Source organism: Sinocyclocheilus grahami, unplaced genomic scaffold (assembly GCF_001515645.1).
Source record: "Sinocyclocheilus grahami isolate Dianchi unplaced genomic scaffold, SAMN03320097.WGS_v1.1 scaffold341.1, whole genome shotgun sequence".
Lineage (NCBI taxonomy): Eukaryota > Metazoa > Chordata > Actinopteri > Cypriniformes > Cyprinidae > Sinocyclocheilus > Sinocyclocheilus grahami.
The window spans coordinates 266,281-338,084 of NW_015505520.1; the positions used below are offsets into that span (position 1 = coordinate 266,281).

At 37.5% G+C, this 71,804-nt stretch overlaps 3 protein-coding genes, 2 long non-coding RNA genes and 1 pseudogene across 9 annotated transcripts; 1 reads left to right on the forward strand and 5 right to left on the reverse strand.

Annotated features, from left to right (window-relative positions):
- Positions 1–28,080: 28,080 nt before the first annotated feature.
- Positions 28,081–40,984, forward strand: LOC107603149 (syntaphilin-like). Of its 5 annotated transcripts, XM_016295861.1 has the most exons (7): positions 28,081–28,266; positions 33,944–34,080; positions 35,333–35,407; positions 37,338–37,454; positions 38,090–38,197; positions 38,298–38,447; positions 39,292–40,984. In XM_016295861.1, exons 2-7 carry the CDS (start codon positions 34,037–34,039, stop codon positions 40,919–40,921), a joined length of 2,124 nt encoding a protein of 707 aa, XP_016151347.1. In that variant the 5' UTR covers positions 28,081–28,266; positions 33,944–34,036; the 3' UTR covers positions 40,922–40,984. The 5 variants fall into 5 exon arrangements, with proteins under 5 accessions (XP_016151347.1, XP_016151348.1, XP_016151351.1 ...); XM_016295862.1 differs by lacking the exon at positions 35,333–35,407; XM_016295865.1 differs by lacking the exons at positions 35,333–35,407; positions 37,338–37,454.
- A 4,534-nt stretch (positions 40,985–45,518) lies between these two features.
- sdcbp2 (syndecan binding protein (syntenin) 2) lies at positions 45,519–60,547 on the reverse strand. The gene is made up of 7 exons (XM_016295825.1): positions 60,333–60,547; positions 54,765–54,816; positions 53,224–53,320; positions 50,716–50,816; positions 45,998–46,156; positions 45,622–45,797; positions 45,519–45,552 (listed from the first exon to the last, which is right to left on the reverse strand). Exons 2-7 carry the CDS (start codon positions 54,813–54,815, stop codon positions 45,519–45,521), a joined length of 618 nt encoding a protein of 205 aa, XP_016151311.1. The 5' UTR covers position 54,816; positions 60,333–60,547.
- Positions 60,548–65,576: 5,029 nt separating this feature from the next.
- The window catches only part of LOC107603151 (sodium-dependent lysophosphatidylcholine symporter 1-like), a 13,662-nt pseudogene continuing 7,434 nt past the window's right edge, over positions 65,577–71,804 (reverse strand).
- LOC107603150 (sodium-dependent lysophosphatidylcholine symporter 1-like) lies at positions 66,466–68,233 on the reverse strand. The gene is made up of 4 exons (XM_016295866.1): positions 68,114–68,233; positions 67,876–67,959; positions 67,428–67,511; positions 66,466–67,231 (listed from the first exon to the last, which is right to left on the reverse strand). The coding sequence occupies exons 1-4, from the start codon at positions 68,186–68,188 to the stop codon at positions 67,115–67,117; spliced, it is 360 nt and encodes a 119-aa protein (XP_016151352.1). The 5' UTR covers positions 68,189–68,233; the 3' UTR covers positions 66,466–67,114.
- LOC107603153 (uncharacterized) lies at positions 69,825–70,498 on the reverse strand. Its single transcript, XR_001611105.1, has 3 exons — positions 70,438–70,498; positions 70,038–70,121; positions 69,825–69,841 (listed from the first exon to the last, which is right to left on the reverse strand). It is a non-coding gene; the product is annotated as an uncharacterized lncRNA (long non-coding RNA).
- LOC107603152 (uncharacterized) lies at positions 70,493–71,256 on the reverse strand. The gene is made up of 3 exons (XR_001611104.1): positions 71,137–71,256; positions 70,899–70,982; positions 70,493–70,534 (listed from the first exon to the last, which is right to left on the reverse strand). It is a non-coding gene; the product is annotated as an uncharacterized lncRNA (long non-coding RNA).

A 71,804-nucleotide genomic window follows, 5' to 3' on the forward strand; every position in this document is an offset into this window, starting at 1 on the left:
CTCTGTTCTATTATGTAAGGCCCACTTTTCACCATCCAGCCAATTCCCATTTGATAAAAACATGTCCCACCTTTGTTTCATTTTGTTTGAAAAAAATGCAAGTAAAGTGTGTTGCAAACATTAATTTTAAATGAGATATAGAAAGGGAACATGCACTTTGAGCTAAACAGAATTGTATATACATGCTTAACATAACCTGAAAAGTTAAACAATGTTTATTCAACTATAATTGTCTGGAATATAATATATCAGTAAGACGGTTCATATTGGTACCACACTGAGAGCTGCCAGAGCAGAGCAACTGAATACATGAATAACATGAATAAACCCTCACACATACTAACTTTGTAAATCCACGTGTGTGCATGTAACATTTTTAATTAATTCATATCATGGATTATTTTATAAACAAATTATATAATAAGTAATGGCACAATGAATTAATTCATATGGAAAAAGTAAAGCTTGTACAAAGAGACAGGCAAAAAAAGAACAACAATATTGATTTTTTTTTTTAGGTGTTGGAAGATTGAATCTGGAAACACAACTTGAAAAGCAGATCTTCTCAGAAGAGTTCTTTTGAGTCCATTCACTACCAAAACCACAAAACAACATGGCTTGAGCAAAATAGTTTCTTATTGGTAAAAAAGGAACTTACTTCTTAAAACTATAGCTTGTGAAAATCTTGTCTAAATATATAGTATTCACATGTACTTGTTATAGACATATAGGCTAAATGAAAAATGCTGACATGCCAGGAAAGAGTCAGATGAGCTGTAAGTCTAGGTCAAATTCTTAGGCAAATCTGACCTAAAAAAAGGTGCTTTACTTTGAATTTAGTTGAACTTCCAACAAAACCTGTGCCATATAAAGCATTTACAGTGTTTTAGGATTACTTACACACTAAAATTAAAAATAGCACAGTTACTAAAACCTTACACTCGAGGAGCAAAACCTCATCCCAGATCTGCACAACTATAAGCACATTCTCAGCCTCACACTTTTTGCAAAACACGACACACATTGTTTTGCAAAACACTAAACACACTTCTCTACATTAGACACAGAAATCTAAGATAATGTCACTTCTTTGCCATTTCAAGACACTGGTTTCCAAAATACCACCCCTATAAACTAATTGATTAAACATGGCCGTCAGGTGTGCAGACACTTAAGTGCTTAACTGTAAACTCAACGATCAGCTGTAAGCACTATAAAAAGGCAACAGGTAAGTTTGCCTGTCTTCAACAAAAATGGAAGGCAATATCACAATAAGAGGAAGGGGAAGAGTTAGGATGAGAGGGGCAGCACATGGCGGAAGGGGGGTAGAAAAAGGAAGAGGGAGAGTAGGCAGAGTCCAGTCCCTCACTAAAGCTAAGCAGGCCAAAGCCTAGTCAGTGCACTGGTGGGAGACCGTTTGTGAAAATGTAGCTTGCTGCTGCAGCTACTTTTAGTCTGGCCAGCAGGGGGTGATCATTCACTGGCTTGAATGGGTGCAAAAGTCCTAGTATAGTGACACGGACTTTAGACTGTGAAAAGGAGCATACTTCAGATGAGGCATTAAACTGGCCTCCTGACATTGTCATCAATTCACCACCTCAAATTACGAATTCGGCTTTGTTTTCTTTTTTAAGTTAGTAGCACATTCTGATGGCTGGTTGGCCGCTGTGAAAATAGCTGTGAATAGCTTGCTGATGGAGCTAGTTTTGGTCCGGCCAGCAGGGGGTGCTCATTCCCTGACTTGTATGGGTGCAAAAATCTTAGCATAAGGAATCGGACTTCAGAGTGTAAAAAGAAGCAACCTTTTGATAAAGCGTTAGACTGGCACCTGTAAAAAGGAGCGTAGTTCAGGTGAGGCATTAAACTGGCCTCCTGACATTCTGTTGTCATTAATTCCCCACCTTAATCATGAATTTGATCTCATTGTTTATGTGGGTAGCGCATCCTGATGGCCGTATTGAGCGTGTCAGGATGCGCTACCCCTCTATTAGACCAGCTCTATTAAGGCACCGACTATGAATGCAGCTGCTGCATGCAGTAGGCAGATTCTGGTCCCTCTCTAAAGCTAAGCAGGCCAGAGCCTGGTCAGTGTACTGGTGGGAGACTGTTTGTGAAAATATAGCTTGCTGCTGCAGCTACTTTTAGTCCGGCCAGCAGGGGGTGATCATTCGCTGGCTTGAATGGGTGCAAAAGTCCTAGAATAATGACACGGATTTTAGACTGTGAAAAGGAGCATCCTTCAGATGAGGCATTAAACTGGCCTCCTGACATTCTGTCGTCATCAGTTCCCCACCTCAAATTACGAATTTGGCTTTGTTTTCTTTTTGAAGCTGGGATAGATTATTAGGGCCTTTCGCACCACGGGAACCTTTTCATAGTACCAGAACTAACTGTGGAACTACCCACTTTTTGGCATTTTCGCACCGCCAGAACTGGGTGCGCTTTTAGTACCGGACTGCCTTTTTCGAGAACCAAATTAGCTCCTACTCCGGAGCAGGGTCTAACCAGCACGACTGGTACTAATCGTGACGTAAGTAGACATTGACTGGCCAAATGCGTACGAAAACACCCGCACCCGCCATGATTTAAAACGCCATGTAAACATACTGTAAACATTGTGTCAACTTATTTCACAAGTATGGAGAACAGCGATAGATGGACGGATGCTGAAGTGCAGGCACTTGTAGCAAATGTAGCACTGCCAGTTGTCGTTGGAGATTCTTAGTCCTCCTTTCCGTTCTTTCAATCGCTTTCCGTATACGTCGACATTCCATGTCCATTATTGTGAACCCCGCGAGACACAACAAAAACATACAGTAGCTCCGATCACAACGTCCTCCATCCTCCAGTTGTTAACGTTGTTTTTCTTTGTTTCCGTTGTTGAACGCTGCGCACAAATGACGTCGCTGTCGACCGGTTCCTAGTACACACTGTCGGTGCGAATGCAACCCTTTAAATGGTACTGGGAAATAGTTTGCGCAAAATCGTCCCAGTACTTTAGTATTGTGCATTTAGTTCTCGAACTAAAGCGGTGCGAAAAGCCCTATTGTAATACTTTATTGGGTGGTTGCACTGCGCGCTTAATAAACAAACTCCAGTTGGTCCAAAATGCAGCAGCTAGAGTTCTTACTAGAACCAGGAAGTATGACCATATTAGCCCGGTTCTGTCAACTCTGCATTAATTTGGCCAACTGGAACTGGGAACACTTTCAATAGCACACACTTATTCCGCAGCCACCAGATCCAGTCCGTATCCAGCCCAGATGGTGGATCAGCACCTAGAGGTGACCTCTACAGCCCAACTAGACAGCGCAACTAGATGAGCCCCAGAGACAGATCCCCAGTGAAGACATTGTCTCCTAGACGGCCATCAGGAAATTTGGCCAACTGGAACTGGGAACACTTTCAATAGCACACACTTATTCCGCAGCCACCAGATCCAGTCCGTATCCAGCCCAGATGGTGGATCAGCACCTAGAGGTGACCTCTACAGCCCAACTAGACAGCGCAACTAGATGAGCCCCAGAGACAGATCCCCAGTGAAGACATTGTCTCCTAGACGGCCATCAGGATTTTTTCTCCATTCTGTCACCGATGGAGTTTTAGTTGCTTGCCGCTGTCGCCTCTGGCTTGCTTAGTTGGGGACACCTAATTTCCAGCATTATCATCAACTTAATTGCACAGATACTATTTAAACTGAACTGAGCTGGATGATGACATCACTCAATTCAGTGATGGACTGCCTTTAACTAAAAATTGAGTGTTTACTATTGTCCTTTCACATTTTCAACTGATCTTTTATATTACGCTTTGGACTCCATTGATACTGAAATGTATCTCACTTTCTAAAACCTTGCTCTAGGTGAGGCCCGAACTCCCAACCTCAGCATTGCTCTGCTGCGTACTGCCTCATAAGTACAGTATAGTGACCGATTGCACCACTGGAGCTGTTGACGCAACTGCATATTAGAATCAGAATCAGAATCAGAAAGAGCTTTATTGCCAAGTATGTTTGCACATACAAGGAATTTGTTATAGTGTCACAAACTTCCAGTACACTGAGACAGCAACAACAACACACAGATAATAAAAGTGAGATGTGAATAAAATACACATGCATAAATATAAACCACAAAAAAAAGAATAAATTGTATGTACAGGTGTGCTATAGATGGAATAGGAATAGAATAAAATAAAATAAGTTGTAGGGATGTACTAGGGTTTAGGGTGATAAATAAGTATAAGGTTATTGCACATACTGTACTTTAATTGCACAATGGGAGAACATTAACTGTTCATGAGGTAGATTGCCTGAGGGAAGAAACTGTTCTTGTGCCTGGCTGTCCTGGTATTCGGTGCTCTGTAATGCCGACCAGATGGCAAAAGTTCAAAAAGGAGATGGCTTGGATGTGATGGATCCAGAGTGATTTTCTGAGCCCTTTTCCTCACTCTGGATGTATACAGTTCTTGGAGGGTAGGCAGGGGGGCACCAATAATCCTTTCAGCAGTCCGAACCGTTCTCTGTAGTCTTCTGATGTCTGATTTTGTAGCTGAACCAAACCAGACAGTTATTGAAGTGCACAGAACAGACTCGATGACGGCTGAGTAGAACTGTTTCAGCAGCTCCTGTGGCAGGCTGAATTTCCTCAGCTGGCGAAGGAAGTACAACCTCTGCTGGGCCTTTTTAACAATGGAGTCAATGTGAGTGTCCCACTTCAGGTCCTGAGAGATGGTGGTGCCCAGGAACCTGAATGACTCCACTGTCGTTACAGTGCTATCCATGATGGTGAGTGGGGGGAGTGCAGGGGGGTTCCTCCTGAAGTCCACGATCATCTCCACTGTTTTGAGGGTGTTCAGCTCCAAGTTGTTAAGACTGCACCAGACAGCCAGCTCTTTAACCTCCTGTCTGTAAGCAGACTCGTCGCGCGCCGGCTCTCTTCCCCCATCTGCGCGTCCTGAAGCGCTTGATCAGCGCAGCAGCTCCGCCAAGTACAACGTTCAGCAAAACGTCCGAATAAACGAAATCTGGTAGAAGATTGTGTGGTGTGTTCTGCCGAATGTTCGGCAGCTCATCCCTGGTAAAACTGATCGTGTTTGAGAAACAAAAAACAGGAAAAACTAACAAAAACAGTACAAACACTGGAGAGCCAAACACTGCGGCTGCCGTCTGCGGCGCCATCATAATGTATAAAACATACATCGTAATGTATTACCAAACACTATGGTATTTAGTTAGACTGATTACTGAACTACACCATGACCTTTCTTCTAAGTGATAACAGGAATCTAATCTTCAACTGATCATTTATGTTAGGCTTCGAAACTCCATTGCTACTGTAATGTCTCTCACTTTTTAAAACCTTGCTCCAGGTGAGTCTCGAACTCACAACCTTGCCATTGCTCTGCGGCGTATTGTCTTATAAGTACTGCGCACTGACCAATTACACCACTGGAGCAGCTTATGCAAGTGCATATTACCAAACACCTTGGTCTTTAGTTAGACTGATTTTAAAAACTACAACATAACCTTTCTTCTAAGTCTCCAAACTCGGTCCTGGAGGGCCGGTGTCCTGCACAGTTTAGCTAGGGTGACCATACGTGCCATTTTCCCAGGACGCGTCCTGGCCAGGATTTGTTTTGGCTTTGTTTTCCTGTTTTCATGCTTGCTGAAGGTAATGATCGAAAAGTAGTTTGACCAATAACATGCAAGCATTGTACATAATGGACCAATCATGGCGTGTGAGAAGGTGTGCTCTATGGTCAAAGCAATGCAATTACGCGTACATATTAGGTGTGTTCGACTTAAAAGCAGTGCGGCTCAGACCGATCAGTGTTTGACATCAAAGTACCTCGAGAGCGTTTCGAAAGCATAACCGTCTGTATGGTACTTTGATGTCATACACCGATCGCTCTGCACACACAAACAAAGCCAAAACCTAGATATTTTAGGCAATACAGAAATCCTGGCCAGGATGCGTCCTGGGAAAATGGTACGTATGGTCACACTAGTTTAGCTCCAACCCTAATTAAACACACCTGAACCAACTAATCAAGGTCTTACTAGGCATGCTAGAAACTTCCAGTCAGGTGTGTTGAGGCAAACTGGAGCTTAACTCTGCAGGACACCGGCCCTCCAGGACCGAGTTTGGAGACCCCTGTTCTAAGTAATAACAGGAATCCAGTTTTCAACTGGTTGTTTATGTTATGCTTTGAACTCCATTGCTACTGAAATGTCTCTAGCTTTCGAAATTCTTGCACCAGATGAGGCTCAAACTCACAATCTCTGCATTGCTCTGCTGCATACTGCCTTATAAGTACCATGCACTGACCGATTGCACAACTGGAGCTGCTGACTGAAAGGCATATTACTAAACACCATGTGAGAAAGCCAAACTGGATTGGTCAATTTTAAGGCCAGACCACTAAGGTTCAATACACAAGCAAGTCCCACTTCATGGAATATTAGGACACACGCCACCTAATGTTAGCACCTCAAATGAAGATGGGCATTCAATAGTAGGCTGGTTTTCAATTAGACTGACCTTTCACAACACCCCATGAAATTTCTTCTAACTGATTACGGACTTCTGATTTTCAACCAATCTTTATTATGCCATGACCTTCTTTGCTACTGAAATGTCTATCAATTTCTAAAACCTTGAAATTTTACCAAACACCATGGTCTTTAAGTTACAGTGATCTTTCAAATGAATCCATGAACTTCCCTCTAAATGATTACAGCTATCTTATTTACAACTGATCCTTTATGTCAGGAGTTGAACTCCATTGCTACTGAAATGTCTCTCAGTTTCTTTAACCTTGCTCCAGGTGAGGCGCCAACTCACAACCTCAGCATTACTCTGCTGCGTATTGCCTTATAAGGACCCCGCACTTACCGTTTGCGCCACTGGAGCAGTTAATGCAAATGCATATTACCAAACACCTTGGTCTTTAGTTATACTGATTAAAAAAATTACCCAATGACTTTTCTTCTAAGTGTTAACAGGAATCAAATTTTCTACTGGGCTGTGCTCCAGTCCATTTTTTTATGCCCTTCAGTCGCAAACTTCCCTCCTTCTCATTTATTTGGGAGTACGTCATTGATTACGCTGCATGAATGGCCACTTCTGGCAGAACCCTTGCAATGGGCTGAATTGGAATGTCCTAAGCCCTTGATCACTTAGAATCAGCTATAGAGTTGGTTTATTGTTTACATTTTTCCCCTTACAAATTTGTTTGGTGCAGCATTCTATGTGTATATAGGTATGCTAGGGCTGTCATAAATGTTTAAAAAATATTTATATATTATAGAGTTGTTTAGGGTCGGGTTAAATTAAATGCAATTTGCGATGACGTCACAATTGTGTCGCATTGTGGACTATGGAGTGGCCTGAAGTGTGCATATGAAGCAGATTCGTTTCCTCGGTCCAGATCGATGGGTCGAGGGGTCGAGGGTCTATCCATATAAACTTCCCTCGTTCACTTCACGAGTGAGTGTCTAAAAGTGGAGCGGAAGGCAGCCCTGATCATTTACTTTAGGCTTTGAATTCTATTGCTACTGAAATGTCTCCCGTTTTCTAAAACCATGCTCCAGGTGAGGCTCGAACTCACAACCTCAGCATTGCCCTGCTGCGTACTGCCTTATAAGTACCGCGCGCTGACCGTTTTCACCACTGGAGCTGCTGACCAGTTGTATCACTGGAGCTGTCGACTCAAATGCATATTATCAATCACTACGGTCTTTAGTTAGACTGATTTTAAACACTACACCATGACATTTCTTCTAAGTGATAACAGGAATCCAATTTTCGACTGATCGTTTATGTTAGGCTTTGAGCTCGATTGCTACTGAAATGTTTCTAGCTTTCAAAAATCCTTGCACCAGGTGAGGCTTGAATTCACAACCTCTGCATTGCTCTGCTGCATACTGCCTTATAAGGACCACACACTGACCGATCGTGCCACTGGAGCTGTTGACACAAATACATATTACCAAATATTACGGTCTTTAGTTAGACTGATTTTAAAAACTACACCATGACCTTTCTTCTAAGAGATAACAGGAAGCCAATTTTCAACTGATCGTTTATGTTAGGCTTTGAACTCCATTGCTACTGAAATGTCTGTAGCTTTCAAAATCCTTGCACCAGGTGAGACTCAAACCCACAATCTCGGCATTGTCCTGCTACGTACTGCCTTATACAGCTGGCTGGCTGTATATGAGATTGAGAATATTATACAGCAACCAGAGTGATTCTGTAGCAGTTTAGTTTGTCATATTGAAATGTATGTGTGCAAGACTCACATGTCCTCCTCTCATACTTTTCTTATAAATGAAAAGACCTTAAATAAATAAAAAGAAACTGGTAGACTGACATTAGGAGGCTCGTATTCAGAGCCGATCCTCCCTATGTGCAAGCTGCGTAGGGCCCCCGAAACACCAGGCGGCCCCCTTGCCAGGGCCGATTTTTTGTCCCAGTCCAGCCCTGGGTGTTTGGCAGAATCTGCTACAATTTGCATTCTAGAACTAAGCATCTGCCGTAAGAAGCTGTCTTAAAACCAGTTGTTGAAGTTGGCTAGGATATTTGATTGCTTGCCAAGCTTTTTACGGAGAAAGAAGAGGCACTGCAATTCTTCTTTTTTAAACACAAAGCAGGGGTGACTTGTTTTCTAGTTAAAATATAAAAAAATCCTTGAATCCAGATAACTTTTACTATTTACTTGAGAAGCAAGTTTACTTTAGACATTTTAGAGAACGCAGCTTTAATGCCAGTATATTTTGTCTTACTTCAAGTAAAAAATATCTGACAGTGCAGTAAGACAGAATACAGCAATATTAAGGACTGAATAAGATGAAAACATAAAATCTTATGCAGTACTGCTTCTCGAGTTAATTTATCATGTTTATAGGTTTCAGATATTAATATTCATTATGTCAATGAAGACAACTGCAAGCTGTTTGGCACGTCTTTAGATGAATGCCCCACCTGAGTAAGTGTTCTCATCTGAATTGGAATGTCCTAAGCCCTTGATCACTTAGAATCAGCTATAGAGTTGGTTTATTGTTTACATTTTTCCCCTTACAAATTTGTTTGGTGCAGCATTCTATGTGTATATAGGTATGCTAGGGCTGTCATAAATGTTTAAAAAATATTTATATATTATAGAGTTGTTTAGGGTCGGGTTAAATTAAATGCAATTTGCGATGACGTCACAATTGTGTCGCATTGTGGACTATGGAGTGGCCTGAAGTGTGCATATGAAGCAGATTCGTTTCCTCGGTCCAGATCGATGGGTCGAGGGGTCGAGGGTCTATCCATATAAACTTCCCTCGTTCACTTCACGAGTGAGTGTCTAAAAGTGGAGCGGAAGGCAGCCCTGATCATTTACTTTAGGCTTTGAATTCTATTGCTACTGAAATGTCTCCCGTTTTCTAAAACCATGCTCCAGGTGAGGCTCGAACTCACAACCTCAGCATTGCCCTGCTGCGTACTGCCTTATAAGTACCGCGCGCTGACCGTTTTCACCACTGGAGCTGCTGACCAGTTGTATCACTGGAGCTGTCGACTCAAATGCATATTATCAATCACTACGGTCTTTAGTTAGACTGATTTTAAACACTACACCATGACATTTCTTCTAAGTGATAACAGGAATCCAATTTTCGACTGATCGTTTATGTTAGGCTTTGAGCTCGATTGCTACTGAAATGTTTCTAGCTTTCAAAAATCCTTGCACCAGGTGAGGCTTGAATTCACAACCTCTGCATTGCTCTGCTGCATACTGCCTTATAAGGACCACACACTGACCGATCGTGCCACTGGAGCTGTTGACACAAATACATATTACCAAATATTACGGTCTTTAGTTAGACTGATTTTAAAAACTACACCATGACCTTTCTTCTAAGAGATAACAGGAAGCCAATTTTCAACTGATCGTTTATGTTAGGCTTTGAACTCCATTGCTACTGAAATGTCTGTAGCTTTCAAAATCCTTGCACCAGGTGAGACTCAAACCCACAATCTCGGCATTGTCCTGCTACGTACTGCCTTATACAGCTGGCTGGCTGTATATGAGATTGAGAATATTATACAGCAACCAGAGTGATTCTGTAGCAGTTTAGTTTGTCATATTGAAATGTATGTGTGCAAGACTCACATGTCCTCCTCTCATACTTTTCTTATAAATGAAAAGACCTTAAATAAATAAAAAGAAACTGGTAGACTGACATTAGGAGGCTCGTATTCAGAGCCGATCCTCCCTATGCGCAAGCTGCGTAGGGCCCCCGAAACACCAGGCGGCCCCCTTGCCAGGGCCGATTTTTTGTCCCAGTCCAGCCCTGGGTGTTTGGCAGAATCTGCTACAATTTGCATTCTAGAACTAAGCATCTGCCGTAAGAAGCTGTCTTAAAACCAGTTGTTGAAGTTGGCTAGGATATTTGATTGCTTGCCAAGCTTTTTACGGAGAAAGAAGAGGCACTGCAATTCTTCTTTTTTAAACACAAAGCAGGGGTGACTTGTTTTCTAGTTAAAATATAAAAAAATCCTTGAATCCAGATAACTTTTACTATTTACTTGAGAAGCAAGTTTACTTTAGACATTTTAGAGAACGCAGCTTTAATGCCAGTATATTTTGTCTTACTTCAAGTAAAAAATATCTGACAGTGCAGTAAGACAGAATACAGCAATATTAAGGACTGAATAAGATGAAAACATAAAATCTTATGCAGTACTGCTTCTCGAGTTAATTTATCATGTTTATAGGTTTCAGATATTAATATTCATTATGTCAATGAAGACAACTGCAAGCTGTTTGGCACGTCTTTAGATGAATGCCCCACCTGAGTAAGTGTTCTCATGTTAGATATCCACATAATTCATTCAGTGCCTTTTAAAATGTTCTCCTGCTGCAGAATATACTGTACACCACTGTGTTCAGACTTTAAAGTGAAAGGAGTCACAGGATGTTGAAGCTCCACATGACCATTCTCTTCAACATCCTACAACTCCTTTCAGTTTAACATCTGGAAATAAAATGTCTGGGTCATGTGCATTTAGAATATGGTCAAGAAACAACCAAGCACCTTCAAAGTTTTTGCACATTCTGTTATTAATTTAGACCCAAACATTTTTATTTAGTGAGTAAAAAGTAAAAGAAAGAACAAAATATGTAGTGTATCTGTGCTGAATAATGAAATCTGATACAGACATAAGCAAATGTTTGGATTCAGATTAATTGAAACCCAAGTCTAGCTTCCAATGACATCTCTAACTGATACCAGAATGAAAAGTCTGCATATTTAACTGATAAAACTGAAGAAGGAAATTAAAATGAAGAATCTTACTAATACTGGGTGGAAATATATGAGCAGACACGAGTCTCAGTCAGCCTTGGCTTTGTTTCCACTGGTGTTTTGACATTTGTAAGTATTATTTTCTAACCCAGACTTCATTTGTTTTCCTGTTCACACTGCTGAATAGCAAATACTGTATATCCTTTTCATCTCCCTCCCCCCAGACAAGAACAACTATTTATTATAGCTGTAAGCAGTTGTCAACACTGCGCCAAATCCACATGACTTTAAAAAAAACAGTTGATATAATTTAAACTAAGAAACCATATATTTAATGGGAAAAGAAGATTTTGTTCAATGGAAATGTTCATTTACCCACATACACTGATGATGATGTAATGGTCAGATTTCCATCTCTTTATCTATCTCCAGAGATGAAATGTTATCAAATGACATTTCCATCAGTTATAAGTGCATGAAAACAGCAAATATGCAATACACCATCTTGCTGGGATCACACCAGGGCCAACAAAATAAAGAGTAGTGGAAAACTAGTTACTAGTCTAAACCATTCATTTAGAGCAACTACAAGTGATTCATTCTAATAAGGTAGTTAAGTAATTTAATTAATTTAGAGTTAATTCATGTTTAAAGTGAAGTTTTAGTGAAGTTTGAATAATGATAATAATAGTTTTATAATATTTTTAACATACTGTCAAGTTACCTGACTTAAAAAATTGTCCCTGCACTCTAAAAAATGCTGGGTTAAATATAACCCAGCGCTTGGTTAAAAAGGGATAAACCCAGCTATTCGGTTGTTTTGACCCAGCGGTTGGGTTGTTTTGAACCCAACTGCTGGGTCGAAACAACCCAATAGCTGGGTTTGTCCCTTTTTAACACAGCGATGGGTTATATTTAACCCAGCATTTTTTAGAGTGTGTGATAAGGGGAACCCAATAAATGCAACCAGCAGAAAAAATAAAATATCCTAGGTCCTGGACAACATTGAAAGACAACAGGGTGTTTTTACTGGCGCTACCAGCTTAGTTCACTTTCAAAACAGGTTTTATTGTCTATCTCTCCATCTCCTCTGACTTCTACCTCTGTGAAGCTTAGAGGATTGAAAGTAAAACAGTGAAATATGATCAGTGGGATACAGTGGTGGCAGATGGATGAGCTAGTGTCCAGTCAGGTGGACATATGAGATTGGAAGCGACAGGAGGAGTTGGGATCCATGATTTAAAGATGAGTGTTAAAGGAGGATTCTAAAAAGTCCATTTTATTCTCCTGAGATATCACTTATTATTGCGCTGTCGATAAGAACACCTGGGAACACACATACTTGTAAAGTTATCAAAAGGGACAGACAGAAAAGGTGAGAGAGGGGAAGGGGGAACCAGTCTGAATTAGTGTCACCAAACTAAGTTACCAAAATAATGACACAAAAGTGTTTCCAAAACACACAGCTAGCTTCCATTGTTCAACAAACAGCCAAAAACATAGCATGTTTTGGCAGTGATTAATTTTTTTAATTAAGTAAAGCAATCAGTGTTGTCAAGGTGTTATTCTCATATACAGTATAATAAAATAATGCAGATCAGACAAAAAAAAATATTAGCATAGTTAAATGATTTTAATTACAACTGTTGATGATAATATTGCACTAGCAATGTTGTTGTTTTTCACATGGTCACAATATTCCCATTGTTTTTGATAAAAGTTGATACATTTATAGATTAATATATCAAATGTTTGAATATTAATTTAATTTTGAACAATGTTATTTTTTGTCATCTGAAATTTAATATGAAACTACACTAAACTACACTAAAATCAAAAGCTGTAAAAATGACCACTAAATCTGTGATATGAAACCTTATTTTAATGTAGAAAGAAATACAATGCACAAGCTTGGACACAGATCTTAAAACACACGACTTGAATTCTAATAACAATCCATAAGCAATGGACATGTTGACCTAGTTCACTGCAGATTGCCACCTCATTACCGGCACACATGTACAGAATGCTCAAAAGCTCATCTAGCCTCTGGGTCATTTGAGGGCCACTTTCTCTGAAAACAGAGATGGCTGACCTCCTGCTGCTTCAAACACCTCTGAGAGAAATACCAATTACCAATAACCACATCAGCGTCCATATCACAATGCAGTCAAAACACCAAGCCTTATGACATCAGTATGTTAACTCCATCTCCATTTCTTTCTATGATACCGCCGGCTACACAAGCACACACATTAGCACACACTACCAAAGCCATGCCATGCTCATGCCATGCTCATGCCATTGTGGCTCCAGGGTCTCAAAGGACCCTTTAAAAGTGTGCACGCAAAAGGCTGGGGAGGGAGGGAATTACAGCATATAGCACAGAAGTACTTTATCCCCCGTGTGTCTAATCACACCACTGCGAAAGGAGCTGCAGAAAAAACATCAAGCTGCATTAATGCACACTGCAAATTACCCTGAGAAATTATAGATTTGAAAATAGGCACTTTCACTGCCACTAGAAACAAAGGGTAGAGAAATGAAAGAGGGCTATTTTCTCAGGATGAGGCTATTTTGGTTGCCAGCAATGGGCAGGAAGGGTCTGGGTTTGATTTATGATTGGCATGAAACAGTAGCATATTCACATGAAATACCTGAGATTTAATTACAGTGCTATAAGATTAACCCCTGTGGTGTTTAAAAATGAATGCTGCTGTTGACATTCTCAAAATGTATGTGAAAAAAAGAATTTAGGGAAAAAATTCAGGTGTTTTACACATATTATGAATGGTACATTGCATTGTGTTTTCTTTTTTGATTGAAGGAAATGTCCATAAACTTAATAGAAAACACACTGGTAATTTTCACAAAAAAAATACATTGTCCATATTTCTAAGGGTTTTTACAGTGTGTTTGCCTGCCACAACTGTTGTTCTGCTATTATTATTAAATCATACAAATCATTATTCATCAAATTTTGAAGAACAGCATTATAACTGGGAAAATATCCAGGGTATTCAAGTGCATTTGTGACATTAGGTCAAGACACCACATGCAACTGAATAAGGTTTAATATGTAACTAATAGATATCACCATACTTTCCCAGTTGATTGATTACATAAAAATATATATATATTTTGTTGACATATTGGAGTCAAAGTTTTTTACAAAGAGTATATTGCATACCTCTCTTCATTATTCCATAAACCAGAAAATACTGTCAATCGCCAGAAATAAAAAATAAATTGTCACTTTGTTTTTAAGAATAAAATGCTATATAAATCAGGCAAATGATCTATGAACTCACCTCTTTAAAAGGCCCTTCAGAATAATGATAGGAATAAAACTGGAAGTGGAGGTTGAAGTGGAGATTTCTGGCTCATTGCAGAAGAAAAAAACTAATTTTAAGAAAAGGGCATTTAAACATATGTTCTAAATGAAATGTGTCTGAAATCTGCCACTAGTCTAAAACAACACATTATGAAAGGCTAAATATCCTCAAAACTGACCACTGCATGAAAAAACAATATTTTTGCCTGTAGTGACTTGCCTTAAAAATCCAATTTTAGGTGTCTGGTTCATGGAACAAAACCACAAATACATTGCATGATTCAAATAATTGAGCAAATAGGGAATTGACCTTTAAAACAACACAGGCAGCACTTGAACCTAAATGGTGGAATCAGCAGGAACAATTCATTAATAATAAATTCCCCCTCAGTCTGCTTTACAATTCCCCTGTCAAAAGGTCAAACCTAAATGGCAACATTTTGTCATCTTTTTTGTCATCTAGTTATTATTACTACTGCCCAGACAGTGAGACAATTAGCTGTCACAATACTAGGAATTAACGTCAGCACACTTTCTCTACCTGAGCCTCCCCTTCTATTAAAACAGAAATTACGAAATGACTTCATATTGACTCATGAATATGAGTCATCATGGACATCTGCACTCCATCTCTCTCACACTGGCAGACATACTGCACCATCTTGCAGAAGCCTAATACTATAGTATAGTATGTGTATGCTATGCTCAAAAGAATACCGCTAATTATATCTGGAAAGATTGATGCAAAACAAAATGTAATTCATTTATACATTCATTTACAGACGTGTGGAATGGCAATACCAAAAATTTTGCACAAGGATAAAATGAAATTCACATTCAGTCCTTTCCAAGGACTATCAAGCTGTCAAGACCTGTTATTTTTCACTCCTTATCTCTCACAGAATTCATGTGTGAAGTTTTACACTGAAGAAGTCTTAGTTACAACAGCATAGAGCCATATTACAATCCCTCATACATTTTCTACTTTCAGTTCATTTCCTTTGATATTCTGTGACAAAGCTGTTATTGTAGTCTTTCATGTAAAAACCAACTAAAAATGATTTTCCTCTGTTACAGTAAAGCTAAAAACTACTGTTGATTTTTTTATCAGTGGTTTGGACACTCATTTCTGGGTGACCAATTCCTTTAAAAAACAAATGACTCCAAACGTTGAGATATATTAAATGCAAAGTTCAATACAATTGCACAAATAGCAGAAAGTTGCTGTCTGCTACATGACCAGAATAGACCTGTGGCTCATTTTTGGGACATGACGCACCAGTTGAGATCTACTGCAATTAATTTTTTCTTTATGGGTTTGTCATCAAAAGGCTTAATTGCTCAAGTAGGCTCTGCCCAGACCAACGTGATAAAAATATGTTTCAATTCTCTGTAATACAATGCTGCATCTTCCTTGACCTTGAATTATTAACCCCACAGACATTGATGGTGACCCTTCACAACTTCAGTATGTGTGGTTAGTTTATTAAACACTCAACTCATGTTCACAACCCACGGTTCACTTTCACTTGATTCAATCATAGGTTGTGTGAGTCACGGTGACCTTTCACTATAGGGCTATATGGCTCAAGAGCAGCGTGATTATAATTCTGATCAATCTGGATGAGGCGTCTGAGAGCCTGAGCTGCTCTCTTCCATTTACACTCTTAACAATTCAAGATTACACCTCACACTTTATCAGCCTACTTTGAAGAACCCACTGCAAAACAGTCAGTTACAATACAGCTGTACGTAACTTAAATGGGTTTGAAACTTCACCTGGCTGATTCAAGTAACATTATTACTTGTATTTCTAAAGCAGAATATCCATAATACTATTACCTTGTGTCCAAGAAACAGTTCAAAACAAGGAACAAACAGTTCTTCTAGACCAAGGGCCACAGGTGGAGACGTAGATGTGATATTGTGTTTGAAGTGCCCAACTGTCAAGTCAAAAGGAGAAGAAATTATCACTTCTGATGAAAGCAGAATGGATTCAGTGGTTAGCTGCCTTTTTATTAGAAAAGGATGAAAAAAAGAAAAGAAAATAAGTGTTTACGGATTTACACTCCCTACCCAGTAAAGCATGATGACATTTAGCCTTTATCAAAAAAGTACACCTCAGACAGCCAAGAAAGAAATTTGTGTAATCGAAAATAATATGCAATGTGATTCACAGTGAGACAATCATTGTGAATGGAAATCGATTTGGTTTTCATTTTCACATTAGGAATTGTTGCTGGGGATCTTATGGATAACTGAAAATTCTTGTAGGAACAGGTTATTTTAAACCTCAGGAAATACATACATACATAATCTTGATGATTGACTAAGAAGTGATTCAATTCTGCCACAGAATTTTCCTAAAAGTTGTTTTTTAAATAAAATTAAATTAGTAAATGTTAACTGCTGAGATGAATTACCATGCAAAAACAGGTTTAAAAGAACTGACACTCAGTGTTGCATATTATAATCATTATAAAAGTATTTTTGATAACACGGTGAGACACAAAGCGTAGCAAAGCATGGGATACCTAAAAAAAGAGAGAAATTGAGTTATTTAATTAAACACAGTGTGATAAGTGCCACATACAAAAATACTTCAATATTTTAATTATTCAGAATTATTCAGAAGGCCCATAGACACGTCCCTTCTTTCCTCTGAGCTGATAAGAGTACAAGCATTTTTAGATTTTGATTGCTTCAGTTTTGCTCAACAAAAGCATGGTCCATATAGACCTGACAGACAAGAGAAGTAGTGGAAGTAGAAATGAAAAAAAGAGCAAAAAAGATTGTACAAAAAACGGGGGGGAGACGAATGAATTTCAGGACTTGACATCAAAAGAACGATTCAAGGAGAAGAGAATGAGAGATTGAGAAGAGGGTGAGTGATTATTACACTCTGAGGCTTTTACTGACTTAATTTCAACATCATGTCTGTCATTGTGCATGCATTCCCACTCCTTCATTTCTTCCATGTCTTAATCTCATTTTAATTCCTGAAGCTTTCTGTTGGCAGACAATGACCGACAGCATTAGACAGCCACAATTAACCAGAGACACAGAGAGGATCAATGCAAGTGATCAAAGTATTCCTACAATCTCCTGTCAGCTCTTGAGCCTGATGAAAGAGTTCAGAACATTGTCACTCTCCGGCACTCCCCATTTGACCTAAAATGTTGATGTGAAGCACATAAATTCACCCAGTACTTTCAGAATGTCATTGATTGCCTAACTACGTTATAGCCCTGTTCTTTCCTAGCACCACTTTTCCAGCATTTCTGTCTGACTTTAATCTGTGGAGCAGATTAAATACAAAACAAATATGATTAATATTTTTGGAAATTCTGCTCAAACAAATGGCTGAGAATCCCCAAATTTGAGACAAAGACCATCTCCATTTACTTTCATTTTTGTCTCACTGTCGTCTAGAAGAAACCATTGCGTATATTAACGGTTAAAGGGCTCATATGATGTTGCTAAAAAGAACATTATTTGGTGTAATGAAATGTTTTTATGCAGTTTAAGGTTCAAAAAACACATTATTTTCCACATACTGTACATTATTGTTTCTCCTCTATGCCCCGCCTTTCTGAAACGCGTCGATTTTTACAAAGCTCATTGGTCTGAAAAGCGAGGTGTGCTCTGATTGGCCAGCTATCCAGTGCGTTGTGATTGGCCGAATACCTCAAGCGTGTGACGGAAATGTTACGCCCCTACCATACTGTGATGCTGTGTCCGGCTGGAGCAACGAGACAAAAACATTCAAACCCATTATAAATGAGGCATTTGTTGCATCCAGTGGGGACATAATTACTGATTATAATGACTTTTTAAAAATATATTTTTACGTGTTGCATCACGCTGCGTAAACATAAAACAATGTCTGCATTTGGGATCGGAGAAACGACAAACAACAAGCGCTACTTTACACTGCTCAAAACTCGCGTTTGAATCGTCAGTGGTAAATCCTTTAAATATGAAAACGTAATTACAGTCTGTGAGTCAGAACAGCCGACATTGTAGTCTACTCTCCCAGGATCAGGAAACAGTCCTCCAAAAAATGTGCTGCACACATCTGAATATTTGGGTTGAACTGTTCTGGAACAGTGTTGTAAATACAACTTAACCACTGATTTCTAGTCGTGTCATCTTTTGGAAGGCCAAACAAAGTAGTTTTGCTTTCACAACGAAACATACGGTGTCACACACAGCGGGCTTGAGTGAGCGGAGGCTGGCAGCCTAGAGTGAGTGGAGAACGGCGCGGCCGGCGGATCCGACGAAGGAGCGTCCGGCGGGCTTGTGGCAACCACATGTAACGACCCCGGGCTGGACTCCGCTTCGTCCACGGTGAAGCAAAGGCAAGTTTATTTATATAGCACATTTCATACACAATGGTAATTCAAAGTGCTTTACATAAAATAAAAGAAAATAATAATCACAACAATAAAACAAGGAATTTAAAAACTGTTTAGCACCCTTTTGAAAAAATATGTGGGAAGTGTGTCAAGATACCAGGTTGATGATTTAAGGTGCTGTACTATTTCGTCCAAAGTTTTGCTATCAATTTCTTCAAAAGCCGACATAGTATCTTCTTTTTGATATTGTGGTCGAATCTGTCTAACCTCTGCATAACTTGGGGATGTGCTAATCGCCTTCCTGATATTATTGATCTTTTCAGAAAAGAAGGAAGCAAACTCATTGCATTTGCGAGTGTTGTTTAAGTTACTGTTTATAAGGTTTGAGAAGAATGACTGTCTAGCTTTGCCTAGTTCCACATTGAAAGCATGAAGGCTGTCGTTATATATGCTATAGTGAATTTCAAGTTTTGTCTTGCGCCACATCCACTCAGCTTTTCTGCATTGTCTTTTCATACTCTGAACTGCTGTTGATTTTCTCCAAGCTGATTTCTGTCTGCCAGTCTTCTTGCTGACTTTCAAAGGAGCAATGTCATCAATAACATTCTTAACTTTTGAGTTAAAGGAATCAAGGAGAAGATCAACAGAGTCTGCAGAAATGCTTGGTGTTAAAGATATAGCCTCCATAAATAGCACACTAGTGTTTTCGTTAATGCATCTCTTTCTGACTGAGACCGATCTAGATTCAGTGGTAACAGAGATCAATATATCAAAGAAAATACAGAAGTGATCAGATAGTGCTACCGTCACAGTCTGTCTGTGATGAGCTCTGTGGGCAGGGCTCAGCCGTGATGGTGTCCATGTGCAGGGCTTGTTGTGGCTGCGTGGTGTTATCAGTGTCCTTGTGGGGTGTGTCAACCACATGATGACTCGGAAGCTGATATGAAGTCCTGTGGTCACTCATACTCTGTCCAGGTGTGTGTGTGCCATTGAGGTTGAGTAGTTTGGCACACACTACTGAAGGATGACGGATGGAGAAGTAGATGTTGTCCTTTAGCACTCTTGCACCAAGTTTGTTAAGGTGGAGGCCATCCAGTTTAAATAGTTGTCTATGGCCCCAGAAAAGATTGAAGTTATCGATGAAATTGACTCCTTTTAAGCTGCAGATTCTTTGTAGCCATGTGTTCAGCCCAAGCAACCGTGAAAACATATTAGTTCCTCTTGCTGGGAGTGGCCCACTGATGAACGACTGAACTTTAAGTCTTCGAAGTGTTTCAAAGAGTTCACTGAAGTCCTTCTTAAGGAGTTCTGACTGCTCTTTCCGAATGTCATTCTTCCCCACATGGATGATGATTCGATTCGTAGTCTTGTGCTTCATTAGAATTTTCCAAAGTTCCTTGTTTAAATCAGAAACGGTTGCTTGCGGAAGGCAATATGTCGTTGTAGTCCTGCTCCTGATGTTTCTGATAATAGAGTCACCCACTGTCAGAGTCCTGGGCTTGGCTGCGCTCTGAGCTGAGAGCCGCTGTCTGCTCGACCTTGAGCGTCTGTTAGTAGCGATGTTAGCTGCTGGCTGATCCGATCCATGTTTAATCACATTTGGGGATTCATCACCATTCATTAATGCTTCAAATCTGTTCTCAAGATGTATAGGGGGTGATACAAGCCTTGTCATAGCTGAATCTGGGGTAGAGGATGCTACGGCAGCAATACGAGAAACTCGTGACAATCTGATGTCTCTACTGCCTTTGGGTATCGCTCCCTGTTTGTGCCATCGATTTGTGTGACAATCAGTTTCGGCTTGTTTCTCTACACTTGGTATAAACTGTTGAGATTGACTAGTTTCATGGGACTCACCGGCTGTATGCTGAGGGGGTCCGTGACAATGGTCTGCTGAGTGTTCTGCCTGTTTTGGAAGTCCAGCAAGTAACTTTGTTTCAAGAACCGCAATCCTTTGTAGAAGTTTGCAGTAGTTCATGCAGCAAGTAGATTCAACAGGAGGCATTTTCTTTCTCTTCTGTTTGAATGTGGGCAGCTGTGTTTTCCCTTCTCCGAAATGTAAGCTGCTGGCAGTGGGAGGCAAAAGTCTTCTTTTTCGTGGCATTATTCCAGTCCCAGACAGTTTTTAGTTTTAGTGTTTGTGCCAAAAATATGTTGTTTGAGCACTGTGCTGATCTGCTGAAGTAAAAATCTTAGAAAAATCAAAGAAAAGTACAGAAATAGGGAGCAAAGCGCAGAGCAGTAAGCAAGAACGTCCGAATGGTAGCGAAGCCGGAAGCCGATCCGGCGATCCACAGCGCGAAGTTGATGTATTTCCTCAACGCCCAGAATGGATCAGCTCTAGGCATGACGAAGCAGATATCATCCTCTTTTGGAAGGCCAAACAAAGTAGTTTCACAACGAAACACACAGCGTCTTCACAACATGACGGCAGCAACAATACTACAGCGAGAATAAACGTTACGCCTTCTTTCTTTGCGTGAACATTTGGGTGACGTTATGCAAATCTTCCCTCATCATGACGTAGATATGTGGAGGCGTGTTAGAACAAGCCGTTTTAGGTAGGTGTGTTTGACTCTTAACTTTTATAAAGAATATCTCTTTGGATTTGAGACTTTAGTCTTTGCAACTTTACAGATCTTCTTTATGCACCAAGAGCTTGTAACACTCCAAAGAGAAAGGAAAAATTTTAATCGCATCGTATGACCCCTTTAAAATATTTTAAAGATAGATACATTATATAGTGAATATGATTCTAATACAGCAACACAGAAGTGCAGTTTTACTAAGTCATGGGTAAACAAGCATCTTGTTTAATTACAATTAAAAATAAATCTGAATACACTATACAAAATGAGACTCTGACCTCCCAGATCTCATGAAAGTGCCAGCAAAACCAAAATTGATACCACAGCTGCAGACTCTATTCATGAGTCTGCTCTTTCCATAGCTATCATTTCACAGTAAACATGAGTGACATTCACAAAAATGTGCAATAACTGATAAAATTAGATTACATAGACATAAAATCTACACACTTTACTTCAACGTCAATCTTCTAATCTAACTCTAATCTTGCCTTAAGTAATGTCTGTAACCATAGTTATAGATAACAACAATAATTCATTAAATAAATAATAATTTGGTTCAATTTTTGTCTATTTTGTCTCAATCTATTATGGAGAACTAAGTGTGATGCTATTAAATAAAACCTTCCATTAAACACATCAATACATATTTCAAAACATACATAAATAAATGCATAACATGTCATTTAAATTCTTTAGTTGTACATTGATGGATTTATTGACACATTCATTTGCTTATTGAAACTGTGAGTGATAGCATTGACATTTCATGATTTAATTATTAAGATTTACTAAGATTTTTGGCCATATACTGATTATAGTACACTAAGTCATCCAAGTAGACAGTCCTAAGATTAGTGACATACTTACAGTATGTCAAATACATATCAGTGACAAACTAGTTATTGACCGTTCCACTCAAACAGCTCTTCCTCTGAACAGAACCATATTTACACTCCAAACAGGACTGACAACTTATTTTGCTGTGAACACAGCCTTTTAGCACTGAGGGGTAATTTCATCATTAATGGAATCAGCAAGTCTAGAGCATCATCAGAAGGATGCATTGTGGGTCAGGCAAGAACCGTAATTCTCTCAGTATGAAACCCAGGACAGAAATGGGGTGGAAAATTCAAATAGCGCATAATACATCTAAACACACAACTTCCTCCAGGCATGAAATTGAATAAATCATTACATAGTACTGTATTAGCTCCACAAATCACAAAAATACAGAATGAAAATAGGGTAAATTGGAAAGAGCAAGAATCATTGTTCAATGTGCAAAAGAGTAACTGCATTAACAGAGTCACAATAGAGGCTGTCTACGTGAGAGAAAGATAATACTTTCTAGCTATATCTAGTCATATAATTATAAATCAAAAGTATTTTGACTCAAAGTTTTTAAAGCAACCCGAGAAAGCTAACACTGAAGAGTTGATTTAGTGACCTCTCTAGCTGTGATTGGCTTCGTACAAAAGTCAATTTTCTTTTTCTATTCTATTTGTTTTCCCACCCATTGCTCTGCTATCACAGATATGACAGAACTCACAAGAATTAAATCAATAGGAGACCTCAAACTTTGCAGAATAATTAAATTGTTTATTCTCCAGAGATGCTGCCAGTACATTGTATCTCATTTGGCAAGCCTTTCTTTGATCTAATGTTAATATCAGCAACCGCTTTTCAGCAGACCATGACCCTCTGACTTTGTTTATTCCCTTTTTTAATCCACTTCTGTGAAAATACAAAGGCAATATTCAAAATATTACCCCCCAAAAAAACACCACAAGGTTCTTGCCAATCAGTGCTTCTTAATTAAATTCCTCTAAATTATGCACAATTTAGAAAGGTAAAGTATGTAAAGCTCTATATATTATGCCTGGTTTCTGAAACTTTAAAAGCTTGATGCCCAGAATCCAGTGAAATAATTAAAGGAAGTGACTAATAATGAACAATATTTGGTAACAAAAAACAAAAAACATGGGAGATAAAAGCAAATAGGATGGAGGATTAAACCATATTTCATGTTTTTTAAGAAAATCACATCAATGTTTTTTTTATCTGACTTCAGTAATACATTCAGTTATATAGATCTTATTCACCAAATTATAAGAAACTATAGTCTGCCCCAACCCAGATTCCCCTCCACAATAGATGTTTGATCATGCTTATTTCCCAAAATGGCTTAATTATTATAGAGAAGAAGAAAGTTAACAGTTATGTTGATACTGCACCATTTTTGTAATAATCACATCCTGAGCAAATGGTGACCAATTGTAGAATGGGAATGGGTGGGTGACACCAAAAATGTATATACAGACCACAGTATATTAATTAATATACAGTCCACAGCTGTTACTACAGAAGCAACTTCATTTACAATAATGGAAGTATACTGTAACCATATAAAAGGTTTGAGCTTAGGATGTTCAGGGTTCATTCGACTCCATTGAACTCAAGGTACAACATGTACTTTGTCACTGCTATGCTGCAATAAACATCTTCATCAAGATCTTCAATGTCCTCATCACTTTTTCTTACAAAATAAAATGGTAGAAACACTGGTGAATTTCAATTAAACTCTTAGCTCCAATGAGCCACATTTTCACAACTAAGTGAGAAATGCTGTTTGTGTTTATCACTGATGTGCAAACACTGAACTAAATCCTTCATGAAAAATAAAACTAATGAGAGGCTGGTTTATGGTTAAAATACAGATTTGACACATATAAACTATTTGTTACAGCATATCAGACCATAAACACAACAGCTGAATTTTTGATTGCAGAATTTTGAATTTCAATTGACCGTTCGCAAAACCCCGCCCTCCTTAGTTACTGTTCCTATGTCCAACCAACAATGCCGTTCTCACACTACACATCATGTTCTCACGCAGTGAAAAATACATTGCGGAGTAAAGAGTCAACTGACAACACGCTGACAGACAAGACAGAGCAGGTTACTTTAGGAATGAAACATGGTCTCAGCTTTCAAATTTTGTAATTTTTTAAGAAATTCAAACAATAAATACCATTTTGTGGCTCTTCAATGTCGTGACAGACCACTGTAGCACCTCAGTTCAAGCGACACACGTGAACAGAACATATTTCCTTAAAGCACGAAATAAACATGAACAAACATCAGAACGTATCTTATTTCAACCACGGTAAGATGTCAATACACAACATTTTTCAAGTTTAAGTCCACCGAAGTTAATTTACCCTCCTGTCTGATTTGTTTGCCGGACAAGATGGTGGATTCGGAGTTATGATTGACTCCAATCGCTCAGATCGCCTGTCAATCAAACTCTTTGTGAACAGTCAATTGAGTGCAGAATTTTGTAAATTCAACCTGACTGGACACACAAAATAAACAATGTGTACAGAACAAATAATGAAAAATATACTTCAAAATTGATTGAAGATGACAAGCTTTAATTGAGTCAGCTGACTCAACATCGGCATCTATCTTGTCTGTGTCTTCAAAATTGAACCTCACTGGCCCCGGTGTCTTGTGGTGACCCTCACTGGCCCCGGTGTCTTGCGGTGACCCTCACTGGCCCCACTGTCTTGCGGTGACCCTCACTGGTCCCACTGTCTTGTGATGACCCTCACTGGCCCTGGTGTCTTTTGGTGACCCTCACCGGCCCCGGTGGCTTGTGGTGACCTCACTGGCTCCAGAGTCTGGTGGTGACCCTCACCGGCTCTGGTGTCTTGTGGTGACCCTCATTGGCCTTGGTGTCTTGTGGTTACCCTCACCGGCCTTATTGTCATCTGGTGACTCATTACCTTCTACTTTCCTACGTCTGGGTCTCTATTCCTGAAGAGGCCTCTCCACTCTCTATGTTATTGCTATGTGATAAAAATTAAAAATAATAAATCAAAAATCAGTGTTTTGTCACTCAACATTTAACTTATTAAGTCTCAACTCAGTCTGACCACACTCATCTGATCTTCATTTCTACTGTATATGTTATATGGGCACATGCACAGGACAACAAACCAGATCAGTCTTTTTCACCAACAGATCCTACTGTGTACCTGTAAGTGCATGAGCAAAGCTTTCTCCAAAAACCTCTTTTTCTTCTTTTTCTTTTTCTTAGTCTTAGTTTTCCAATTTTAGGCAGCTCTAATCTGGAAAAAACACACAGAACAAACATGAAAACAAACTGACAAACACTACAATAAATGAGTAATAATACATCCATAAAAATCAGCATCATATGTGTGCATGTTTGGGGGTGCATGTGATCTGTGCATTAACAACTGCTTTCTAACAGCACAGATCTGCACAGGTGCGTGTGTGTGTGGGGGGGGGGGGGTTATCATATGTACTTGATCTCTGTGAGTGGCAGCTGTGGAACACACTCTTCATTAGTCCAGTCCCTTTCCTCCTTAAACACACAAACACATTTTTAAGCATTTTCAATCTCTCATGTTTCTGATGTGGAGTTGAGCTTAAAGGTGTGGTGACATCAGCAACAGCTAACTCCTGTCCATCAGCTAATCCAAGCTCTTCAACACACACACACACAAACCAACCATTAACAAGAACATGCTGAACAGAACAGATCATTCTGGCAATCTTCTGACAACTGGGAACTTCTGAATTAATTAAATTTCAGTTTTGCATTTTGTTGATGATGACTGGGAAACATCACCAATGCAGATTTGCTTTCTTTATACAGTATGAGCAAACAGTCTAAAATATTGATTATAAAACCTGCGGTAAATATCCAAGCATATAATATATTCATAGAAACAGAATAATGACAATTCCATCTTTTGCAGTGTTGCATTAATAGCTGGGAACTTCCTAATCTAAAAAATCCTATTAATTAGATTAAATCAACATTCATTTGCAGTGAGGAAGAGTTAATGGGAATCGTGTACTTACAGAGAAGCATTCTCAGTCAGATACTCCAGCACCTCTTGCAGTTTAGCAGATGGTGGGAACTGTAGTTCTTGAGAAACTTGTCTACATGCTGAACAGTTGTCCTGTCAAGCAACAGACAATAAAACAACAACTGGGAACATTTGCAAGCTTTTATGTTCAAGAAGCTAATCCTCTGTCAGGAGGACTGTAAGGAATTATGTAATTACCAGTTGCTCAGAGTGTTTTGAGATATGCACCTTTCTGTATAAATGAATACATCATTAAAATGAATACATCATAAAAAATAATACATAAAATCACTGTGTTTTACATTCCCTTTCCTTTACATTTTATTAGCTGATTAAACTGAAAATGGGCTGTATTTAAATTAATTTACATTCGAGTAAGTCTTTCATTGAACACTATAGAAAAAAGCAGAAACACTGTGTATGTCAGAAGCACTGAAGAGAAAACAACAGAACTTTACATTACAAAAACTTTATATAAAAAATACTTAGCATTGCATTTACACAGGCAATAATACAAAGCCTACAAGGGGGAAAAAATCAAGCTTGGATGATCACGTGTCTTTTTGTTAGGTGCAGTCACGTGGAAGATATACTGTCTCTTCTTGGTCACAGAAAGATGTCTTAGTTTTATTTCATTTGTGTGAACTTTTCACATTTCTATTTGTGGCAGATCATGGACAAACCATTAATTCTGAGACCAAAGAAATCGTTTTATTTCACATTCTGTTCCAAAGTTTTCATTTCTTCTTTCTTTCTTTCTTTCTTTCTTGCTTGGGTATTTCACAATAACAACAAACAAGCGTTATCGCCACCTATCCCATAGGGAGTATCCAATCAATGAGAAGAGCCTGGAGGGCGCTGTCCGTGGTGCTGAAAGGGCGACTCTGAGTTTCTCCTTTTACTCCAATGCCCGATATCTGATTAGGTGGACGTAAACCAAACTAGAGTCCCATGGGAGTGTAATGCCTGGAAAATGTGTGCTTATTATTTTTAGACTGGTGGTTATTTTAAGGGTTACCTCCATTATTGCTTGCTTCTATCTATTTAACTTCTCTCGATCATTTCTAATCGACTTTGGCATTTCCCACTTGAGTTCTTCTTCAGCAACTAAGTGTAGTGAAATTACGCAGGTTATAACCACGCTGATTTTACTTTTAAAATGTAAATACAGCCCCCAAAATTGTGTTTGGGTGGAGGGGGAAAGGTCTTAAAAGCAACACTTCTTTTAATAGCCTACATAGACCTATTTTAATAGCGTAAACACAAACCATATTCGAAGTTAGAGCATTAATATATATATATATATATATATATATATATTCTAGATTTTCGATACAAATATTTAATATGTCATGATTTATCTTTTATATTTACATATTTAAGTTTGATAGTTGACGTTTTGGTGATTGGGCGTCAAAAGACAGTTCGGTTGCGCGTCTATCTGAACATTGTTAACAACAATGAAACAAATAATGAAAATGTAAACAATTAAACGGAAACAGCAAATCATAACACCGCATGTCCTCACAACTTCAAGTGGTGTGGTCCCCTTTAAGGAGATCGTCGTAATATTACGCATCTGCTTTCATGTCAATGCTCGTCTTCCTTCAAGAGGCTCTCAAACAAACCTCACGCGCCAGAGTCCCTCTCATTATCAGCAGCAGCACCGCCCCGGCGTCGACTCGCCCGGAGTCCTTGACGGGGACGAGCACCCGGGTAAACACGACAAAACACTGCTGTTTACATGAAGGCAAGCTGGTTCTCGCCGGAAGGCTGCAACCAGGTAAATGTCAAATGTTTTGCATTGCAGTATGACGAGCGAAACGTGATTCATCTTTGTAGCGAAGGACTCCTTCTGCATTCCCCGTGTGTAGGACAAACCAAGGACTGTCACGCGCCAGGTATAGGGTTTATATGATGTCTGAATGTACCGAGCAAAACGATATTTCACATTCGCACGCTAAATGGTGTTTATTTGCACGCCGTGTTTCGCACACATTTTGGGTTTCGGTGTTTAGATGCGCGCGCTCACAGCAGATGTTTCCCTGCAGCAAGCATGTGTGTGCATTTGCTTTTGTTTTGGTATTGCGCTTTCATACTGTTGTAATCTAGACCTGTGTTTTTATAACTTACTATGTGTCGTTCTGTAGCCCTGGGAAATGCTTTATTTCTGTTTGGTTTCAGCACGTTTTGTGCGCTGTGAGTCGTGACAGGGACAGTGTAGTTTTAGGGCCTAGGGTGCAGCATGACCTTGCATCCCTGTAAGGACTTACAGACTGCAGAGAAAGTGTGCTTAAAAGTGGATTTGTGAAGTGTGTAGTCTTAAAAGTGGATCATCGTGTGTAGTCTTTATCACAACCAAGCAAGTTTACATTATTTTGAACATATTAAAGCAGTTAAACTGTACAGTGTGTCATGGTGCATCACTAGTAGTAATCTCTCTGGTATTACAGTAATTATCACCTTCTCCTTTGCGCAGCATGCTATTTGTTGCATGTAGACTTGCCATTGAGGCTTGCTTTGTGGTTGTGTAATGTCACCACCATGCTGTCAGGTCTGTCTGTCTCACCACATACACACAAGCTAGGAAAGCCAATCACACCACTTGTGGAGTTCAGGTTCTAGAATAGTGGCTGAATGCTGTCTCCATGGTGACTGCTCTACATCTTCTCAGCATGCAGGCCAATCTTCCACAGCATTTCCTTACTACATTGGTTTCAACCAAATGTGCTTCAGCTACAATGAGCATACTCAATAATATATTTCACTCCATAGGGTGAATGCAGGTCAAGTGTGACACTTAAATGTAACCTTCTCACAATACATGTCTTAAAATATCTTAAAATAGTAATAAAATATTAATATTTTAATCAATAACTAAAATAAATCGGAAGTAAAGTAGCCTATAAATATAAGCTGAAAAACTCAAAGTTATAAATGAAATAATTAACTGGCTAACCATCTAAGTAACTAAGCTGAAGTACTAAAAAAGTACTTAAAACTAAAACTGAAATAAAATAAATTACTAGTATTTAGACTCTTAACTATTAGAACTATTCAGAATTATTACTAAAAAAAAACAGCACATAGCAAAATGACTAAATATTGAACTCAAATTAAAATGAAAAGTTTATATTGTAAATAAAATAATATTGATTCTTACATTACTGATGAAAATGAAAATTGAAATGAAAATTTGCCCACAAATTACTCACCCTCAATTCATCCTAGGTGTATATGACTTTCTTCTTTCAGACGAATCCAGTCAGAGTTATATTAAAAAATTGTCTTTGATCTTTTAAGCTGTTTAATGCCACTCAGCGGGTGTTGCATGCATCAGTCCAAAAGCACTTAATTAAAATGCGCCCACCCATAAAAAAAAATGTCTCACACAGCTCCGGGGGGTGAACAAAGGCCTTCTGTAGCGAATCGATGCGTTTTTGTAAGAAAAATATCCATATTCAAAACTTAATAATCACTTTAATGCAGCTTATATTTTATGTTGCTATGGTCACGCAGGTTTGTGTGTGCATTAAACTCATGGCCACGAGAAAAATATGTCGTACCCTCAACATAAGAAGTCGTGGCCACGAGAAATGGATGTCGTTACCTCGACAAAATGATCTCATGTGTAGCGAATTTAACTCATGGGGAAATATGAATAATTAACCATAACTAATTATGATTAGTTATTAATATTTTAGATCCACTGTAGATATTTAGCTGACCACTCAGGGTCAACCGTCTTGTCAATTCTAAGAACGTTAATTTCCTGGTTAAAGGAAATAACTTTCTCGTAATTGGCCATTTGGTTAGGTGATGGGGAGTTCGATATTATTTGTTAAATATAACAAAAAGTTGTGTGTCTGATTGGTCCAAATGCTACACATGGCCACAACATAATATCACATTCCCACGACATATTATCACGTTCCCACGAATTATTATGTCGTGGCCACGACAAAACTAAGTTAACCGAACATGTCACCTCCCGGGCACCGTATAATACATGTCTACATTAATAATATAATAAAATTCAATACAAATACCCACATTTATGACACAATACCATAGTGCAGTTAGTGTTACTGTAAATGCATGGTCAATGATGGCGATTTATAGATTGAAAAGCCTTTTGACTGTATCGTTGCACACAGTGTTTCTCCTGTTTGTCAGCGCTGTTTCATCTGCCTTTAAACTAGTTAAAGCAGCGAGTCATTTGTGTTGTTCGCTAAACTCAAACGCTTCACACTGGATTCGCATCTGCTGGTAAACTCGTGCTGCTGTTATGAACCTTAAACTGAGTGGATAAATGGTCCGTGTGCCGTGATTCAAATGAGTCGTGCTCTTTCATTCCATTTTTGGCTCATGAACATTATATCGAACATTTGTCAAACTCTTCATATCGTTTTATCAAGGAAAATTATATCACGATAATTATCATTATCGATTTATCGCCCAGTCCTACCCTAACCATATAGTAAGTACATTTAGTTTGTAATATTACTCAGTACTTAAATGTATAATTACACTGTAACAACGACACCTTAAAATAAACTAACTTTATTTCAATTAATGAAAACAATTGTTTAATAGTTCTGTTATTAGTTAACCAGTGTTGGGCAGTAACGTGTTACTTAGTAACTTGTTACTGTAATTTGATTACTTTTTTAGTAACGGAGTAATTTAATGCGTTATAATTTTCAAAATAGTAATTAGAGTATAGTTACAAGCCGAGGCCTCTATACGTTACTGCCGTGTTACATTGCTGACAGAATGCAGTGTTTTATAATCTAGAGATTGTAAAAAGGATGTAGCATATGCACTGTCGAGACAAATGCCAGTGGATTTGAGACCTGCTCCTGCGAGACCCGATGCAACAGAGTGAAAGATGGGCGAGTGCTGGTGCGGGCGGGTAGACACTCATGTGTGTGCGGGATGCGGGAGAATAAAATGATTCACGGGACTCCCGCAATATAGAAATATCTAAACATAAAATATCTAAAACAAATAAATTGTTATTCATCTACTGCACAAAAGCAACATGAACTAATATAAAATATAAACGATTAACAGGTGCAAGCGTATGCAGAGTTTCTATTTAGGCTATAACACGCTTGCAGCGTTGAGCAATGCAGTGCTGAAATTTGCGTGCTCATGAATCCACTCATTATAACACACGAATTGTAGACGTTATGAAAGATTCATTATGCATATATTTATTGTGTTATAACAGAGATTTGTGAGATTGCGATGAACTGAGATGTCTTTTAGAGATAGGCCTAAATGCAGCGCTCTTTGCTGGCATTCTGCCATGCCAAACCATGCACGCAGCAGCCGCTCGCTTTAGTTAAAAATAACAGTGTTCTGTGAATGTTGATGCTTTAATAACAAATATTTATCGGGAGCGTGTATGCTGGGATTTCATAAATTTCATGGAGAAAAAAGTAACAGTAACTAGTAATGTAACTAATTAATTTTGAAATAAAGTAATCAGAACAGTAAGGTGATTACTTTTAAAAGGAGTAATCAGTCATTTGATTACTTTTACAGAGTAACTTGCCCAACACTGTAGTTAACAATAACAATGCTAGAATAATGGCATCAATTTCAGTCTGCTCCTCATTATATGGCTCCTGACGTCTTATGGAGAATAAATCATATGGACTACTTTATAGTGCTTTTCTTTATATTTTGTTGTTGTTGTTGTTGTTGTTGTTTTTGGAGCTTGACATGGTCGCTATAAAACGCTGCTATATGAAAAAGATGTGCATGAAAAAATCTAAGATGTCAAACAGATCTTCTGTTCTGCTTCTTTGCTCTTTGCCTTTCATTACCTGCATTATATTCAAGTCATAATATGTTTGAAAGCTGCAAGCCAGTGTGTGATATTTGGCTGTTTATGAGCAAGTGTTTCTGCATTAATATAGCTTGAATGTGGCCTGTGAGAGAGAAGAGACGTGCTGGGTCATAACAATCACTCATCTGCAGCTTTCTGCACATCTCATACGACAGCAGCCAGAGGTCATCCAGTGCTGTAGCAGGAGCATGACACAGCAGATTTCCTCATCAAAATATAGTATCTTTATTCTTCCTTATGCAAATACAGTGTTCTTTTTCTTAGCAATTAATATTTTTAGATTTGTATTTGTACTTCCTTTCACATGTTTTCCAATAACTCCTTCTTCAGACAAGTCTGCTTAATTTATGAGCCACACACAATAGCCAAAAAAAGTTCATTTTATAAGTTAATTTGATCTGAATGATCTGAATATTCATTATTTTATTTGTGTATTTGATACAAACTAGGCAGACGGTATAAAATAAGAGAGACTGAGACTAGTCTTCTGCATCGGTGCAAAGTTCAAACAGATAGGATAGATCTCACAGCTGCGCTCTAAATTATGACTCACACTGCGTCAGAGGGAGACCACACTGTCCCGATACTGACTCAGCGACTGCACATTTTCCCCCCCAAAAATAACAAAAAATTATTAGATCCCTGTTTATTTATTCATAATATAGTTACTTATTAATAATATAATTTTTATTGTTTTAATGAGCTTTCATCATTGTACTTACATTTCATTTTCTTTACTTTTTATTTCACTTACATTTCATTTTTCATCTAATTTATTTCTTATTTATTTCAGCTTTATTTGAGTTTTTTGTTGACAATAATAACACCGGTCTGTTTTGTTCATTTTCATCACCCAACCAACCCTAAGTGGTTGAAAGGTCATGTCGTTATGTTAAAGGATTGAGTTGCTTATTATGAGGAGCATATTGCAGTGTATCGTTGCTTATACTGAGTTGTGTCAGTTCCTTTTTAATTATTTAGATCATTAATCCCTCTTTTCCCTCAGCATGTGTCTCAGGATGCACAATGTAGCAGAAATCGCTGCTTTTTACCCTTCCTTTTCTCATTTCCTCTTTTGTCTGTTTCTCTCAAATGAAATATTCTAGCTGTATCAGGAATGAAAACTTGTTTAAAGCTTCTGGGCAGATCTTGATTTCACTGAGTAATCTGATTGTGAAAGTTAAAGCTCTATTATTTCTGTTGTCTGGCTTCGCACCAACGCAGAGTCAGAGACCAACCAGTCTGTGTCAGCACAATGTTAAATATATTACAGCTCCGCAAGCAATGCTGCTGCCAGGTCTGCTGAGTGTGAAGAGATCAGATAGATTCGATGAAATGGACAGATTCTTATTGTTTCCTTTTGACTTTGATGGCATGATCTGCTTCACATGATCCTGTAAGAGAAAAAAATGCAAACATTATGTTGACATCTTAAAGGGACAGTTCACCTAAAAGTGAAACCTTTTGAAATCATTTATTGTACCTCCTTAGGAAACTGCTGTTATGTAAATGAGATGAGGGTTGATACATGGTTTGATATAGAAAATCATTTCTTCAAGTCCAACTGACGACACTGTCTGTGTTCTTGTGTTTTATTCAGGCTGGCTGCAGCTGAGCTTTTCATGCTGTGCTGACAGGGAAGAAGACAGATCCAGCTGAAGAAGGAGAAAGGAAGGAGAGGACAGCTGACTCCATGTCTTCACCTTCAAATAAAAGATCTGGCTCTGGATCGCGCAAGTATGGCATCTTTTGTCTCTCTTCAAGTCTTCTTTCTAACAGACATTCTTTCAAACCTGCAGCTGTGTTGGTGCTTTGCTGTAATATCTAACCCTTCTAGCTGCTGTTTAACTCTCTTAATCACAGTAAGATCTCTGCTGCAGTTTAATGACCTTTTGAGCTTCATGTGCTTCAATAATCCTTTCTCTCTCTTTCTTCCGCTGCCGTCATTAATACATCAGCTGTTTAGCTCTTTCAGTTTCTCTCTCTGCTGTCAAGACCTTTTCACCATACAACTGCCAGATTGTATAAAAACTTCCTGAGGGGCCAGTTTAAAAGATTTATAAGCACATTAATGTACTTGGCTATTAAACACATACACACAAATATACACTATCGTTCAAAAGTTTGGGGTCCATATGATTAGTCTCTTATGCAAGGCTGCATTTATTTCATCAAAATACTGTAATATTGTGAACAAATATTATTACATTTTAAAATAACTTATTTTACTTACTTATAAATTATTTTAAAAAGTAGTGTATTCCTGTGATGGCAAAGCTGAATTTTCAGCATCATTACTCCAGTCTTTAGTGTCACATGATCCTTCAGAAATCATTCAAAAACGCTGATTAGCTGCTTAAGAAATATTTCTTATTATTATCGATGTTGAAATAGTTGTGCTTAATATATTTTGGAAACTGTTATACATTTTTAAGGATTCTTTGATGAATAGAAAGTTCAAAAGAACAGCATTTCTATGAAATAGACGTTTTTATAGAAATGCAAACGTATTTAGCTAAAGATCAATTTTATGCATCATTGCTAAATAAAAGTATTAATTTGTTTAAAAATCTTATTAGGAAAGGCAGAAATGATTTCAAAACAAATAACAAATTGAATCAAATTATAGAAGAAACATTATTCAACAAGCACATGGATAAAGCATGGTTTTTAATAAGCATATTTTAAATTATGACACAATGAACATAATTTCAAGTTCAAAGGTTTTGCATTCCTTTTATTGTGTGCATCTCAGAAATAAGATGTCTAGTGTAACTTTAAACTAAGATACAACATCATGCATATCTTCCAATTTAGTGATATATAACACTAAATAGTTACATCTAAAAATTCCACACATTTCCTGTGTAAGCCACGCCTGTGTGCAATTCTGTCTAAATACAGATGATTTTATAGTGGCAATGAGTTTTAATGGTAATATTGCAGTGGAGCCCAGCTCTGTGCCTCTGTCTCATCTCTGTTTCCTCAGATTCAACCTGCTGAAGGCCCTACAGCCTAAGCACCGCTTGCAACAAATGCTGTCATCTCCCACTGCATCCCCTGTGTGAGACTCTGATTCCGTACCCTATAGTAGGGCATGACTGTAGTAGTCAACACTGCTGCACTGGGCATACACACGCCAATTTCAAACCAGCCCATTACCTGGTACCACTGATGCTGATGTTGGGGATTTGAGAGGGCAGTTTACGCTGAACTCTCCGGTCTTTGACAGAGGCTCAGAGGAAGAGCAAATGGATAATTTAATCATCTGTAAATCTGTTCCATGAGAAGCCATTTTGGCTGTGATTGAAATGATAATCTGTGAGATCGACAATGAATGTGATATTTTCACAGTGATTCTAATGAGTGTGTGGCAATGCAGTGCACATATTCACTACACAGTACCCGACTTTCCCTCAATTAGTCCATATCACTGAAAACATAATGGACGTACCTGGTCTGTCCAACTACCCTGGCTGCTTTTCTCTTTCTCCTTTCTTTTCCTTGCTATCAGTATTGATAGCAGAGTCACTCCTCAAGCACGCTTTGTTTGTTTCGGGTCTTTCACTTTGCTTTTATTTTCTTTGCTTTGCTCTCACCTTAACCATGACCTTGGCTTGCTTTCATGGTTAGGTAGTTCAGCAAACCTTTTATAGCCCACCAATGGTGGTCCTGGTGGACAGTAGTTATAGTGGCTTGTCATTGTAAATGTGCTGTTTTGATTGGTCTATTTTTATATAACATGTTGAGCTGTTTAACTCAAGAGAAATATATTTAGAGTTATTTTAGTGTTGTTTATATACTATTATATAATTTATGAATATTTTAGATTGTATTTTTATATTTTCAGTTTTCATTTTAATGTAAGTTTTAGTAATGTTTATGTGTATCATTTTTATTAGTCATTATTTAAAATTATTATGTTCTGTTTAGCTTTAATAGATTTTAGTTTTAGTAATTCAGTGGTATAAGGTTCAACTGATATAAGGTTTTTAGTGGTTGATGCTGACATTGATATTTACTCAAAACTCACTCACAAAACTGAAATAAAAATGACCAAATATCAGTTCAATAATATCAGACTATCACTGGATTCAAAGTTATCCATCATGCCTGTAAAAACAGCACTCTGCACCACCTAAAGGAAGTGCTTTCTTTCAGCGCTGCTAACCCCAGATTTAATTTTTCCAAAAGAGAATGTTTCTGGGAGATTAAAGAGTCCTTGAAATCAGTTAGATAGTTAGAATCTCTTTTTCGTTTACATAAAAGGGACTTTTAATGCCAGCAAGGATGAAGGAAACAGTGTAATTCTGTCCAAAGTAATTTAGTAAGCCTTTGTATAATATATATGTCCAGCATGATTTTTTAATTCTTTTAAGTGTGGCAAAGTGGCTCTGATCCTTCCCAGCCCTGTGAGAGTTTTTCTGACAACCAGAATTAATAAGAAGCTCATTTTTATGTTTCTCTCTGTCCTCCCCTGACTGCTGACTTAATGAATTAGTCTGACAATCTGTCAAGTAATCTGTCAGATCTGCAACCCTGTGTACAGTTTCATGATCTTAATGAAACAAGCTTCATCGCAAGTTAATTTCAGTTGGATGTTTGAAATGGACTTTAGAGTGACATCAACCCAAAGGTTGCTTACTTTAACCAAATATTATGTAAATTGCAATCAATCAAAATTGTAATATTGGGTGTATCAAACCAGGAATTTCAATGACAGATGTATACATAATTTTCAGGAAACTGGGGAAAAAATTGTGGATACAAATAGAGCATAATGAAAAGCTTACAACCCAGTCTGTATAAGTGGCAGATGATTACTTTTTTTGTAGCACAACTGCTTCTACCCAGTCCCATCCCATGTTTATAAACTACTTTACAAGAAAATGTCCACAGAAACATTCATTTGAATTTTTATACAAAACAGGTTAAGGTGAACTTTAGGTATGTGCGCTATCCTGTGTAATGATTCCTTTTTGTTTGTGGGTCAGTTTTGACTATTGCAGGTTTATAGAGCTAGACTACACACCCATGGAGTCAGGCATTATGGTCTCTATGAGACAGAGCAGAGGATTTCTGACACCAAAGTCCCCGGAACACCACTGTCGGTCAGCGCTCCATCATCCCTTCTGTCTCGTTCTTTTTTTTCTTTCTCTTCTTTTCTTCACTTATCTTTGTTCTCTGTGTGGCATTGTGTCAGCATGGATTCAAACTCTTCAACCACAGCACGATGTCCCTATAAAATCAAACATTTTGATTTTACTGGGGGTTTAAAGCTCGAATTGCATAGCCTATGTGTGTCAGAGTTGAAAATGATTTCATGTCTGTGGTGTGCAAAGTGAGCTCTCATTAGATGGCTCTGCATTCAATTTCTGCTTGTGCAGCTGCCAGTTTGTTTCTCATAATTGATTCATGATGGAAATTTATCATGATTTGTCATCTGTGCCTCAGCACATAATTCAACTGTTTGTATTACTTTGCAATTTGTGCTTGCAGTTTTATGTGAGCTGGGTGTCTTTTCTTTTTTTCATCCATAAAAGGTGTTCTCCCCCTAGTTGACTGTATGTATGGAGGCATGTTAGTCAATTTGTAGTAGGCATGTTTGATTTTGTGATTCATGGAATTGTACTTTTTGTTTGTTCATGTTAGTGTCTGTTTGTGCATTCTGTTTATTCCTCATCCTGCGTCCCCCTAAGTGGCCTTGAAGGTGACACTCTGAAATTGTGATTCTGTTACGCTACAGACGGAGTCCAGCACCTGTCAGTAACCGTGATCCCTATGGAAATGCCTCTCTCAGCAGCAGTAGCAATTCAGGGTCATGCAAGGGCAGTGACGGAAGCCCAACCCATAGGTTAGACACAACTCACCCATATACCAGTGATGCATTGCATCTTTCTCTTCTTTCTTGTTTGATTATATGTAGTATATACCACTTTTCTTATCCATATCAGGCGTCACATAAAATACACCTCCTGCAATGATAACCATGGTATCCGGCCCCCTCCACCTGAGCAATACCTTACCCCACTGCAACAGAAAGAGGTGTGTATCAGACACCTCAGAGCACGGCTCAAAGAAAGCATCGAAAGACTGCAGGACAGGTGAGGCATGAATCATTCATAAAATGAGGGCCCATGCACTAATGATCTCATCAGTCTATGAAGAAATTAGTTTTATCTTTAAGCAGCTTTGAGTGGCAGTTAATTCAAGTTATTCCTTTATTTGGAATTGTTATGCAAATTTGCACTTGGTTGATTTCTAGACCAATTATCCAATTATCTATCAAGTCACTAACTGCTGAATATTAGCATTTAGACTGTGTAATTTGTCATTTATTTCCCTCTATTCTAAGGACTCTAATCTAAATATTTATTACTTTTCTAAACTGTTTATTTTAAAGGCAGCTTCCATTTGTCTAATAGCAAGGAGATTTTAATGTGCTTTTAAAGCTGTTTTGTGTAATGCTCTGAAGAGAGCCATTGGTCAGCATTTCCGTTTATCACAATGGCAGTTGTTCACCTGGTCCTGTACATGTTTGCTTACTGCGCTCAGTATTGGGCACACTACTTTTTAAGTCAATTACCTGAGCCATAAAGGTCATGTGACATTATTCTAGGCACATTCCCCTTCTCCCACTGGTCAAACGAATAGAAGGTCTTTCCCCAAACTCAGACAATTGTTGAAGCCATTGTGTTACTATGTTGGGCAACTCCAACTTAAACTTGTCACCATGTTCAAGAAAAGTACAATTTTCAAAGAAAGTAAACTATCAGTCAATGCCATATAGTTGGCAAGCCACATTGTACTGGGATAGAAAAAATATTAAGTGAAAACATTTCACACAGCAGTTTTAATTTTGGTCTTTGACCCACCAGTCACTTCTTGACATTCCTTCCTTGCTTTACTCTTTTGACATCCTCTGTCTTTTTTCCCCTCCTTCCTTAGGGACACTGAGATTGATGAGTTGCGTACTCAGCTGTCTCGTATGCAAGAAGATTGGATTGAAGAGGAGTGCCACCGCGTGGAGGCCCAGCTGGCTCTGAAGGAGGCTCGCAGGGAGATCCAGCAGCTTAAGCAGGTTGTTGATGTTGTCAGATCCAGTCTGGGAGACACTGACACTGGAGTGCAAAAGTGCTTCCAAGACATAAACCTCCAGAACCACAAGCTGGAGTCTTTATTGCAGAGCATGGAGCTGGCTCAGATCGGGACCCCCAAAACAGGAGAAACTCTGGCAGGTGGAGGGGTGGTGGGGGCAGGGCTGGAGGTCAGCGAGGGCCTGGCGGAGTCTTCCGAAGGCTCCCCAGCTCGCTCGCTTACCCGCAGCTCTACCTACACCAAGCTAAGTGACCAGACTGGCCAGGAACATGGCGGTAATGAAAATGGGTGTGACATTCCATGTTTGTCAGGTGAGGGTACGCAGGACAGCGGGTTTGTTTGCTGTGGAGAAAGTGGAAGAGGAGCAAGTAAGACAGACCTGCTCCTGGAGGCTGCGTTTTTGTCTCAAGAGACAGCCTCGCTGCTCAATGCGTACTCCCGCCTGCCACACTCCTCCACATATGAGGCACTGAGCATCAGCGAGCCGAGAGTTGTGCCACTCCGCTGCAGTGGGATCGGGACGGGGACCACTGTTAGTGTAAGTCATCCATGTCTGTCGCATCATCACCTATACCTGCATCACCTGCGTGAGCAAGGCATTCAAACCGACTACGACCATGACCCTGCTTCGGCCCATGCCCATGGTCCCAGTACATCCTTTAACTCTGATCTGGACACTATTGCTGAGCGCACCTTCCGCTCCCAGGCATGCAGTCCGACATCTACCTGGATGTCTGATGAGGGAGATGATCTGGAGTCAGTAGCCACAGAATCAGCCATTATGGCAACAATTGCCACAGCTTCTGTCATCACAGACTTTTCCACTAAGTCTGCACCAGCTGTTGCAATGGAGCCTTGGTCACCAACTGTATCTGTTCCAAAAGGACCTGCGAATTTAGCGTTGGAGTCCTCTGTCAAGGAAACAACTGTTTCAGAGCTCCTTACAGTCTTACCAATCACCACAACAGCTTTGACCACAGAGACCATTGGATCCCAAGTAACCAACTCTGTTCAACCTCAACCTGTAACAGACCCTTTGCCAAACCCTTGCAACTCCCCTTGCTCCGTGCAGCCATTGATTGAGACTGAAGGAGAGCCCCTTGCACAGACCACTCAGCCTCGTAGTGTACTAACAGACGCTGGGGATGAAGGGGATCATGTCATAAATATAGGTTCAGAAGATGAAGATGAGGTTGACGAGAGTGCTACGAGCACAGAATCCATGTCGTCTGGCTGTGGTTTACCAGCAAAGAAATACTGGAGCCGGCACTTCCTAGTGGATTTGCTTGCGGTGGTCGTGCCAGTGGTCCCCACAGTGGCGTGGCTCTGTCGGGGTCCACACCGTGTTGGTCAGCCAATGTACCATATTGGTTCTCTCTTGCGAGGTTGCTGCACTGTGGCTCTCCATTCCCTGCGTCGAGGAGGAGGCATTCGGCACTACCCAGCAGGAGGAGGTGGTCCAGGGGGAATGAGTATATGAGACCAGCTTTTCTCTCTGGAGAAGCCTTGAAGCCCTTCTGTCAGATGTGCAATTAGGGAATGGTTAACACATGTAAAATGAATTGAGGCAACCAGTGGAATGATAGTGTCTGAGCACAGCACCTTAATGCTGTGGTTCTCTATGGTCTATATCCAAGACAAGATAAGAATGAGGAAGGGGAATCACTAGCATGTATTTACACCTACAAATGAGATGCTAATGAAGTTCAGGACTTCAAACGAGCTTTCACCTTTTTCCACAAATACTACCCTGAGTGAAGATGCGAGATGATGTGTTCTGAATGATGGACTGACACAATGACATTAACTCAGCTTTGTGAGTGACACTAAAAGATCCCCTTTAATATGATTGCATTGCCCTTATTTACAGTGAAGAGACGCAATAGGTGATGGGAAGAAACTTGTCCTTTTGTGCATCCCTCTTACTGTCACCAGAGGGTGTGTGTCGTATGTGTGTGTATTGATTTTTCTGAGCGAGTGTTGTGTTGTGTTAATGTACAGTGCAGCCAAAGTACCTGGATTACTAATGGCCATCATTGTTGTAGCCGTGAGTGCAGTAGTTAGCTGTCCCATTACTCATGCCTGTGTGGCATAAGAGAAGAACAGTCATCTTTCCCCCTTAACGAGCCAGGCAAGCGCCTGCTGAGCTATTTATATGCTTTGCATATACCACTAGTGTCCTAGATGTATGCTGTCACAAAATGATACTTGGTCCATCTGGAGTATTTTAGATAATGTATTCTTTATACTAGGCTCAATTATGTGGGGAAAGTTTGATGGTTTAGAAATACTCTGTATAGTTGAATGCTAAATTGTGTATTTAGGAAAAGGGTAATGCATTTTAAGTAATAATATGAACAGTAAGAAAGATTCAGCGTTTAGACAATGATCAGGGTGAAATGACTTTAATAGGGTCATGGGAGCTTTTTCACCAGAAATGAATTTTATGATTTTGTTTCACTGTGTGATTTTCACTGTGTGCCCATCAAAAAACTGTCATAGCCAGATGTTTTTGGATGAAATACTAATCTTTAATAATAGGTCTAATTTTCATGTTCACTGTTAGTCTAGGTTATATAATTACAGCCGGATGTGGTTGGCAACAGCTGGCATGAGAGTTGCTAAATGCTAAATAAGGAAACTGCTGAACTTAATTTAGTATTACACCCTGCTAAACAAGACTATTAGTACTAATGTTATTCAACGTTAGCTAATATTTTATTTCCGAAATACTATGTGACATAATTCCACTAAAAAGATCAAAGAAAGCAAAAAATGTGTTTTGTATTGAGTTACTTGGTTAAGAAGTGGAATATACAAATTGATGAACTATCTAAGCTTAAAATTTAAAACAGTGAAAGTAAATTAAATACATACTGCATGCAGAAATTTACACCTACAAATGAGATGCTAATGAAGTTCAGGACTTCAAACGAGCTTTCACCTTTTTCCACAAATACTACCCTGAGTGAAGATGCGAGATGATGTGTTCTGAATGATGGACTGACACAATGACATTAACTCAGCTTTGTGAGTGACACTAAAAGATCCCCTTTAATATGATTGCATTGCCCTTATTTAGAGTGAAGAGACGCAATAGGTGATGGGAAGAAACTTGTCCTTTTGTGCATCCCTCTTACTGTCACCACAGAGGGTGTGTGTCGTATGTGTGTGTATTGATTTTTCTGAGCGAGTGTTGTGTTGTGTTAATGTACAGTGCAGCCAAAGTACCTGGATTACTAATGGTCATCATTGTTGTAGCCGTGAGTGCAGTAGTTAACTGTCCCATTACTCATGCCTGTGTGGCATAAGAGAAGAACAGTCATCTTTCCCCCTTAAGGAGCCAGGCAAGCGCCTGCTGAGCTATTTATATGCTTTGCATATACCACTAGTGTCCTAGATAAATGCTGTCACAAAATGATACTTGGTCCATCTGGAGTATTTTAGATAATGTATTCTTTATACTAGGCTCAATTATGTGGGGAAAGTTTGATGGTTTAGAAATACTCTGTATAGTTGAATGCTAAATTGTGTATTTAGGAAAAGGGTAATGCATTTTAAGTAATAATATGAACAGTAAGAAAGATTCAGCATTTAGACAATGATCAGGGTTAAATGACTTTAATAGGGTCATGGGAGCTTTTTCACCAGAAATGAATTTTATGATTTTGTTTCACTGTGTGATTTTCACTGTGTGCCCATCAAAAAACTGTCATAGCCAGATGTTTTTGGATGAAATACTAATCTTTAATAATAGGTCTAATTTTCATGTTCACTGTTAGTCTAGGTTATATAATTACAGCCGGATGTGGTTGGCAACAGCTGGCATGAGAGTTGCTAAATGCTAAATAAGGAAACTGCTGAACTTAATTTAGTATTACACCCTGCTAAACAAGACTATTAGTACTAATGTTATTCAATGTTAGCTAATATTTTATTTCCGAAATACTATGTGACATAATTCCACTAAAAAGATCAAAGAAAGCAAAAAATGTGTTTTGTATTGAGTTACTTGGTTAAAAAGTGGAATATACAAATTTATGAACTATCTAAGCTTAAAATTTAAAACAGTGAAAGTAAATTAAATACATACTGCATGCAGAAACAAATTTTAATTTAGAATTCTCTGCTTTCAGCTTTTTCCAAACATTTGGCAATGACTTCATGTACCCTATGAAGTTCATGTTGACCATTTATTTGACTGACACTTAGGTGACGGGCGACATTTAATGACATGTCAATTGCACAATAATTCACTTTATAAGCAATTACTTGAAGTATACTTGATTGTGAGTTTCTGTCTGTCCAAAGGCCAATGCATACATGTGGATTTGTGGTTCAGGGTTAGATTTCACCAACACCACCATTTCAAAAAAATCAACATTGATTCATAAATTCATGTGAATATTTATACTTTGTGTATATGTGACAGCTGGATTGATTTGCCAGTCAACAGTGTACCAGATAATCAGCCAGATGATCACTATTGTAGTTATTTGTGTCTCTCATATTGTCTTATCTTCTGTCCCTCAAAATCATGAATAGCCGCTGCCTTTCTGTCTACCTCCTCCCTCTGATAGTATGTATAGTATAATTTACCGCTTTCTGTTGTGCAGATTTGATGTGGCGTCTGTAAGGTTTTTCAGCGCTTGATATTTATTCTTTTAACTGCTTGACAATCTTAATTTGTGCTTTAAGTGGTGGTCAGTGGGCATATAGTCTAGTCTCTGCACTTTTTCACCTCATTCCAACTGAGCACTTATTAAATAACCTTACAATAGATTTAAAGAAATGAAGGCATATATGTTCCTGATATATATTTTTTTAATTTTAATTTCATGTATGTTGAAATTATGAATGTGTGGCTTTCAGATAGTTCTGTTTTTTGGCTTATCAGAATATGTATCTGAGGTTAAATGAGATTGCAATCAATTGTTACCCCAAGAACAGGAGGTTTCCTCCAAACTGCTACTGTCTGTCAATGAAATGTACGTAAATAACTATTACATTAGTTATTTGGCTGGATAAATGTTGTACGCTGATATAAAGCTTTGTATATCTGTTAAAATGACACACAAGGCCTTGATAAGATTTTCTTGAATTTTCTGAAGCCATATTACAAGCAAAGATGAGTATGTTGGCCCTGTATGCTGGTAAATTTGAGTAATATTTATATTTTGTCATGTATTGTCATATCACAGTTTTTTCCATTTTGTATGAGTGTTTGCAATTTAATGTGAGAATGCATGTGTATATGGATATCCGTTCATTTTTATTTCTGCATTTGGATGGCAATTAAAAAATCACAGATTATTTGCTTTAAAGAGTCCCATCCTCCATTAGGATCTACAGATCTCAATACATGTTAGTTTACTAATAAGGTCTTTATTTTCTGAAGCTAGCAGGCTCTCCCTGAATTGTCTGAACATTCTAGCAAAGTGACAGGTTTTTCTCCATATCCACAGTTTTTATAGCATTTTTGGGGAGGATTAAGAAAAACATATCCAAGTTTGATGTCAATGTCAACTGGCACAATTTTTGTTTAGAATGTACTTTTGTAACCACAAAATGTCTTGTAACATGCATATCTTGTTGAATCATTACTCTCCAATAACACTTTTTAGGGTAAGCTGGCAATGGATAATTTGTTTCTTTACCAATGTGTATCACATTCGAATATGGTTTAAAGACATTAGCACTGCATATTTTCTGTAAATTGTTGGGTTAAATGGAAATAGCCTCCAACAAGACGAAAGTGATAAGCCATGCTTTTTTCTTTCAGAGTGAATATTGAAATTGGTGGCAAACTGACACATCAGTCTGTTAAACAGGATTATACGACTGTGCCTAGAAGATTAGATCTCACAAATGTACCTTTGTTATAGAGGGTTTTTTTTCTTAAATGGTCATTCTAATGACGTGTTTACATCTTCACCTGGCACTTCAGTTTTGTCTCGGTGTTGTCTAACAGGATCAGCACCCTAAGTGGAACCAGTCTTGTAAGTCTGGTAATGTTTCATAGTGTCTCAATATTTTTGTGTAGAATATTTTAATGGTAATATTAGTGTGTACAGACATCACTGCAACACATCGCTCTTGACCCTCATTGTTCTGTAAAAGGATCTATATTAAACAGCATGGTGAACAAATGTTTATACTGTATTGATAGAAATGACTGACCTGTCACGGACAATGAGCTCGATGCGCTGTTCAGCTGCTGCCTTCAGAGCTTTGTGGGCCTTATCTGAGCTCCAGCCAGCAACGTTCTGCCCATTGATCTGCAGAACCTGATCTCCAAAACGCAGGCCACCCAACGCCGCAGGAGAGTTCGCCTGCACCAGCTGGACAAACACTCCCTACAGAAAGAGGAAATGACACACATGAAAGATAATAACACCTCAACCTGCTGGTGATGATAAGAATGACAGATCTGCTCAGAATGAGGGTGTGCTGCCCTAAAACATTACCGATTAACCTACATACCAATTACACACTCAAAACAATGAAACACGACGCTAACTCCGAGGAAGAGTTTAATGCAAAGAGCTTTACTCACATTATCGATATCTCTGAGTCGGAGTCCGACCTTTCCTTCGTGGTCTTTGCAGATGATGACCTCCCGAAGACCTGGATGAATCTCTGCCCTCCTGATACCCATGTCTGCACCGGTCACGGGCCGCACCATGCCACCCACAGAACTTGGCACTGCCACTTGCTGCCAAGCAAGAGAAAATTTGTATTTATTCTCATACGTGTGAGTGCATTATTCACATATACGACATGAAAAGTTAACCGTGGCCCATGCAAATGGTCTAATGCAGTACTTTCCAATCAGTGGGTTCTCCAAAACATTTATATATTGCCTTGTCAAAGCTGTAAAGCTTATTAAGAATTCATGACCTACAAATATGTTGTCAGTAGAAGATAACTAAGAAACACCTAAATACTACAATAAAGGTTCAATTTTAATGTTACTTAATATATTAACTAGAAATGTTAATATAGGTTCATGTTAATTTGTAAATATTTTAATAAATCTATTTATTTTTATTTATTTGCATTTATGCCTTCATTATGATAGGACAGTAGAAGCTGTGACAGGAAGTGATAAGAGGGGTGTAAAACTCAAATTAGTTGAACATTAGTGTTACATGACAGCGTTTTGTGCTTTCCCTCCCCTTTTGTTATTGCTAGTTTTGCTAAAGTTTTCTTGTCTCTCTACTCTCTGCTGTTTTTCTTCTTTAGGTTTTGCCATTGGCTGGCTGGACTGTCAGGATCTGTATTTGTGACAACCAATCACGAATGACAGCTCGGTATTTAAGACGTTCAAGCTTGTGCTTCGAGAGCGAGGCGGAGTTGGGGCTTGCTTCGCCGTTGCTAATTTTTGCTGCTATTAGTCTCTCTCTGTATGCTACTCTTACGACTGTGTGTGGTTCGCTCCTAACTGTTTAGTCAGGGGACGCCTTCCCTGATCTGTGTTACACCTTCCTGGAGAGAAGAGTGACAGGTCTGCCTTTGTTAAACACACCAGGTCAGGAGCGTGTGCCACTTTATGTATCTTTTGTTTTAGGACAGTATAGGTTACTTAGGGCGTATGACGCCGAAGATTCGTGTTTCTTTTCTTTCGTTTGTTTTCAGTTAGAACAGAGGGAGGGGTTTTTAAGTTAGCACCTTCTGTTTTGTTATTTTCTCTAATTTAGCACTGCTCATTCTCTTTCTCTCTGTGGTCAGTTTTTTTTTTTCTTTTGTTGTTTTGATTAAGTATAGTTTCTTATGTATAGTTGTAAATAGGCTCATGGTTTATAGCACGATTTGCATTTAGCTTTCACATGCTGGGTTGTAAATATTTATAATCTGTTAATAGAGCGAACCACCTATATTTGTTGTGAAACTTCCAGTTGTTTTGGCTTCGGTCATTCCCTGTGTTCCTCATTATTTGTGTGTGAACAGTAGGGGTGCTTGTCTGCGTTCCCCTTTTCCCCTAGACCACCACACCACTAGTGAACGTAACAATTAGCAATAGTATATTTACACAACAGTTCAAAAGTTGGGGGTCAAAAAGGTTTTTTTTTTTTAATTAATACTTTTATTCAGCAAGGACACATTAAACTGATCAAAAGTGACAGTAAAGAAATTTATAATGTTAAAAAAAAAATTCTTCTACAAATAAATGCAATCTTAATGAGCATAAAAGACTTTAAAAACATTTAAAAATCCTACAGACCCCAAACTTTCGAATAGTAATGGTAGCCTAAATCAGTGGTTCCCAACCCTGGTCCTGGAGGCACCCCAACACTGCACATTTGGCATGTCTCCTTTCTCTGACACACCAATTTCAGGTCTTGGAGTCTCTACTAATGAGCTGATGATCTGAATCAGGTGTGTTTGATTAAGGAGACATGCAAAACATGCAGTGTTGGGGTGCCTCCAGGACCAGGGTTGGGAACCACTGGCCTAAATGGTGTGTGTGTATGTAATATGTAATATGTAATAATTATTTTTTGTATTTTTATTTTTTTAATATTTTTTTTTTTATTAGGACTGTCAGTTTAACGCGTTAACTTAATTAGTTATGAAAAATAACGCGATTAAAATATTTTAACGCAGTTAACGCACTGGCCCCATCCCCAAACCTGTACATCATCTTACATTTCATATAGTTTGACGGTTGACAAAAATGATGCAGGGCAACAACCCCATAAACAAAGTTATGCCCTAAAATTCAAGATATTGGGGCAAAAATGCCCCTTTATGAGTTTTGTCTCTTATTTATACCATGATAAGCATATTACACCATTACAAGAGCAATATCACACGAGTACCGTTTTTGTCACGAAGAACACGAGCGCAAATCATAGACATAAGGTGATTTTATACAACAGTTCAGTAAACAAGAGGTTTATATTGCGTTATATTTTAAACACAATATTGTGTGTTTTTGTTCAATATTGCCACAGAAAAATGCCTATAAAGCCACAGCAGAACTGTTGTGCATCTGTGAGCAACACAGCGGTGTTTAGTTTCTGAATTAATTCACGTGAACGAATCTTATGAACCAGTGATTCAAAGGCCCATTCATAGGCTGCATCCGAAAACTCTAAAATGCTGCCTTCGGAGGCAGCATTCCAAGGCAGGAAGGCAGCAAGGCACGTCTGAATCCAAATTCTACTTTACTTCCTGTCTCCGGAGGTACCTTCTTCTGATCGAATTTTGAAGGCAGCATAGATGTATCCTTCGCTGCCTTTGATATCCCACAATCCTGTGCATTCCATTCTGTGACAGTTGAGTTAATAAATAAAGATGGCGTCTGAAAGTTGCTTTTGGTGGTCAGTTTGTGTATAGATGTATATTTCTGACTAACTTTTTGCACTTTTGATGTTATTTCTAGTGAGAAATCAATATTATAGTACTTAAATATTTGTTTAGTTATCACAAAACTCGTTCTATTTTGTTGTAGATCATTAAACCGTAACGCTGCCTCAGAAGCCTGTCCGAAATCAGTTTCATGAGGTACCTTCGTGCAAAAACACTGCCTGAAAAGTCATTGCCTCATATGGCAGCGAGGCAGCAAGTCAGCTGCCTAAGTTTTCGGATTCAGTCACAGAGAGAGCCGTTTACTTCATTCCTGCATGAATCAGCCATTTGAACGAATCGAAGGAATAAAGACATTTACCGCCACCTGCTGGCAGTTTTATTTTCTTCTTTAGAGTAGGCCTATTATTTCATTTATAATAAATAAAATAAAAAACATTAAAGGGATAGTTCACCAAAAATAAATAAATAAATAAACAGTCATCATTTACTCACCCTCATGTTGTTTCAAACCTGAATGACTTACTTTCTTTTGCACAACATAAAATAAGGTATTTTGAAGACTGTTGGTAACAAAGCTGTTTTAGTTCCCAGTGACTTTCATTGTATGAACAAAAAATAGAGATGTTTCACAAATTATCTTCTTTTATGTTCCATAGTTTATGTTAGGCTGTTGTAGCCTAAACATTTAACTATTATTGTGTTAAATTATCTTTTGGGGGTATTTTCACAGCCAAATTTAATTAGCGATTAAATAAATCGCAGCACCCTGTAATGAATTATTTTAAAACAATTGAATCGACTGACAGTCCTAATATATATATATATATATATACACACACACACACACACAGTGGGTACGGAAAGTATTCAGACCCCCTTAAATTTTTCACTCTTTGTTATTTTGTTATATTGTGCTAAAATCATTTAAGTTAATTTTTTTTCCTCAATGTACACACAGCACCCCATATTGACAGAAAAACACAGAATTGTTGACATTAAATGTCAACAATTCTGTGTTTTTCTGTCAATATGGGGTGCTGTGTGTACATTAATGAGGAAAAAAAATTAACTTAAATGATTTTAGCAAATGGCTGCAATATAACAAAGAGTGAAAAATTTAAGGGGGTCTGACTACTTTCCGTACCCACTGTGTGTGTGTATATATATATATATATATATATATATATAAACACCATTCACTATAACTGATACCAAATGTCTAATGTGAATGAATTACTGTAATAAAATAATGTTTTTTCGGTTTCTTTTTATGGAACAAAACTAGATATTGATAATAGAATGAGCTATAAGGCAAGTCGGTTTTTGATATCCAGTATTAGTGAAAAGATTAATACATTAGTGTTTTTTTGTTGATTAAGAGGTATTTGGGCCTTATTAATGGGGCTATGAGGATCTTTGACACAAAAAGATGCAAAAAGGGAGATGCTGGTCTAATGTTCAGTACTATGAACACTGAGTATCTTTTTAAGATGCTCTCTGAAAGCAGCCTACATTAGCATTACTCCAACACATGCCTTATGGTGCATGAGTCATTCTGAGCTCTGCTTCCAGGAATGATGCTGAAAAGAATAAGACACCCTGTGGCCAGTTTGAACTATTCAGAGAAAAATAACAAAACCCCCCCCCCAAAAAAACCTCCCAAAAGCACAGATGCTAACACACATACACAACCACCGCCACCTCCTCTTTTTCAAATCTTACACAATTACTCTTGGCTGCTTTAACAGAGAAAATATTGTACAAGACAACCGTGACAGAGATGGAAAAACAGGCTGTAGAGCAAACTAAATCAGGAAAGAGTAACAGCACTGCTAGGGAAACATTTGAGACTCTGAAATGTCATTGTTTGCATATATTAAATATTTCTTTATGAGTGCCGATACTTAGAGGGAACTGAACTCTAAAAATAAACAGGCGTGTTCAGTGACAATCACTTACATTGTCAGCCACCGGGACCAGCGCAAGGTTTCTCTGGACCTCATCGCTGTTCAGACGGAGGCCCATATAGTCACCCAGCTCCTCCAGATTGGGATACAGAGCTGAGGGAGAGAAAGATTATCCATATAACACAGACAAAGCTAGCAGCTAACATAATAGCATAGTGATGTAGTTTATTTGAGTGTGTTTTATGACAGCATCAAGTGAAAAAAGCAGAACATAGAAAAACAGAGAACTAGGAAGAACAGAGAGTTCAAGTGTCGACACTCAGCCAGTCGCTGGTTTCAGATTCTGGCAATGAATGTTTCCATCCAGTAATTATTTCCTGAGTTGAGTCATGACTACAGTCCTCCCCTCTTTTCCTCCTGCTTTATCCAGCACTCAGATAGGAAAATGTCCGCCTATGAAACATGTTCCTACACAAACAAACTAGCACACCAGTCCGTCTCTAAATTTCTACACTGGACCTGATGATGGTGGGAAAAACCCAGACATGCATTTATACAGCTACATACCGCTATATATATATATATATATATGGAAATATTGCACATATATGTGTAAAATGAGAATTGTTCAAAAGTTTGGTTACTTCTATTCAGCATGGATCAAAAGTGATAATGTCACAAAAGATTTATATTTCAAATAAATGCTGATAAATTCTTTTGAACTTTCTATTTATTAAAGGGGTCATGAACTGAGAAACCAAAACTCCCTTGATCTTGTGACATAAGAGGTCATTGTACTATAAAAACATCCTGTAAGTTTCCAAACTCAAATCTTAGTCTAAAAACAGCTTATATTGAAGGCCGTCTCGCAAAACCACAGCTTGTGGAATGTTCTACTCTATTATGTTTTAGTGTGGATGAGCACCGCCTCCGCAGAAGAAGATCGACATGTCGGCGCCAATAGCCTTGTGGTTAGTGCAACTGTGCGGAACACTAACCCGTCTCGAGGTCCTTTGCCAATCCTGCTCCCCTCTCTCCACCCAATGCTTTCCTGTCTACTCTCTACTGTCCTTTCCATTAAAGGCATAAAAGCCCATAAATATAACTTAAAAAAGAAGAAGATCGACATCACTGTCTGTTAAGCCCTGCCAACCGATTCGGACAAGTAGTGTTTATAAGAGAGGCGAACGTGCAGGTCTATGCAGAAACCAAACGATAAACATGCTCTGAAGACAACAAGACCCTGTTCAGTGCCAAGTTGTGGCGGAAAAAAAACAGTGTTTGCGTTGCCTTCCTTCTGATCCCAACATTAGGAAAGAGTGAATGAACTTTATTTTTAATGAAGAATCAGACCGCATCAGTAAGAACTCAGTCCTTTGCTCCCTTCATTTTACAGTGGATACGTTTACAAACAAGACACAATGATGATGTCCATCTATGATGAATGAATGTATGCTGTTAGCCAATCATAGCAGTGGGCGTTTACTTCCGAGTCTACAATCCGTCACACGTTCAAACGGGGCGTTCTGTTGAGGGGGGTTAAAACAGGACAGAAAATAGCTTATTACTACTAAATTATAAGTTTTTTGATGTAAAAATCTTGATAACATTATAAGTGGACCTCACAGAACAGTACAAAATAAAAACAAAGGCAGTTCATGACACCTTTAAAGGATCCTAAAAAAGTATCAGTTTCCACAAAAATATTAAATATTCTTTTTTTTTTTTTTTAAAGAAACCGTTTTCAACATTGATAATAATACTAAATATTTAAGTAGCAAATCAGTATATTAGAATGATTTCTGAAGGATCATGTGACACTGAAGACTGGAGTAATGATGCTGAACATTCAGCTTTGCCATCACAGGAATAAAATATTAAATATATTAAAACTGTATTTACTGTAGTTTTAATTGAAATAAACACAGCTTTGGTGAGCATAGACTTATTTTCTATAAATGTGTATGTGAAACATTCAAAAATATATATGAGGGGGTTACAGTATATACACACACACACTCACAAAAACTTATTTTTGTGAGTATATTTTTTACAGCTAGACAACATAACAGGACAATGTCAATCACACTGACACTGTTATAAAGAATTTCACCCTATTGACCAATGCTTTGAGGCTATAATAACGTGAGCTTCAGGGACCATCGTATCAGCACAAGTTACAGTACTATATGAATCCCCCACCTTAAAAAACTCCTTTTTTAACGATCTAGTTATGTAATATCCTGGCAGTGTCTTGAGAGGCCGCACACAGGGACACAATAAGAGCACAAAGGTGGAAGGCAGTGCTGCCTGGATAAGAGGGCCTCAACTTGAGCGCTTGTTTTACACTGAGATTAAAAAAAGGAAGTAGGGAAGGTTGTTGAATTGCTCCCAGATTCCCTAAGGCATGTCTTCATTTCCTGTTTGACAATGGCACGAAACATTGGCAAGCCTTTCATTTCTATAAAAACAGCTCTCACTCAGCACTTTAGAAATGAAAGAGAGAATGGCATGATAAGGTAGATAGAAGCAAGACAGACAGGCAGAGGCCGGGACTCACTTGAGCTTGGCATCCCCTGTGTGGCAGGCTGTGGCTGGTAAACCCCCTGAGTGATGGCTGGGGTGCTGGAGGTGGCATTGGCAAACTGGGATTGTGCCTAGAGGAGCAAACCACATGTGAACATCCACTTAACTTCAATAACAGTTCTTTTAAAACACCAACTTATCTTCAGTGTTATCCTAAAATAAAACACATGAGAAATTAAATGATATTGGATGAGAAACAAACTAGAAATGTTGCAAGCAAGAAAGCTTAACCAACTTAACTATTTAAAACTGAAATATAATGGAAAACCATTTAGATTTTTTTTTAAACAAAAACAAATTTAAAAAGTACAAAAATACATAAAATCAATACAAATTAACTAAAAAAGAAAATATAAAGGGGAATCAAAATATTAATAAATACTATGGCCGCACTAATATATTTATATTTTAAACGTGATCATGATTTCTCCTTCTCTTGAATATTTAAGCATAATCATCTGCGATATTTGTGATATATCCAAACATGAATCTTGACTATATTTTTTTGTGATTGTGGTTGCTGAATAAATGCAACCTCTGTGCTACAATACATGTGCTGTAGAGAAAACGTTTATGTATGATAAATATAATTAAACTTGAAACTAGATAACGTACAATAAACCATGCGTACGAGAAGGGTTGGGTATCGTTTGGGTTTTTTTCGATACCGGTGCCAAATCGATACTTTTAAAACGATTCCGGTGCCTGAACCGATACTTATTAAAAAAAAAAAAATTTTATTATTAAAAAAATTCCAGGTCAAGTCTTTTTATAAAAAAAAAAAAACAAGCAGATAAAATTAGAAGAAGCATTAGAATAGAGATTGCTAGAGTTAGAGGGTCAAATGAAACGAAAATCGCGGGAGCGAAACACATGTTGCGGGAGCAGGCGGCAATGGTCAGAGATTCAGCGGAAATGGGATTAAGAAAACAGCCGAATCCCGGACATCACAAAAGGAAGCATTTGACTGGTGTTGTGGAGTAAAAAGGTTATAATTTTCTCTTTTGTTGGACAAAAGAGTTGTGCTTTTAAGTCGGAATGTGAAAACAACATGGACACTCTCGTTACTACAAAGACGTGTTGGATTTGTATTATTAGAGCTTTCTGACTTGAGTTCACGTGCATTTTCTCAGTCGGGAAATTATTTTTCACGTGCGGTGCCTGTTATGATTCTTCTTATGTCTGTTTCGGAGAACCAGAAGACAAATATTTCAATCGATCGCTCAGGCATGGCACCAAAATCTGCGTTCGGATTCGGTTCTAGTACATACCGGTTACATAGGTACCGGTGCCATATTGGTACCGGATTTCGGTACCCAACCCTACGTACGAGTTGACATTTTCTTAATTTGTGCTTATGTGAAAGCACAATAACTGTAAAAAGAAATTTCCCAAATGAAAAAGATTAAGATTAATAATCATGATTGTAAATTTTTTAGCAAAATGCTTCGTTTAAATATTATCTTGCAGCCCCTAATAGATACTATAACAGTATATAAGTAAAACACTGCTTACCCGAATGACCTTGTCCACTTTAAGGTCCTCTAGGGATGGATACAATGACATCCTGGAAAAAACACAACAGTCGCAGCATGAAAATGGAGAAAACAAGGCAGTGTGCAGCTAAAAGTGTTGAAATCCAGGAAATAATACTTTGAGGACGATCATATACAGCCATATTGCCTTAGTTTGTTTTTCAGCTGACTAGCAACCATATGACTCACATGGGAATTGAAACCTATACTAATTAGACGGGACAGATGAGGGAGTGTATTAGGAGCACACAGAAGACAACTCAGGAACAAAAACATGGTGAATTTATCAGGCTGCTCCATCATGGCCGACACTTTCATGAATTTGATTCTTTCTCAAACACCCCCCGTCACACACACACACAAACACACACCACACGGATGTGCCACAGCTCTCCAGGCATTAGCTCTGTGGTGGCGTTGCTTTCACTTGTGAAACGATCCACCTGTGAGTCCATCTGTGTGTTCTGCACAGTCATCCTCATTGATGTAACAAAAACACATCGATAAAACACCAGAAATCATAATAACTCCTACAATAACTCTGACTGCTCCTGATTTCAGATAGAGGAGTAACTATCACTTCACAACAGAGGAATGGGCACAGATAAAACTCTTTAACACTTGGTAACGGATGTTTCACAGCTCTCCAGGCAATAGCTCGGTGATTGCATTGGTTAAAATTCTTGCCTCCAAAGCTCATCAGTAGAGCATGTTGCTAGTCACACCAGCGATCATGGGTTTGATTCATGGGTATAGAATATGCAGGGGACGCAGGGGTTGCAAACCAATCATAAAATTGTCATTAGGAAAATACAGGACAAATATTATACATGATCCAGCAGTGTAGCCTATTTGATTTCATAGCCAAAAAAAAGTATTACATTTGTATTTAATTTACATTTCTATCCTCCAAACAACTCTGGTTTGATTACAAGGAAATGCATTAACTGATAAAATGTGTATATTAAAAGAAATGTTATTTGCACCGGATAAATGCTTACATTTAATAATGTAAGAGAAATAACATGTGTAATTTTATTGCTATTTTATCTGTTTGTTTGTTGATTGTTACATCAAACATTTTGTCTGTGGACAATAAATACTATTATAATTTTATATTTTTTTTATATTTACTTTTTGCATAATATGATATTTGTACTATATTTGATAAATTATATCAATAAGTTTCAGTCAACTATAAAGTTGCATAAATATTCATCCATTCTAGCATTGCATAAGTCAAGCATTATTATTATTATATTTGCATTAAATTTTATATTTAACAACAACAGCAGCAACTTCATATTAACAGCTTTCAGTCAGTAATAAAGTAGCACAGATAGTTAATCTATTCTAACATTACTTAAGTACAGCAATTAACATTATTATTTATTGTATATTTATTAGTGCTGTCAAATGATTAATCGCATTCCAAAATAAACGTTTTTGTTTACATAGTATGTGTGTGTACGGTGTATATATATATATATATATATATATATATAAATACACACCAATGAATGTATATATAAGAAAAATTATGTTTATATATTAAATATATTTGTATATAATTTAATTGATATTAATATATAATTGTATATATACACATGTAAATATTTTCTAAATATATAATGTGCGTGTATTTATATATACATAATAAATATACACAGTACACACAGATATATTATGTAAATGAAAACTTTTATTTTGGATGCGATTAATCACAATTAATCGGTTTGACAGCACTAATATTTATTTATATTATATATATTGCATATGTAAATTTCATAATATCAATATATTTCCATCAAAAATAAATTTGGATACAAAGTTATTCACCCATTTTAGCATTGCTGAAGTCTAGCACTGAACATTCTGAAGATGACATGCATTCTAAAGATACCAGTGAACATTCTGACGTGCCGTTTTAACACTTCCAGTGTAAGCAGACTCAAGCTATTTTCACAAAAGATATGTAGACATACTTCAATCCATGCGATTTTGAGTTGAGGACAGTAGCTACTGAGTATACATTATAATTACAACAACAAACATCCAACGATACATCACTACCATATACACAGGACACATTTCAGAGATATTCATCATAAGCTGAACACTCGGGACATTTACAACATTGCCTTACATGTAATGTTAACAACCACAATTGTTATTATACAATGAAAAGCAGATAATAGAGACTAAAGTTCATGATTAACAAAGTGCTCAGGGCAGGACATGAGCACCAACTCCACATTTGACATGATGATAACATCCCACCAGAAATCATTACTACAGAGCCAAAGCTCTAACTATTTCAAATCCAAACAAAATAAAACATTAAACACTGCCTGACTGTGCTCTTCATCTTACAGTGGAAGAGCAATGAGAAGTTAAGTGTTTTCCTGGGAACACATCCATTACTGGAAAGGGGAAGGGAAAGGGAGAGACAGACAGACAGAGTAAGCCAAAGAAGTACAAAGAAATTAAAGTGCTTAAAGACAGAAAGGAAGACAAGGAATGGAAAATATGAGAAGCATAGGAAAGACCAACAAGAGATATAATACAGGCATGTGATTGATTGATGCTGGCATTAGTCACAATCATATGACTGTGATCACATGACGTATTGTGCATTTTAGCCAATAAACCACTGCCTGTAGATCACTGGGTTACCGTAAACGTCACAACAACAGAAACCAACACCAGATTCAGGAAATGACAGAAACCCTGCTCAACGAGAAAAGCCTAGAGCATCTAAACATAAACGCATCATGAAACCTTAAACATGAGAGTAACGAAACATGACGGCATCACAAATACAAAAGACAAGCCTGTAAACATATACACTGCCCCTCAGGAGATACGGATAGGCACAAGTCTTCAAAATACTAATTTCTAGCAAGAAACATCAAGTTACAGGAAAACTGTAAATTTAGGGAGACATGGTTGAATGGTGGCAAATGAGAGAAACGGCACATCGCCTCACTTCCCTGAAGAGACATCCCGCATACTAATGGAGATAGTTAGTAGATGACTGGATAGGAACTAAACTGAAATGAGAAACGGGAACTATTTGGTGAGAATCTACAACCGGATTAAAGAGACTCTGGAGCTGCTTATTCCATAACATCAGATTTAAGACTCAAGCTAAAGCACTACATGCTCATACACGTTCACATATCGCACAAATCTGTGAAACACTCACAGACAGACATGACCATAACATAGGAAGAGAAAGAACACTCTCGCCCACATCCTCTTGAATAAACTCCCACACCAATGCACACAGAACAGCTCATGCAAACCAACACATACTGCCTGTTGATGTCACACACACCACACACAGACACAGATGACGTTTCAACCGCAATGTCAAAAACAAGCAGTAAGTATATCTGACAAGCTCCTTCCACACAAACACTGTTTCTCATCGCATAAAAATGTCTCTGTGACACTAAAGGGCCATTATTTCCTGTCAAGAGCACTCCAATAAAGTAGAGATGTCTCCAAATAGTGGACTAATGGAGACAGTGAGTAATCTTCTCGCAGACATGTGTGCCTCTATTGTATCTAGTTCAGCTACTCGCATGAAATTAAGTGAATCGACTGGGCACAAAGTGCGTCATAAATAAAGCAGGAATACAGAACGACTGGGAATCTCATCACTGAGGCTCTAAGTCATCTGAGGTCAACACCTGTTATCAGTGTTATTTTCATTAAAGTCGCAATGAAGTAGTTACAGATTTTTATCTTCCATATTATGACGTACATCCCAGTGAAACAAATTATCGAAATAGAACAAAATGAAGGGCTGGGTTTTTGATTGGATAGAGACTTGGACAGAGATTTTATGTGGAGAAAATAATTGGGAGGAGTCCGGCATAAGTTATGATATATGCATTGATGATTCACAATAAGATCAATAACAAACATTTAGAAATTATATAGGCTGAATTATCATTTCATGCCAACGTGAACAAAAACTGAAACATGAATACAAAATAAAATAATATAAACATAAATATAAAACGATGAAGAAACAGAAACTATACTACATTTTCATGACTCTAAAATTAATTAATACATAATAAAGTGAACACAAATAATTTTAGTTTTAGATACATAAACTTAAACTGAAAACAAATGAAAGAATAATAACTAAATTATAAACTATAACAACCCTATCTTTATCTAAACCTTAGTGTAAATCGTAATAAATCATACAAAACTAATGCAGGAAAAAGCAGAAGCAGCACAATGATTTCACACTCCCTAAATCTGGTTTAGATGACATCTTTGACTAAATGTGGTCTACTTTCAGTGCAATTGCAGAAAAAATCTTTAGTGCAAACTCAAGTTAGGGACAAAGCCAGCAGATAACTGTCCGACTGAGTGGGTGAGGGGCCTTTGGTATGGGGGAGAAATGGGCAAAGCTAATTTTCAGGCAGACTGAATGAGTGCTGAGCATAATAAACGACTCTTCCATGGCAACAGTCTGTAACTCTGTTGACTGAGTCCAGTAAAGGATCCATGTGGAAATATCCTATCCATAGCTTTTGGGAAAATGTAACGCAGCTGTCATGAAATAAATTATTTAAATATGTTATTATGACTACAAGCCCTTTCTCAATCTCCTCGTAACCGTCAACGATTAAATGATGTAGATTATTCTAGGCATCTGATTTATGTCATTATATGGGAAAGTCCCTTCAACCAAAAAAACCAAAGGAAAAACTAGGTTATCGCCTTTATTTAGCATCACTCATCTATGCCTTTGTTTCTTCGTTTATTTTCCGCTAATCTGTCATCAATAATTCAGTTCCTTCCATAATGTATTGGCTGAACATACAGGAATAATCGAAAGTAAAACTTGCTTCTCAAGAAACAAAACAGGACCAGGTTTCATATCAGTGACACATCTTGGGATTAATACCATTTAATAAGTCAAATACGAAAACGCATAAAGCTGTTTGAATGTTACGTGGCAAATATCTATAACATCAACATCGTCTTGTGATTCACTGCCGAACAATGTAAATCTGTGTGAACATTTAATGTTCTGCTCTAAATTACCCAATAACTTACCTGTAAGGCGATGAAAGCACCGGCCATCAGTTTTAAAAACTAAACTGAGGTTTACTCCTCTGTCACCTTAAACTAAGCATTATTAACACGATATGAAAGTAGTCTGACTGATACAGACTGTATGTTTGGCTGTTTTTAGCTCTCAAGCTAGTCACGGCAACTCCGTTAGCAACCGCACAATCATGCTAATTACACGAATAAAGTTATATTTCTTTCTCCTAAAAATAAAGACCAGGTGATACGATACAAAATATCCTTAGAAACAAAAATACAATAAATGTGACTGAATGCAGAGCGGAGTAAACACCAGCACGTCTTTGTTCTTCGTGTGTGTTAGCAGCAGCCTGTTTAAGTTTAGCTTGGGTTAGCCAGCGAGTCCCACATACCTGACTGAATAAAATCACTTTGACGATAATTAAAAAACAACATTTACATTAAAGAGTGTCGCGTCTTATCTTACCTTTCTGCGTTCTAACGACTGACTTCTGAAGAAATGGGGTAAATGTGATGGGAAGCAATGTAAACAAGCCGAGCACAGTAGACGGGACTCTTTTCCGCTTAAGGTTGGTGCAGTGAAGTGAACACTGAACAGAGGGGAGGTGATCGAGAGAAAGTACGTGCGTGTATATTACTTTGGTTTAGTAACACAGTTTACTTCCTGCTACCTCATTCATGAAGGAGGTTGGGCTGAGACTTCTATTTATACTTGTATTACTCATTAACTTAAGCACAGTCACTCTGACCGCCAAAAACTACCATGGCAACAATAACTCCAGAGTCCAGATATTGTTAATACTGTAAAATCACTGGACTGATCTGGGATCAGTTATTTTTTCTTGATGGCAGTGCTGGAATACCAAGTTATCAGTTCTATCCAATTTAGTTCAGTAACTACATTAAATGACTACAGTATGTTTTGGTTATGTGTTATTATAGCTATAAGTGGTTCCATAATGAGTAAATTGCTGAACCATACATCAGCTGTAAATTAATTGCTGCCCTACAGTTGGATCTCATTCTAAATCTGCTTCCACGAAATTTGAAGGTAAATGTATCCTGCTCTTCAGCTTTCATTTATTATATTAGAAGTATCAATAAAAGAACATATAGGATTATTAGCAGACATAAAACAGTGAAGGTACTTATCTGAAATGACTAAACATGTAAAAGCACTTCATAGCACATTTGAATTATTTTATTGTCTTTAAGACAATACATAAATATACAGTGCATTACAGTAATATTAAAGCCATTTATTTGATGCTTGACTTGTAATCACAGAAATCTCCAGCATCCACTCAAATATTTAAGCATCTACAGATTTCTGTTAAATTAAAAATGATTTCCATGTCAACACAAAAGAGCACTGTCACTGTATCTGCATCCAATATATTCACATCAATTGTCTTGGCAGTGCAACCTACATTAACATCCATGAATAGCTACAAATAATTTAGCATTAAAATGTATACATGAATGGCAAGTAGTGTACGTCACACTAGAGTAGGTCACGATGTGCTAGGAAGCCACAACCCCTTATTTTGTCCATCAATGAAACAAATTCTCCATGAGAACAGAAAGTGCCCATCAATTATAGATAATAATTAGCAAGTTAATGGTTGGTTTTGAGATTTGATGAGACAATGAACAGTGAAACATGATCACAAAATCTTTAAGCACTGAGAATGGCATGCGTCCATTGCTACAGTGCCAAATGCGCCACCTACTCAACTACACAACCTAATCAAACACAGAACAAAGTAAACGCATTTAAAACATCTCCAAATAGCTGCATGCTAATACAATACTGCAGAAATAAACAAAAACTATGTATAATAATGTTGCTCACCAAACTGACAGAAATAGCAGTTATCACTTCATACTTCATTATTTGTATTAATCAGCCTGGTCTAACATAAAGTTTGATTTCAGTTGATATGGTCACTTTGTAAATATACAAAACCAGTGGTATTCTGGCAGGTGTCAAACACACTAGCAGGCACAAGGATTGTTCAAGAGTTTGCTTCTTTGTACTAATTAAAACCAGCGAACCTGTTCAAACCTTACAATTCAATACTGACTGAAAATTCATACTTTATGTTAAAAAGCATTAAATGTAATTTATGTATTTATTAGTGCTGTCAGCATCCAAAATAAAAGTTTGTTTACATAATATGTGTGTGTACTGTGTATATTTATTATGCATGTATAAATACACAGCATATATTTTGAAAATATTTACATGTATATATATTCATATAATATATATTTCATATATAACTGTAACATATTTTTCTTAAATATATACATAATGTACACAGTACACATATATTATGTAAACAAAACGTTTATTTTGGATGCGATTAATCGCGATTAATCGTTTGACAGCACTAGTATCTATTAAATCTAAAGCATAACAATGCAATAAATATGCAAATGTTTATTTTCCAAACATAAGATCTAAATTAATTGCTGCCCTACAGTTGGATCTCATTCTAAATCTGCTTCCACGAAATTTGAAGGTAAATGTATCCTGCTCTTCAGCTTTCATTTATTATATTAGAAGTATCAATAAAAGAACATATAGGATTATTAGCGGACATAAAACAGTGAAGGTACTTATCTGAAATGACTAAACATGTAAAAGCACTTCATAGCACATTTGAATTATTTTATTGTCTTTAAGACAATACATAAATATACAGTGCATTACAGTAATATTAAAGCCATTTATTTGATGCTTGACTTGTAATCACAGAAATCTCCAGCATCCACTCAAATATTTAAGCATCTACAGATTTCTGTTAAATTAAAAATGATTTCCATGTCAACACAAAAGAGCACTGTCACTGTATCTGCATCCAATATATTCACATCAATTGTCTTGGCAGTGCAACCTACATTAACATCCATGAATAGCTACAAATAATTTAGCATTAAAATGTATACATGAATGGCAAGTAGTGTACGTCACACTAGAGTAGGTCACGATGTGCTAGGAAGCCACAACCCCTTATTTTGTCCATCAATGAAACAAATTCTCCATGAGAACAGAAAGTGCCCATCAATTATAGATAATAATTAGCAAGTTAATGGTTGGTTTTGAGATTTGATGAGACAATGAACAGTGAAACATGATCACAAAATCTTTAAGCACTGAGAATGGCATGCGTCCATTGCTACAGTGCCAAATGCGCCACCTACTCAACTACACAACCTAATCAAACACAGAACAAAGTAAACGCATTTAAAACATCTCCAAATAGCTGCATGCTAATACAATACTGCAGAAATAAACAAAAACTATGTATAATAATGTTGCTCACCAAACTGACAGAAATAGCAGTTATCACTTCATACTTCATTATTTGTATTAATCAGCCTGGTCTAACATAAAGTTTGATTTCAGTTGATATGGTCACTTTGTAAATATACAAAACCAGTGGTATTCTGGCAGGTGTCAAACACACTAGCAGGCACAAGGATTGTTCAAGAGTTTGCTTCTTTGTACTAATTAAAACCAGCGAACCTGTTCAAACCTTACAATTCAATACTGACTGAAAATTCATACTTTATGTTAAAAAGCATTAAATGTAATTTATGTATTTATTAGTGCTGTCAGCATCCAAAATAAAAGTTTGTTTACATAATATGTGTGTGTACTGTGTATATTTATTATGCATGTATAAATACACAGCATATATTTTGAAAATATTTACATGTATATATATTCATATAATATATATTTCATATATAACTGTAACATATTTTTCTTAAATATATACATAATGTACACAGTACACATATATTATGTAAACAAAACGTTTATTTTGGATGCGATTAATCGCGATTAATCGTTTGACAGCACTAGTATCTATTAAATCTAAAGCATAACAATGCAATAAATATGCAAATGTTTATTTTCCAAACATAAGATCTTTAAGATATATTTATGTTTTCTTTTTTGGGGATTACTATTCAGGGATAAAGTCGCCGATTCTTTAACAAGTTTGTACTTGCTCTCAAGCCAACAACAATCACAGTGTAAGAAAAAGTCACAAGAGAAGAGAAGTCTAAAGGGTTCCTTCAAGGGTTCAAGTTCAGGATTAAGGACATTGCAAGGTTTTTGATGATTTGGTGATATTGTATCAATTAGACAGGAAGAATGTTGGATTAAAATTAAAGGAGCTAAAGAATTATTTCTGATGTAATGTGACTAAAGCAAAAGATAAAATGTTGGAGGACTCTGATAAAATAAAGCACAGATCTTTACATAATGTGCCCAAAACTGTGGGATGGGATGCTGAATAAAGCTGGTTCTGAGAAGAATGACTAAAATATGGCCTGACATAAAGAGAAAATTGATTTAATCAAGTTTCTAATGTTAAGACTAAACCTTTTGACACTTGAAACATTTATAATATAATCAAAAATTAACAAAAGGCATTGTTAATGCATTAAATCACTCCAAACTGAGAAGCTCCACATCGAAGATGAGGGTCGCATTTGGGGGAATAATCCCAGGATGGCCTTTATTACCATAGGCAAAATCAGGTGAACAGGTCAGCTTTGCACGTTGTCCCACACTCATCTAAAAGTCACACAAATATCAGCATGAATTATGTGATTTTCTTTTTCATTGAAATATTAAGGTGGACTGGATTTGGTAGTGCTTCATTAGAACACCATTTAAACTTAATTAAACTCAAAAAGTGTTACGTGTGATTTTCTGAGTGGACAAAACACCATCACATACCTGCGCAATACCTTCCTCCCAGCCACGGATCACTTCCTGTTTACCAATCTTGAACTTAAATGGCTTGTCACGGTCACGGGAAGAGTCGAACTTCCGTCCATCTGTCAGAGAGCCTAAAGATTTAAGAGGAAAGGGACAAGGCCAGAAAAACAGGAAATGAGGTTAGAGCATCAGATAAATGGGCTACTTTATTATTGTTCTGCTCTATCAGGGAGATTTTCTGACTCTCTAACCCATGTTTAATAGCAGTAAATTATCAGGATATGAGACATGTACCTCTTTCAAGAACATGGCACAAATACAGTAACATATGAACATAAACACAAGCAGAAAAGAGTCACTGATCCACTCATCAACACAAAGCCGGAATCAAGTTACATTTACTCAGTACGTCTATACTCTATACTGTACATAGTAATTCTCTTTAACAACAATAGTTCTTTCTGACCTGTTGCTATGACTCAATATGAATATCTCCCACTCTTCTTCCCATGTAATAAAGAAATAATGAGATGGAAGCCATGAAGCACAAGGTGGAAATTAGTTTGGAGTGCTTTGCCTTCCTGAGTCCGATTCCTTCGTTATTTATATGAGAGGATTCGTGAGATTGCAGAACACGGCCCTGAACAAAACTCAGGTGTTTGAGCAGTGAGTGGATTCTGATTAACATTGTGTTCAAGGAATCAACAGATTTGTCTGTGATACATTACTCAACGCAGCAAAAACACATTGTAAATAAGTAAGAAACCTTTGAAGCTCCCCTGAGCGCAAATACAAATATGCTGATCGGGTCAGTCGCACTGGTGCTCCTAAATATTTTTTTTCAAAGTTGCACGCAGTAATTTTCATTCGCAAATGCACTGCTTCTCCATAGGTTCATGCAGGGCTGCGCAAGTTTTTTCTCGCGCTACCCTATCTCAACACCCAATTATTAGCGCAGTTTTGTTTTGTCTTTGACAGCACATATAGGACCATTTTTGAAATAGCACCATTCTACTAAACAAAATTTATTTCAAATTTAATTCAAGCACTTTCAAGGACTTATATTTGTTTTCAAGTACTTTCCAGGCCTTGAATCCATGCGTCTGATATTCAATTATTTTCAAGAACTTTCAAGAAGCGTGGGATCCCTGAATAAAGGAAGTTGTGGTGACAGACCAGAAGAAGAAAAAACAACAAGCTCTTTTTGATGTGAGCATTTGCTTCTGTCCCATTATCTTTTTTAAATTCTGTAGAATGCATTAATGTCACATGACTGAGCTGAATAAACACCTTCAGGCGGATCAGGACCTTCAATCTTCTAAGTAAACAGACAGAAACACATACCCTGCTTTCCTTAATGCGTCTTGGATTTTCTGTCGCCGCTCTTCATTGATGGGATAGAAGCGAAAAATTACCAAGCTGATGAGCAGCAGGCAGATTGGCACAGGAGCGAAGAGCACCCGCAGAGAGTATATGACCTCTGGATTGTGTTTACAAGCACCAGGCTTGTATCCTACAAAACTGAAGAGTTAGGGAAGGAAAACATCACATGAAGCTTTCACATGAAGCTGTAGGTTTAATGGGATACAAAAAAAGATGTGGTGCACAGATGTGAAAAATCTGATTGGAGGAAGCTCTTACTGTAATACCAAAGTAGAGACTCCAACAGACATGCCTCCTCCGAATTTGTTGAAGAAAACATAGCAGGAGTAGAACAATGGTTCTAGATCCTGGCATGATGGGTTCTTGACTTTGAAACCTATTCAACTGCTCGTTAATGCAAACATCTAATCAGCCAATCACATGGCAGCAACTCAATGTATTTAGACATGTAGACATGGTCACAATGACTTGCTGAAGCTCAAACTGAGCATCAGAATGGGAAAAAAAGGTGATTTAAGTGGCATTGAATGTGGCATTGGTTGTTGGTGCCAGATGGGCTGGTTTATTTCAGAAACTACTGATCTACAGGAATTTTCATTGCATAACCACCTCTAGAGTTTACAGAGAATGGTCCAAATAAACGAAATAGTGAGCGGCAGTTCTGTGGTTAAAAATGCATTGTTGATGCCAGAAGTCATAAGAGAATGGCCAGACTGGTTCAAGCTGATAGAAAGGCAATAGGAACTCAAATAACCAGTTGTTACAAGGTATGCAGAAGATCATCTCTGATATGCACAACACGTCAAACCTTTATGCAGATGGGCTACAGGACACTCCTGTCAGATAAGAACAGGAACCTGATGCTACAACCTGCATGGGCTCACTAAAATTGGACAATAGAAGATTGGAAAAAGTTGCCTGGTCTGATAAGTTTCAATTGCGATCGAATTTAAGTATGGTGTCATTCTGAACCGACCAAACATTATAATGACGAACATATCATACAACTAATTCCCAGCTGACCACCATCTGGGTTAGCGTAATGTTTCAGTAATGCAAGAGGAAAACATTGGGTGGAGTGAGGGCTTTAGTGGTAAAAGAGAGATTACATGAATGTTAAATTACCAAGGGAGTAGATAGAGGGCTGCCAGACTCGTGCCAGCTACCATGGACATAATAATGAAGATGGGTAAATTACTTTTCACTAGGGATATCACAATTAGAGCTGGGATATAAACCTGTAGAGGAGAAAGAGAAATGAAAAAGTGGAAACTATTTCAGGTAAAAAAATAAATATAAAAACTAAGGGCATGCTGATGGGCTGCATTTAATATTAACTTTACAAACAAATATAACTTGTAATTGTTATAGTATTCCTATTTCCTTTATATGCAGCCATAAATAATCTAATTAGAAACAAAGAGTGGTGTTCACCGATAGGCCGATGAATATGGTGGTCTTCTTGCCTTTTTTGACCAGTAGTGTCTGCCACATTGGGATGGATATTGTAGCTGATGTCTGCACAAAAAAAAGATGACTAAATATATAATTCTGTATAATTGAAAATTAATGGTATACATATTTAAAAAAATAATTTGTAACATAAATGTGAGACTGTTAAAAAATGTCAGTATGTTGTACTTTAATATAATATAATTATATAATTAAATTAATATAATGTAATGTGCTTTATGTCATAAAATATAAAAATTAAAATTACAAAAATTAAAAGTAAATTTTCAAAAATATATTTTTTTATATATACAGAAGGAATCTGTCTGCATAAGGTTATAAAAAGCTATTTTTACAGATCAGATCAGGTAGAAATAGCTCCTTGTTGCAGTACTTCTTACAATACACTTTGAAATAATGGATCCCTCACCAGTAATATAAGAACAAGATGCTGGAAATATGCTCCCATATTCGCTGCGTGAGTACAGAAAAGGGCAAAATTCCCCTGAGCCATCTGAAACAAATTTTAAATCCACTGTGTGACTAATGTCAAAACTATCATACACACCTGTGCATCTTTCTAGGCAATACAAACATGCTCTTTTGGTATTTTGATGTTTAACAACCATCAAAATACGTGCATAATTTAAACAGAAAAAATGGCTTACCTGGAAGGCTAGTGAAGCAAATAGGAAGCCAAATACAAGCCGCACATATGGAGTGTGTCCCACCACCATTTTCATTCCAGTTAGATAGGTGACATTTATGCGGTCCAGTTTACTCAGAGGGGCTAAAATGAGAAGTAGATATATTCAAATCATTATAATAGTCTTGAAGTCACTGCATTAAGTCGACTGGCCAAATACACTGCTTGGCCAAAAAAAAGTTGCACACTCTAATATTTTGTTGGACTGCATTTAGCTTTGATTACGGTGGTATTGTGTTTGACAACCTTGAAATGAACCATGAAATGTCACAAAGATTATTTCTATCAAGAGTTGCATTCATTTTTGGTAGAGATCTTGTATTGACAATGGGAGCACTCCCACTATCTGACCCTGAGGCAAACCAGTCTGTAAAGTCTCCCCAAATCCCAAAGACTTTTAATGGGGTTAAAGGGATAGTTAATGTTTCAGTAATGCAAGAGGAAAACATTGGGTGGAGGGCTTTAGTGGTAAAAGAGAGATTACATGAATGTTAAATTACCAAGGGAGTAGATAGAGGGCTGCCAGACTCGTGCCAGCTACCATGGACATAATAATGAAGATGGGTAAATTACTTTTCACTAGGGATATCACAATTAGAGCTGGGATATAAACCTGTAGAGGAGAAAGAGAAATGAAAAAGTGGAAACTATTTCAGGTAAAAAAAATAAATATAAAAACTAAGGGCATGCTGATGGGCTGCATTTAATATTAACTTTACAAACAAATATAACTTGTAATTGTTATAGTATTCCTATTTCCTTTATATGCAGCCATAAATAATCTAATTAGAAACAAAGAGTGGTGTTCACCGATAGGCCGATGAATATGGTGGTCTTCTTGCCTTTTTTGACCAGTAGTGTCTGCCACATTGGGATGGATATTGTAGCTGATGTCTGCACAAAAAAAAGATGACTAAATATATAATTCTGTATAATTGAAAATTAATGGTATACATATTTAAAAAAATAATTTGTAACATAAATGTGAGACTGTTAAAAAATGTCAGTATGTTGTACTTTAATATAATATAATTATATAATTAAATTAATATAATGTAATGTGCTTTATGTCATAAAATATAAAAATAAAAATTACAAAAATTAAAAGTAAATTTTCAAAAATATATTTTTTTATATATACAGAAGGAATCTGTCTGCATAAGGTTATAAAAAGCTATTTTTACAGATCAGATCAGGTAGAAATAGCTCCTTGTTGCAGTACTTCTTACAATACACTTTGAAATAATGGATCCCTCACCAGTAATATAAGAACAAGATGCTGGAAATATGCTCCCATATTCGCTGCGTGAGTACAGAAAAGGGCAAAATTCCCCTGAGCCATCTGAAACAAATTTTAAATCCACTGTGTGACTAATGTCAAAACTATCATACACACCTGTGCATCTTTCTAGGCAATACAAACATGCTCTTTTGGTATTTTGATGTTTAACAACCATCAAAATACGTGCATAATTTAAACAGAAAAAATGGCTTACCTGGAAGGCTAGTGAAGCAAATAGGAAGCCAAATACAAGCCGCACATATGGAGTGTGTCCCACCACCATTTTCATTCCAGTTAGATAGGTGACATTTATGCGGTCCAGTTTACTCAGAGGGGCTGAAGTGAGAAGTAGACACATGCAAATCATTTTATTAATCTAGAAGTCAATGGGAGAGCTGGGATATAAACCTGTAGAGGAGAAAGAGAAATGAAAAAGTGGAAACTATTTCAGGTAAAAAAATAAATATAAAAACTAAGGGCATGCTGATGGGCTGCATTTAATATTAACTTTACAAACAAATATAACTTGTAATTGTTATAGTATTCCTATTTCCTTTATATGCAGCCATAAATAATCTAATTAGAAACAAAGAGTGGTGTTCACCGATAGGCCGATGAATATGGTGGTCTTCTTGCCTTTTTTGACCAGTAGTGTCTGCCACATTGGGATGGATATTGTAGCTGATGTCTGCATAAGAATAGATTACATGTCTGTAACTAACAATATAATTGTATGTAATTGAAAATTAAAGGTATAAATATTTTAAAAGTAAATTGTAACATAAATGTGAGACCATTCCAAAAAAAATATGTTGTGATTTAATATAATTATATAATTAAATGGATATAATAAAATATATAAATATTATTTATTATTTAATATACTGAAGGAACCTGGCTACATAAGTTTACACCTATGAAAGCTATTTTTACGGATCAGATCAGGGAGAAATAGCTCCTTGTAGTACTTCTTACGATACTCTTTGAAATAATGCATCCCTCACCAGTAATATAAGAACAAGATGCTGGAAATATGCTCCCATATTCGCTGCATGAGTACAGAAGTGTCTGCCACATTGGGATGGATATTGTAGCTGATGTCTGCACAAAAAAAAGATGACTAAATATATAATTCTGTATAATTGAAAATTAATGGTATACATATTTAAAAAAATAATTTGTAACATAAATGTGAGACTGTTAAAAAATGTCAGTATGTTGTACTTTAATATAATATAATTATATAATTAAATTAATATAATGTAATGTGCTTTATGTCATAAAATATAAAAATAAAAATTACAAAAATTAAAAGTAAATTTTCAAAAATATAATTTTTTATATATACAGAAGGAATCTGTCTGCATAAGGTTATAAAAAGCTATTTTTACAGATCAGATCAGGTAGAAATAGCTCCTTGTTGCAGTACTTCTTACAATACACTTTGAAATAATGGATCCCTCACCAGTAATATAAGAACAAGATGCTGGAAATATGCTCCCATATTCGCTGCGTGAGTACAGAAAAGGGCAAAATTCCCCTGAGCCATCTGAAACAAATTTTAAATCCACTGTGTGACTAATGTCAAAACTATCATACACACCTGTGCATCTTTCTAGGCAATACAAACATGCTCTTTTGGTATTTTGATGTTTAACAACCATCAAAATACGTGCATAATTTAAACAGAAAAAATGGCTTACCTGGAAGGCTAGTGAAGCAAATAGGAAGCCAAATACAAGCCGCACATATGGAGTGTGTCCCACCACCATTTTCATTCCAGTTAGATAGGTGACATTTATGCGGTCCAGTTTACTCAGAGGGGCTAAAATGAGAAGTAGATATATTCAAATCATTATAATAGTCTTGAAGTCACTGCATTAAGTCGACTGGCCAAATACACTGCTTGGCCAAAAAAAAGTTGCACACTCTAATATTTTGTTGGACTGCATTTAGCTTTGATTACGGTGGTATTGTGTTTGACAACCTTGAAATGAACCATGAAATGTCACAAAGATTATTTCTATCAAGAGTTGCATTCATTTTTGGTAGAGATCTTGTATTGACAATGGGAGCACTCCCACTATCTGACCCTGAGGCAAACCAGTCTGTAAAGTCTCCCCAAATCCCAAAGACTTTTAATGGGGTTAAAGGGATAGTTCACCCAAAAATGTAAATGACCCCATTTACTCACCCTCAAGCCATCCTAGGTGTATATGACTTTCTTCTTTCAGACAAATACAATCGGAGTGATATTAAAAAATGTCCTGGCTCTTCCAAGCTTTATAACGGCAGTGAATGGAGGTTGAGATTTTTGAGCAAAATAAAGTGCATCCATCATAAAAAGTGCTCCACACGGCTCCGGGGGGTT

What these genes read in the sequence shown, in the direction of transcription:
- LOC107603149 (XM_016295860.1), top strand. Translation starts at nt 35,265, where the DNA reads ATGAGTTTTAATGGTAATATTGCAGTGGAGCCCAGCTCTGTGCCTCTG. An exon ending in TCCCCGGAACACCACTGTCG is followed by an intron (nt 37,455 to 38,089) that starts GTCAGCGCTCCA and finishes GTTACGCTACAG; the next exon opens with ACGGAGTCCAGCACCTGTCA. An exon ending in ATCGAAAGACTGCAGGACAG is followed by an intron (nt 38,448 to 39,291) that starts GTGAGGCATGAA and finishes CTCCTTCCTTAG; the next exon opens with GGACACTGAGATTGATGAGT.
- sdcbp2 (XM_016295825.1), bottom strand. Translation starts at nt 54,815, where the DNA reads ATGTCATTGTATCCATCCCTAGAGGACCTTAAAGTGGACAAGGTCATT. An exon ending in AAGTGGACAAGGTCATTCGG is followed by an intron (nt 53,321 to 54,764) that starts GTAAGCAGTGTT and finishes TTGCTCCTCTAG; the next exon opens with GCACAATCCCAGTTTGCCAA. An exon ending in ACAGGGGATGCCAAGCTCAA is followed by an intron (nt 50,817 to 53,223) that starts GTGAGTCCCGGC and finishes TCTCTCCCTCAG; the next exon opens with CTCTGTATCCCAATCTGGAG.
- LOC107603150 (XM_016295866.1), bottom strand. Translation starts at nt 68,188, where the DNA reads ATGAAAATGGTGGTGGGACACACTCCATATGTGCGGCTTGTATTTGGC. An exon ending in TTGCTTCACTAGCCTTCCAG is followed by an intron (nt 67,960 to 68,113) that starts GTAAGCCATTTT and finishes AATTTGTTTCAG; the next exon opens with ATGGCTCAGGGGAATTTTGC. An exon ending in ATCTTGTTCTTATATTACTG is followed by an intron (nt 67,512 to 67,875) that starts GTGAGGGATCCA and finishes TTTTTTGTGCAG; the next exon opens with ACATCAGCTACAATATCCAT.